The 72,089-nt window shown below is 34.2% G+C and overlaps 3 protein-coding genes, 1 long non-coding RNA gene and 1 pseudogene across 4 annotated transcripts; 1 reads left to right on the forward strand and 4 right to left on the reverse strand.

Moving 5' to 3' along the window:
- The first annotated feature begins 11,172 nt into the window (after positions 1–11,172).
- Positions 11,173–17,423, forward strand: LOC122598078 (zinc finger protein MAGPIE-like). Its single transcript, XM_043770689.1, has 3 exons — positions 11,173–11,403; positions 11,778–12,174; positions 16,210–17,423. Exons 1-3 carry the CDS (start codon positions 11,277–11,279, stop codon positions 17,123–17,125), a joined length of 1,440 nt encoding a protein of 479 aa, XP_043626624.1. The 5' UTR covers positions 11,173–11,276; the 3' UTR covers positions 17,126–17,423.
- Positions 11,176–11,957, reverse strand: LOC122598079. The gene is made up of 2 exons (XR_006323529.1): positions 11,748–11,957; positions 11,176–11,532 (listed from the first exon to the last, which is right to left on the reverse strand). It is a non-coding gene; the product is annotated as an uncharacterized LOC122598079 (long non-coding RNA).
- A 6,315-nt stretch (positions 17,424–23,738) lies between the features above and the next one.
- On the reverse strand, positions 23,739–30,350 carry LOC122598112 (annotated as a pseudogene).
- Positions 30,351–31,524: 1,174 nt separating this feature from the next.
- On the reverse strand, positions 31,525–34,650 carry LOC122596564 (glyceraldehyde-3-phosphate dehydrogenase A, chloroplastic). Its single transcript, XM_043769172.1, has 5 exons — positions 34,511–34,650; positions 34,249–34,365; positions 32,630–32,931; positions 32,309–32,553; positions 31,525–32,227 (listed from the first exon to the last, which is right to left on the reverse strand). The coding sequence occupies exons 1-5, from the start codon at positions 34,541–34,543 to the stop codon at positions 31,725–31,727; spliced, it is 1,200 nt and encodes a 399-aa protein (XP_043625107.1). The 5' UTR covers positions 34,544–34,650; the 3' UTR covers positions 31,525–31,724.
- Positions 34,651–35,537: 887 nt separating this feature from the next.
- On the reverse strand, positions 35,538–40,203 carry LOC122596490 (protein CAJ1). The gene is made up of 9 exons (XM_043769072.1): positions 39,866–40,203; positions 38,983–39,111; positions 38,781–38,910; positions 38,535–38,655; positions 38,282–38,363; positions 37,950–38,000; positions 37,834–37,872; positions 37,354–37,456; positions 35,538–35,850 (listed from the first exon to the last, which is right to left on the reverse strand). Exons 1-9 carry the CDS (start codon positions 40,118–40,120, stop codon positions 35,714–35,716), a joined length of 1,047 nt encoding a protein of 348 aa, XP_043625007.1. The 5' UTR covers positions 40,121–40,203; the 3' UTR covers positions 35,538–35,713.
- Positions 40,204–72,089: the final 31,886 nt, after the last annotated feature.

Below are 72,089 nucleotides of genomic sequence, written 5' to 3' on the forward strand. Positions count from 1 at the left end.
TATCCTTAATCATGGTGATCGATGCCATGGAGTATAGAAAAAATTGAACGATGAGAGTAATTTAGCTATTATAGTGAAACAACTTTAAATAAATAATAAGAATAATATATAACCTGTGAATATATATACTAACTATGAAACGTAGATTTGTATCTTGGTGAAAGAGAAATCCATCCATTAATTTCTAAGAGACATACATGAAATCTTAATATATAATATAAGTCAGTTGAACTAATGACTTATTAACCAATTAAATTGTTTAATTTCATCAAATTAATTTTCGCTTACATCATCATTTAGATTAACTATAAAATAAAAATTCTAATAATCATTATCCAAATATATTATTATATTAGTGTTTATATTAATTTGTAGAAAAAGTCTCATTAATTTACACTTTTTTGTTTTCCATCAATAATTTACACTTTTTAGCTCTGAATACTTAATTTATATTTATTTTACCCTTTAACTTCAGAGAATTATTTTAAATTTACAATCATTTAATTAATTAAATAATTTTAACATATGAAATATTGTCTACAAAAAACTTTGATCAAAACCTAATGATTTATTAACCAATTCAATCGTTCAATTTTATCAAATTGACTTCTACTTATGTCATTATTTAATTCAATAATAAATAAAAAATCTTAATAACCATTGTCCAAATATATAATTATATTAGTGTTTATATTAATATTTTTAGAAAAAGTCTTATTAATTTACTTTTTTTTTTGTTTTTCATCAATAATAGATTAATTTTTTGTAAAATATAAATATTAATATTTAGTTTAATATTTAATATAAACACAATTTGAAGTCTAGATGCATATCCGAAACATAATAACAGATGACGGTATACAACATCCTTATCCTAAACACAAAGGGATCACTGAACATGGGACGATCACATAACAAAGCACGATTTACAACAGAGGGTTACTTGAATACTGAAAACAAATCAACAGGAACTTCATTCAAGATTCATTCTATCTCTAAATCAAAAAGGTATATAATTTTATCATTTTTTATATATTAGTTTGCCTATTAATGTTTAAAGCTACAATTGTCACTCAAATCAAGAGTCCTAATTGTTATCAAAAAATATAAAAAACATTCCTAAGTGTTAATTAATTATCATAGGACAGGTGATTGAAAATAAACTTATTCATCTTATGGGCGTGTCAAGTATAGTATCACAAGTATGTTTATAAAATAATTCTAAATTCGCTTTCGTAATAATACCATGAGTATAACTTGTTTAAAAAAATTCTATTATTCTATAATAGAGAACTTATTATAACATGTGCCTTGTGGAATGACTACGACAAACAATTCCACCAATTGTATCACTAATAATGACAGTGACGACGAGCCTGTGATTATTATACTGCAATTTGCAAAATATACACTTGGGACTGTATATCTTCAAACTTATAAGCTTTTATGACTTAAATATATGAAGATCTAATATTGATAATATCGTAAACCCCGTGTCCAGTGTTGTACACGAGTCTAAAATCTAGTTAAGTTTTAAAACTAATTATAATAATAGTTAAATTAAATTAAAATAACATATTATCATGTTTAGCCGAATATTCTTCTTCTGTAAATATATATCCATCCATTGAATTTTTTCTTAAGAGATATACATAGAGCAATTTATTATCTCTACCTTTACTCCCTAATAAAACAAATCCCCCACCCCTATTAAATATTTCTGTCTTTGAAATACCTTATTTGTCTTTGGACTTTTTTGTTTTTTTTCTCTTTACGTAACTACCCAAAATCCCTAATATAGCAGACCGCTTTCCCCACTACTGTCGTCTCATTGTGCGGGTACCATGCTTGTGATGATAATAAGTCGAATCTTCTGTGAATATATATCCATCCATTAAGTTTTTTTAAGAGATATACATGGATCAATTTATTATAATAATAATTAAATTAAAATTAAATTGAAGTTAAAATAATATAATAGCCTATTTGTTAACCGACATTTTTTTTTTCTATTTTTTCACTTTTTTTATTATTAATTAATGATGAATAAGATAAAAAAAAAATAATTTTTAAAAGAATGCTTAAAAAAAAGAAATTAATGTAAGTATGACAAATCCTAAAAAATCCTACATGACTATCTTTCACAGTTGCCAACTAATCAAAAAATAATCCTTTCTTAGTTATATAGAGAGAAGGTTCATATGAAAAACATTTAAATTGCAAGAACCATAAGAACCTCTAATTAATGTTAATATGCGAATAACATATGTGAACATATTATGAACGGATCAAGTTATGTTTAAAATTACTTATGTTTATATGTCATTTATTCTCATATGAACCTAGCATACCTTATACATATAGATGCTAGTTGTTGAGATTGATCACCACAAACAAAGAAATTAATACGACAATAACTAATAGTTAAGTTAAGAAGAAAAAGCAAACGACACAATTATTTACTTGGTTTGACTCAATAAGTCTAATTCATTACCACAAAATCACTACAAACATTGGATTACAAGAATGAAAACACTCACTCTCGACAAACTATAATCCCTCACCGAATTTTATTCTTTACAAGAAACTCTTACCTCTTAATAATTTCTCACCATAAAACATCTAACATTGAATCCTACTATATAGAAAACCCAACAAGGTAGTTTTCGACTCATACTAATGTGGGACAAGAATTTAGGGTCAATTGTCATCAAATCCTCCTTTGACCCAAATTCCCTAATATCTCATCTTTTTATTCTCAAACACTTAATTTGGTTTTTCATCCTTCAATATTCTCTCACTCGAACTTTCTACCAACATAAACTCGATATCATTGTGACCAACCACATTCGCTTCCTCATTGTCCTTTTTATTTTGCTTTGAATCTCGTAAACTCTTCACGAAATTGTGGACAACGAATTTGCATATGGCCTTTCTCCCCACAATAGTAGCAATCTACCGTACTCATGTCTCGATCTCCCTGCACTCGAGACTTTGAACGCCCTCTAGAACTATCATGGTTAAAACCTCTTCCTCTTTCAGGATCATCAGTAACTAATATTTTCTCTCCACTAGAGAAACAATTGTTAACCCGTAAAGCTTTCAATACATCCGCAAGTTTCAAAGTGGTCCTCCTTGTCAACATAGTCTGCACAAATGACTTATAGGATTTCGACAACAATGACAATATTAACAAGGCTTGTTCATCCTTTTCTTTCATCACCTCATCAACATTAAATAACTGACAAACCAACTGACTAAAAGAATTAATATGATTATGCAGTTTACCTCCTTCGAGTTTCAGTGAATACAGATCCATCTTCAGAGTTATCTGATTCTTCAACGACTTTGAAGCATTGATACCCGCGAGCTTATCCCAAATACCCTTCGGCATGTTCTCTTTCAAAACACTATATTTAATGTCGGGAGTAAGTGCCAACCTGATTGTACTTGAAGCCTTTTTCTGCATTGTCTTCCAAACATTATCTTTCATATCATCCGGTTTTGTCTTTTGTAAAGCTTCATCAATACCTTGTTGTATCAACACATCTTCAATAGTTATCTTTCAAAACGTGATATCCATCTTCTCATCAAATATTGGGATCGAGAACTTTGACCCATCACCATTATTCTCAACAAATAGCTCAAGAACAATAATAACCAACAAAAGATTGTTTTGAAAATAACTCACAAAAAAAAAAAAAAAAAAAAAAAAAACAGATTCTGGCAGAAACTTTGAAAAATTATATCTCACACTAGAAAGCTCAAATTGAAAACCCAATGGTGACAACGTATATTTATGTGTTTTGAACCTCCTGTTTGAAAATAACAATGATCCATCGGTTAACGAAGGCACGATGCTCGTTTTTCCACACTTGCGCAGAAAACCTAACTGATTTCTGCAACCAACTTCGAAAATTAATATCTCGCCATTGAAATCTCAAGTCAAAATTGTAGCTTATGGTCAGATCTTGGATCTCTGTATCTGAAGCTACAACTCAAGTTTCACGACAATCCAACGGCTAACGAATGAGATCCGTCACTTTTACTACCGCTAGGCAAAAAGTGACGAAACCCTAAAAAACCGAATTTTCTTGTTATCTATCTATTGGTTTCCCATGAGTGATGATTTTTTCTCTCCGGCCTGAACTTCTACCACTTTCTTTAGATCAATCACCACAAATAAAGAAATCAACACGACAATAACCAATAGTTTATAAAAAAAACATAGATTGATAGGAACTGCTTGATCCCATGTACCGAATTAGTACCCACATAACCCCCAACAAGGATAGTGTCAAGGTAAGCTAACCATTTAAATTTAATTCTTCCTCTAGCAAGATTTGAAGCCAGATTAATCGTAGAAAGTGGCAGTTGGTCCAATAGTTAAGTCACTACTACAAAATTGTCGGTTTCCGACGTAAAGTTTAGACAGAAGGAAATCTGTCGAAAGATAAGAACAGTGTTTCGAACAGAACAAATGTTTAGGATAAAAACTTGAAAACCAATTGAAACTTCTCATAGATTAGCGACAGATTTCTGACAGACAATAAATCTGTCGAAAATCTGTGGGAAACTTAAAAATATTTCCTATGGATTTCCCACGGACGTGAGATATTCTGTTGGAAATCTGTCAGTAAACTATTTCCTTTATTTTTATTTATATTTTTATTCTAATCCGTCGATAAAAAATCTGTCGGAATTTACCGACAAATTTACGACGGAAATTTATTTTAAATCTAAAAATTATAAATAATAACTTCGATTGGAGATCTGTCAGAAAAGACTGACAGAGTTCCGACAGAGTTCTGACAGAAATGTTCATTTTGAAAATAAAAAAGTTAAATTGTATCTTCACTCGGAAGTCGGTCAGAAATTTCCCGACCGATTTTTGACAGAAACGTACTAAATGATTAAAAAATAAATCATTATATATCCCATCAAAATTTCTGTTGGTAGTTTATCAAAAATTGATTTGTATATATCAAAATTCATGTACACAATATACATACCGGAAAATTGACATACCCATTTCTGTAATCAAAGAATATAACCATCAATTCTAAACCATACCTCCTCTAATAAAAAACCTTCACCAGAGTCAGAAAATACACTAAAAAAACATAACTAACTTTCAAATCCCCATGTTTGTTACCCCATAATCTGCACTAGAATAGGCCTAAGAAGGCTCATCTTTTATGCACTCTCTACTCTTATTCGCATGTGCAAATTTGGCCCAAACAGAAATACATCGTCACAACTAGTAGTACCAACCTCCAATCCCTCAAAATATCCAGTCCTTGTAACTGCTCCACACATTCTCAACAAAATCTGATTTGATACCCCACTTATATTATGCTATTACATTAGCCGTCTTATAAACCTTCAACCCCATCAGCATTAATTCGATAGTATCACTTATACATTCAATAAGCACATTCTCACTTCTTACCTCATTATTGAAAATTCTCTTGTTTCATTCTTGTCATACATGATAAACCGTTGCACTTAGTTTTAATCTTCCCACAACACTACTAACTGCATTACTTGTACATTTGGATGACATAAAGCATATAATATCATCCCAGTCATCATCAATGCCAGTTAGAGAGCTTTTCCTCTTCATCTCACCCCAAACGTTTTTGTTGTAATCATAGTGGTTGAATAAATATACAAAACAATATTCCAAATATACATAAATGCATATGCTTTAATGTGACATCCGTCACCAAAATCGGTAAATTATTATAGCCATTTAACTTGAATTCTTAATTTATTGATTAGTTAATGTGCCAAAATAGTATAACAACCGTATAGATGATATGATAGTTCCAATATGTGACTCATATTACTTGAATTTCAATATTTTAGGATTTAGTGACTTTATCTTCCTAGACTTAGACGGTTATAACTAAACCCAGTTTATTAGGTCATGTGTGTTCATCTTTCACTCGAATGGGTCTGTTAGGCCTTAAATATCGTTTGTTGTGTTATGTGTATGTATGTATGTATGTATGCATGTCTCTCTTACTTTTCATAAGCTTCATTTATATTGTTCGTCTTATCATTGGGCCTAACTAGGCCCAACGATGAGGCGAACACTATAGATGAAGATTATGAAATCTACGAAAGTCAATTCATGTCGCTTTTACTCGATTGGGCCTATTAGGCCCTAAAAATTGTTTGTTATCCCAAAAACTATTGAAAAACATATTGGGCCCGTTAACAACTTTTGTTCTTTTAAATCGATCTATATCTATATCTATAATCCAATACCATATAAAATGGCAACTCCTTCCCCAAAATTTCGAAAGATAAATTGATATATATAATATATATTATATATATATATCTAACCCTTATCCATTAATTTAAATATCTATCTTAATATATACTATAAGACAATTGAACTAATAACTTATAAACCAATTACACGCTCGATTTCGTCAAATTGACTGTCGTTTATGTTATCATTAAGTTTAATTATATTTTAAAAAATATAATAATCAGTAGGGTAATATATTATTATATTAGTATTTATATTAATATTCGTAGACTAATTAATTAGCATATAACATATTGATGCGGGATGATTATCAAAAGATTTGAATAAATCTATTTCTTTAATTATCGAATCTTTTATTAATTAGTGTTTATCTTTTATTTATTTTGTTTCCTATTTTAATGGTTGTAGGATCTATTTATAGGGGTTTTGTTTATTGTAGACATCAGTTGAATATTTGAGTTTATAAGAAATTGACTTTCTGTCAAGAAAAACCTTTATGGTTTCTGTCTTTGATTAATCAATTGTTCTTTAGCCATTTGAATGCATGTGTAACTGCATCAGTTGGTATCAGAGCTTAGGTTAATCCAAATGTCTCGACGTGTTTTTGATTATCGTATTCGTAGAACCGCCGAACGAGGCAACGAAAAAGATGGTCATAATACACGCGCTCCTGTAGATTGCTTCTATCGTAACCGTAGATCCACCGACCGAGGCAACGCAATGGTGAACCGTGACCCACGAAATACCTTTGAGATCAAACGGCTCCAATGGCGAGCCCGAGATCTTGAAATACAACACGAGATCAAGCAAATCCGGAAAAGGATTCAAGATCTCGAGTTGCAACGGGAGACAAGGAAGGAAACCGAATCGAGGTACGTTGTCCGGGACGATGTGAATGAGGAGGAGGAGTATCCTTCTTTTGATTCCAAGCCCCGGTTCTTTGAACCAATCTATCCACTTTTTGTAGAAGAAGAGACACCGACATTTGATGAAGGTTAGGAGGAGTTGCGATATTCTTCACTTCCGGTGTTTGATGCGTATGAGGATGAACAAGAAGTTTCATCAGGTATGTATTATGAGTTGTTACCTATTTTTGATGATTATGAGAACAAAAAAGTATCGTTAGGTAGTGGTGCTGATGCGCTAGGTTTGGAGGGCGACCCAATATTGTGGACATCAAATACCAAAAGTTTAAATTTTGAAAGATACTCAATATCATTTCCTATCAAGATGGAATTTAAAATAGGAAGTGATTTTAAACTAAGTGATAAAGAAGATGTGTTTGTTTTAAATAGTGATTTGAATTTTCCTATGAAGATGGATAATATGGTTCATGCAAGCAGCTATTCACATTTGTGGCCTGGGAGTTGGTCAACAGAAGAAAGAATTAGAGTCATCATATAGTTCCATTGAGCCACATCCTATCAATAATAGTTGGTTAACTAATTCATTCTTTGCCGTTAATGGATTGCTTTTAAAGCCTTTAGAAACAAGAGCCACTATTTGGGATTATTATATTATATGGCTATTGAAAACCAAGTCTATAAACAAAGCTTTTAATTTAGAGTGTGATTCTAGTTTGAGGTCAGGACAACACAACCTCGATAGATTATTATTTGAGAAATTCAATTCATATGTACATGAATCACAAGCTCATATTCCTTTTGACCCAAGGGGTTATGATCCGAAGTTAAAACTCAAGGACGAGTTTTATTTGAAGAGAGGAAGAATGATGCGGAATGATTATCAAAAGATTAGAATAAATCTATTTCTTTAATTATCGAATCTTTTATTAATTAGTGTTTATCTTTTATTTATTTTGTTTCCTATTTTAATGGTTGTAGGATCTATTTATAGGGGTTTTGTTTATTGTAGACATCAGTTGAATATTTGAGTTTATAAGAAATTGACTTTCTGTCAAGAAAAACCTTTTATGGTTTCTGTCTTTGATTACCTTTTATGGTTTGTCTTTGATTAATCAATTGTTCTTTAGTCATTTGAATACACATGTAACTGCATCACAGATGTAACAAAAGGTAACCCAAAAAATGGATCATCATTATATGAAGTCCTAATCAATTACTCATATATGATAAAAAAAATTGGAATATTGAGAGGTACACATCTAAATTAGTTCACTATAATATGAAATTACATTATCGTAATGTTTGCTTGTAACAGAACACATTGACATGGACGACTCAACGTATAATTGTAACTCATGTCATAAGCCCCTTGTCCAGTATTGGACACGGGTTAAAATCTAGTATAATATACGTATAATACTCTTACTGAGATAATAATTTACAACATAAATTTATCAATTTTTTCAAGATAACTGCATTACCTACTTTAATATTAATTACTTTTACCGTCACCGCCACCATTGTCGAAACCACTGCCACCACCTGTCGCCACCGCCATCATCACCATTCCACACCGCTACCACCATCTCCCCCATATTGCGCGGGCATATGACTTGTATTTTTTTATATATTTTTTAGTAACATAATTAATTAAAGTTTTGAACTAATTGATACATAAAATTAGATACTTAACGTAACTAAAACTTTTATATTAGAAATCGTATATAGTTACGATAAATATGGATTTTTTTATTTATAAGAAAATAATAACTATGAAAAATAGTTTTTTGGAAAAATTAATGTTATTGTAACTAAAATTCATTATTTTTTCATCCCAAAAAAAGTTGTATCCACCCAAAAATTTTAATCGCCCGCTAATATTTTTCGTGTCCCGCTTGTTTCCCAAATAAGTCCTGCCCCTCCCTCTTTTACCCTAAATTAAAAACTCAGAACACCCCCTAAATCAAAGCTCTACACCCTTTCATATAAGATTTTACCCAAATCAAAACACCTTTTCATATTAGGTTTTTTTAATTTCTAATTTCTATACTAGTATTGTTATTTTTTTCCCCTTAAATCTCGTGTTAGGGTTCATAAGAACCATTTGTGTTGATAAATTTGTGTGTTGCTTGATTATTTAGGTAGCATAGTATACTTGGTTAACTTATAACATTGTGTGTATGTGTATCTGGTTGTCAGGAGACCAAAGAAAATGCTCCTGACGGTGGCTGAATTGGTGTTTTGATCTAACAAGTTTAGGCTATAAGGTTTGTTGTTGTTTTTTTTTTTTTTTTATCTCAATTGCTATTCTTGCTTGTTTTTAAACTTCAATCATTGTTCTTGTTGCTATGGATCAGCTTCACTTTTGCTGTTTATCAACTTGTGTCGTGGTGCTTATTTATGAACTTTAATCGTGGTACTTGGATATTGCATTATTATTGTAGTCAATTATGTGGCGTTAAATTTGATCACGAAGATTTTAAACTGCTTTATGTAAATTTGAGCTTTATGACTTTAATTCTTTTCATTTATGTTTCTGGAAATATCAGATTTAACTCTACTTGTTATTTGTTATGTCCTTAATTTCATAGGTGGAAAATTTAAAAGAAGAATTCAAAAGGCTGAAGAGAGAGGCTAAAGAGAAAGTTGAGTTAGCCGAGAGGGAAGCAAGATAATTGAAGTCAAAGGTGGCTGAGATGCAAGAGCGTGAAAAAGAAAGGGAATTCGAATTGAAAAAATTCCAAGATGAGATGGTTCTTATTAACAAGTTCATGCAAGACAAAATGTCACAATTAAGTTAGTATCAATATAAGCTACTAGTATTGATTCTTGTTATTTTTTTCTTGGAACTAACATATACTTTGATTTTGGATCCCATTGTATTTTGAACAAGTGTATAATTAGAGAATTTTGTATCTTGGTATGTAAAATGCAATTTGGGTGTTGGTTTTTCTATATCTAAAATGTTTCCGGTTTGTGTATTGTTTATTACTAGTAGCAGGTTAATAACTTTATATTTCTAAAAGATTTTCCGACGGACAAATTTGTCAGCTAAATGGTTAGCAATCTGTCGGAAAATCGTCGCTAAAATATCCTTTCGGAAAAAATTTCTGTCGGTAATTTGTTAGTACCAGAATTTGTTAGAAATTTCTATGGGAAATCTGTCTCAGTTCTGTCGGTAAGTTTGATATTCCGACAGAACATTTCAAGATTATAAGGTTGATTTACCGACAATGTTCTGACAGAAAAATCTGTAGGCAAACTTTTCCGACGGATTGTTTTCGTCTGAAACGTTGTTTCCGACGCTGATTTTATTGACAAAGATATTTTGTCGAAATTCCATTGGTAAAGCTGTTTAGTGACAGATTTCCAACGGGTATTGTCTGTCGGAATTTCTCTGTTTGTTGTAGTGAGTAAACAAGAAAAAATCAACGATTTACTTTGTTCGACTTAATGAGTCTAAACTACTACCACAAAATCACTATAAAAGTTGGATTACAGGAATGAAGATGCCCACTCTTAACAATTTATAATCCATCGCCGATTTCACTCTTTACAAGAAACTTGCACCTCTTAAGAATTTCTCACCCAAAAATGATTTATATAAGACATCTAACAATGACTCCCATCAACCCAAAAAAGAACTAGTTCTCTACTCATACCATTATGAGACAAAATATTAGGGTTAATTGCCATCACTAATATTGTGATAAAACTCATGAGAATTGAGAAAGTCACATTTCCATCATCATCATCATTAGGACATGCCTTAGCTAGGTTGGTCGTATATAATGTTGAAATGTAAATTTAAACCAGTGGAGGAATATATTAACCCCCGACTAAAAGTGCTTGTCCACCACACATGCATGTACATATTAAAGAAAGTACGACAAAAGAGAAAGAGATATTATTATTTTAATTTTTCCCATTAATATATTAAGAATGAGCCTTGATTAGGTTGTGCTCATTCCTTGGAATATTATTTGTAAACGACTTAATTCTTTTTCTCAAACACAAAACCAGTAGTGCAAGATCTATACTTTGAAAATATATATTATTTGAGAGCACAACCAAAGAATTGAATATCAACAACAACAATAACAAGATTAACAAAAGAGTCAAAGATGTTAGAGAAGCTTGTAACAGAAGACATAATCCAAAATGGTTTCACTACTCATGTCAACAATCTTCTACCACCTTCTTCCAATCCTCCTACAATCAAGAGAAAACGAAATCTTCCTGGCACTCCAGGCATGCAACACTCACTCCCGACTATCGTATTGATTTTTACTTTTTAATTACTTTTAGTTTAAATCTAGAGTCTGGGACAGAGGCGACTCAAGCTCATAGGGGGCCTAAAGCGAGTTCTTATCACAGTACCTTTCAAATTAGTAAAACTGTTAGATACTTTATGTCAAGTTTATATATTTTTCTAGTTTTATCTGATACAAAATCTTTAATCAAAATTTTCAAACTACTGTAGTTGTAAATAAATGAGCTATGACTCCATTATTTATGCATGGATCTTTTATGATATATATCAAAATATGAAACCTTATTTTTTTTTTCAAAATATAAGGAAATAATCTGATTACCTAATTATGTTTCACAAATAAATTTTGCAGATCCTGAAGCAGAAGTAATCGCGTTATCTCCAAAGACACTAATGGCAACAAACAGATTCTTGTGTGAGATTTGTGGCAAGGGATTTCAAAGAGATCAAAATCTTCAACTTCATAGACGAGGTCACAACTTGCCATGGAAGCTAAAACAAAGAACAAGCAAAGAAGTGAGAAAGCGGGTTTATGTATGCCCCGAAAAGTCTTGTGTCCATAATCATCCATCAAGGGCTCTTGGAGACTTGACTGGTATTAAGAAGCATTTTTGTAGGAAACATGGTGAGAAGAAATGGAAATGTGCAAAGTGTTCCAAGTGTTATGCGGTTCAGTCGGATTGGAAAGCTCATTCCAAAACGTGTGGGACTAGAGAATACAAGTGCGATTGCGGGACAATATTTTCCAGGTGCGTTACATTTTATTTCAGAGTATTGAGGGGATTGAGTTTTGTTGTTGTTTTTTCCATTATTTTTCAACTTTAGTTCGTTTCAAAAAGAAAAAAGAAAAAGAAATTAACAAACACTACACACTACATCTTGCATTCACATTTTGTTATTTGTTCAATTAATTGTTTTATTATAAATTAATATCGTATATTTCATCAACTTATAGTTGAGTAGAAGTTCACATCTAGTAAAGTTAGACTTTTGATCTTTCATATAATGTTGGTTAACAAAGTTAAAATATTTCATGGAAGTGACCTAAAAGTAGTATACTTTATGGTACAATTTTATAAAATATTATAATAATGAGAGATTGCAAAAGAAAAAGAGATCGATTAAAACCTAATTCAAAAGTATAAAATGTTATTCGATCAAAAGTGATCGATCGATTTTTAGTTCGTGATCGAGTTTGTTGGTCTACAAAAAAAAAAAGGTTTAAACTCTATATAATGATTATCATGCTATGGAAATTTTCAATTAGAAATTCTACACTTCCATTTTTGTAAGTACAACACTAGCTAATGGTTTCACTTTTCAACATTTCTAGCTACTGATTTATTTGCAAAAGCTCCACTTTGTACATTTAGTTTTTGACAATGACAATCTACTATACTATTATTACAATATCTAAGTTATCTTTTAATCATATTAGCATAATAGCATTATTCATTTAAGTATTATTCTTGTCTCCATAAACACATAGAGAATAACTAGTTACACAAATTCTTAAAAGCACAGACAAATATATGTGTTTATGTCTAAATATATATAAAAAAGAAATATTAATTTTAAGATGAAAAAGTTTGAACTATTAGATAAAACTCAAATTTTAATAAGAACCATTAGATCAAAATATCTATGTCATACACTCTTTATAATTTTTTTAAAATTTAATTTTAATATAATAAATTTAAATTTGATAATTAGTTACAGAAAGTAATTTCCTACATTTTATAATTATAGAAATTAATTAACTTAATGATATAAATCCTAAAATTTATATTATTTCTTAAAAATCACTTTTTTATTTTTTTTTCATTTGTTATCAAATTATGACTCTATATATGTTTTATCATATACCGTAATAAATATTAATTAGTTATAATTATAAGTATTTAAATTTACATTATTAATATTGTATGATATTTAAATAAAAGATAATTCTGTGGGGTTTAGAATATTCAAAAAATAAAAAATTTATAGAATGACAACATAACCGTTTTTCAACATATGTTATTTAACATTGTTAAATTAATAAAATGATGCAAATGTAATATGAAGATTAGGTTTGTAGGTAATTGATCTTTAGAATATTTATTCTCTCTTTTTATATCTACGTACATTATGCAATTTCTTTTTCAGAAAGATATTTTAACTCATTTAATTATATGTAAACAAATATAATATTATTGTTTTTCAATATTTTTTTATTTATAATTTGACAATGATATCATGAAACATTAGCATTTTAATACTTATATATGTCTAATCGTGAAGCGGGATACACGTTAAGAGTGTACGGGTATAACTATATTTCATGTAAAAAGATCGTAGTTAATTAATTAGAGATGTTTAATATATATTTGCTCAGTGGTCGCTCACCATCTCCACGATCTCCTTTGATAATTATCTATGTAAAGGTTGTTCAACTCTTATTTGCACAAATGCATTATGTTGAGTCTTTTTAATTATAATAATAATCTATTTTTGTTTGAAAGAATAGTATTTTTAATCTTCAAAATATCGATATCTATTTTTTACTTTGTCTTACACGACAATAATTTTTAACTATGGTTTTTTTCCTTGAATGTGAAAAGAAAATGTCACTTTTTAATCATCGTGTAAACTTAAATCTGAACAAAACGACAAAATCTCATTCACTTGTGTAATTAATTGACACTTTGTTTTCTCGCTCCTTGCTCGCGGAGCGGCATAGTTTAGCTTGTAAACACATCACTAGATAATTATAAATTGGATAAAATTTTCTCATTTTGAGTTATTTTATAATCCACTATTTTTGACAAAAATTCAAAATCTCAAAATTATATCAAGATAACGAAAATGACTAAAAAGAAAAGCTTGAAAAAGAAATATGGCTTTATACACTTGCTATTTTGGAGCAAAAAGAAAATGACTAGCCATCATATATATATATTTGATTTATATATATATTTAAAATATATTTACAAGTTTGTAGTGGACATAATAAACTTGTTCTAAATATATCAATTTACATAATTTCCGAGTTTGCCGTTGAAAAAAGTTTTGGAGCATATTAAATTATAGTTACGAGAGAAAGTACGCATTTATGCGGTGAGATGGTGGGGTGATATGTCATATGAGGAGATAAGTCATAGAGTGTGATGCTCAAATGACTTAACCGTACGGACTCCATCTTCGGATTTAAAATTTCGTCGAAAGTATATCGAATGACAATCTAATGAAAGAGTATTGAATTTTAAGAACACCCACATAATTTTTATAATTTATCGATATACAATTTTTGAGATAAAAGCTTTTGAATTAATTAGAGAAATAAAATCATTTATAGAGAAGAGAAAAAAAATCAGTAACTGAGATTTGAGGAGAGAAAAGAATGTGTAATTGTGATTTAAGGGTATTATAGATATATTGGGTAGATATATTTAAATTAGTGAATAAAGAAAGGGATAGGTAATTTAAGTAATTCAGATCATCTTTTGATATTTTAAAAAGAACAAAATAGTTTATAATATAGTATAGATACTTATAATTTTAGTAACACAAGTGGAACAAGTTTTCTAAAAAATCTCATTATATGTTGTGAAACGTGTGAATTACCGATATAAGTACAGATTAACTAACTAGATGTATATTAATAGTGATTCAAATGAACGTTAATGATAGTTACGGTGTATTTTAGCACTTTGGCTTCACATTTAAGACAGAGCTATAACGTTTAAAAACGAAACCCGTTTAGGTAAATCTCCCAATCATTATCTCTAAAAATTTATCACTTCCTTATAACATATCACCCCACTGCACCTATTACATTTATGATTAGTATCATAAAGGAAAAACTTTTGAGAAAAAATAAAACTATATCTCCCATTCTAATCCTTTTTACTCCTTTATGTACACTTGAAAAAAACTTAAGAATGAATCTTATATATTTCATCTATTATCTCCTCTCCTTTCCACCTTTAAATAAACTAAACAATATAATTAATGTAAACGTAGAGCTCGCTGATCATAGTTTCCAGTCATGGTGGTGGGGAGAAAGGAGACGCGCGCCGACGGTGGTAAGAAATCAGAATTCGTACAGTAACTAATTACCACAATCTCCTTAATATTTAAGTACTATTATTAATTTTATTAATTAATATCATTAAGTCCTGATATCTATCATTCAATTCTATATAAAACTTTATAGCTAGCAACCACAAAAAAGTTGAATCAAATTAAGTCAATATATTAAAGTTTAATACATTGATATGATGATCATATGATATAAATAGAAGAACCAATAATAAAACAAATTTCAGATACTAAAATAAAGTTTATATATAATGTGTTGAAACAAGGTTAACTAGATAGAACTAGCATTAAACATAAAGTGATACAACCTTAACCGTATTTGACTTATTAAAGGTTAACTCATTATAAATATTAATGCTGTTGCGGAAAAGAACCATATTGTAGTTTTCACGGCCAATAATGATCATATTTTTAGAGTCTAACCACTTGCACGAGAACCGACCCAAATCGATCAGTGGTCACAGCCAATAATTATCTATAAAAGATTTTTCTCTAGTCGTTTTGTAAACACATCATGATATAATGAAATATGCTATTTTCTTAATTCATTTCAAGCACGTTTTAGTTTAATCAAGTAATAAATTGTAGGGAATCATGATCAACTCGATCATATAGACTTTCTTCATAGGTATAAATTTATTAGTTTTGGCTTGTTATTGTATAGTAAATTTAACTGATACTCGTACAATATATATATGCAGGAGAGATAGCTTTATAACTCATAGAGCCTTCTGTGACGCCTTGGCAGAGGAAACTGCAAGAGTTTCCGCCGCATCTCATCATTTCAACAATAACGTCACACAACCAGCCGGAAGCCTAATAAACTACCACTTTGTAGGACCACAGGTTCTTTCTGGTCAAACCATGATGGCTCAACATTCCGAAATCTTCAAACCAATCCCAACCAACAACCAGCTACTAGCTCATGAAAACCATAATCTCGAAGATGGGCTTTCACTTTTGAATAACAACAACAACGACAATAATGATCTTCGTGAAATGCCACATCAGATTAATTTATTCGTTGATCCTAACCAAAACCATCAACCGAATTGGTTCGAGTTTGGATCAGTCAGGAACAATAATTTAGATCATCAAGAGAATATTAACTTAAGTGCACCACCACCTTCTTTGTTCACCATTCAAAACCACTTGAACCAAAGTAGTGCTGCTAGCATGTCTGCAACCGCTTTGTTGCAAAAAGCCGCACAAATTGGCTCAACGACTTCTACTTCATCAGCTACCACAAGAAATAACCAATTATTACTAGGATCAAACTTTGGATTGAAGTCCAATAATAATGATAACGGCATTGTTCAAGTTCAAGAGCAAGACAAATTTTGCGGGTTATATGGTACTACAACAACTCGAATGACAGATACTGGAATCGAAGTGGAATTTGGGAATGATTTTACAAGTCTTGACAAGATGTGCCCTCCTTCAAAAAGAAGACATATACAAATTGAAGATCATAATAATAGTCTTATTAATATCACTAATATTTCTAATACTAACAATAATAATAATAATAATAATAATACAGGACATACTAGGGATTTTCTTGGTGTGGGAATTCAGCCCATGTGCCATCCTAGTATGAGATTCGACAATTTGTAAGGGAGAAAGAAAAAGTGGTGAAGAAAAAGAAGAGATATTTATATATGTGTGTATATATGCATGATTCATGCATATTCGATCAGATGCTCTTCTTGGGACTTTTATTAAGAAAATGAAATGATGGGGGACTTTTTCACTTGAGAGAAAATTATTGAACAAGTGGCCGGTGTTGGTAGTGGCGAGGCTATATTTATCAAAAAAGATCGCCATAATAAGTCCTTTTAAACTCAATTATTGCTTATCTTTAATTAATGTATCCTGTCATATTTTATTTAATTTAATGAAAGAATTTTAGTAACGATCTAATTATGATTCACGCATTTATGTAGTTGTTATTATTTTTAATTTTTTTAATAAAAAATTTGGACATACCCAATTTCAATCACAGAGGAAACTCATTTATGTAGGTATTATAAAAGATACATGCCAATATATGAATTGGGTTTGTAAGGAACAAATACCTCATATCATTTAGCATGTTTTCGAAGAAATACAACTCTTCGGTTTTTAATCTTTTGAGAAATGGGTCAAGAATCAGGCGAAAAGATACCATTGACGTGGGTGAATTAGAAAGAGTTTTTCTTTCGTGTAAATATATAAATTCTGGACTGTATAATTCCTTTGGTGTATGTAATCGTGATTTCTAATGAAGTTTGTCATTTATAAAAAGTATTTATTTATTGATTTTATTGTCAATAAATAAAGAATCACAATAAGTTTGCTACACGAAACTCATCACTTTTACAAAGGTGTAATGTGGAACTTAGTTTTGTAAAAAGAAACTTTATTTCACCTAGTTGAAAGACAAATACAATCGGATATATAGTAGGATGCGAATTCTGCATAGATTTGATAGTTGAAACTGAGGAAAATACTATTTATAGATACTGTTTGTCATCAATTTACTGTTAACAAATCTCAACAGTATCTGAGTAGAACAAACACTTTGTCCGTACTTGTCTTAGAAAGTGTTTTGTGTTCTTACTTAAATATATACTTCAATTGTGTTCAGAGTGCATGTCCTAGAAAGTGTTTTTGTGTTCTGAATCACTTCAAGTGTGTTCAATGATTAAGTATTGATATATGTGTTTACACTCTCCGCAACAAAGTATCTAATTAGGACATGATTTGATCTGAAAAATGTCCTCATTTTATTTATTGCTAATTGTTCCACTGATTTTGTACTAGTTTTCTCTGTTTGACCAAAAAAGATTAACACCACATACACAATAGTATTATGCTAAAATAGCCAAACTTGTTTGATTCGATACAAAGATCAAACACACATCTAATATGATGAACGTTACCAGTTGAGACATCGGATCTTTCATCCGCCAATGCATAACATTGCTCAGCACACTAGGGGGTTGCATTTATAAATCACCATGAGCAATGATTGTCAATCTGAGAAAAACATTGTTTCATGACATCGTCTTTCCTGGATGTACAACATTTTGAACTATCATCAGAGCTCCTTGAATGCAGCATATATGTCATTACAATATTGCCAAAAACTGAATATCGTTGGTTGCTATGAAGTTGATTATTAGATGGGCCTCTAACTAAGATGATATTGCTTTTGGATAAAAATTTTGGCGAAAGATGCTTAACAGAAACTGAAGTTGACACATAATTAAGACAGAAAGATGACATTATTATTTCTTGTATATTAAAAATGAGATTAAATTACAGATTATATATAAAACAAAATCATAACCGCCTCTAACTAAGTATTTGTAAATATTTACATTTTTAGTCCTATACTATTAAGTTAGCTACATTCTATCCTTGAACTTCTTTTGACTACATTTGACCACAGTTTATTAAACATCTTCGTAGAAGCTCTTGGGTCTTGTGAAGGTGTCGAGTTCCCTTTAATTCCTTCATGACAGCATGAACTTGATGAAGAGTATTTACACTTTGTATGCCATTATTCCCCCCGCAAATTGACAAGGAGTAAGGATTACAGATTGTCAATTTGGAAAGACAGTTGTAGTGTAGGCGTCTTGGTAGAGCTTTTGTCATGATGTCAGCAATTTGAGCAACAGAGGGGATGAACTTTGGAAGAAGGAGACCCTGTTTAATCTTATCTCTGATGAAATGGCAGTCTATTTCAATATGTTTGGTGCGGGCATGCTGAACAGGGTTGGTGGCTAAGGAGATGGTAGTGGTGACTTGAAGTTTCTGTAAAAGACATCTAATCCATGATATTTCACATGCAGTATCTGCCATGGATCTATATTCTGCTTCAGTTGAAGAGCGAGATACAACTTTCGGTTTCTTAGATTGCCAGGATAGGAGGTTGGTACCCAGAAAGATGGTGAAACCAGTAATGGATCTTCTTGAGATGGGACAACTTGCCCAATCACTGTCACAGTAGACAACAAGGCTTGATGAAGGAGTGGTAGAGAAGAAGAGTCCTTGGCCAGGACAGTTTTTAAGTTACCTTAGAGTTCTAATGAGAGCTTTCATGTGAGTTGTCCTTGGTGAATGAGAGAATTGGCTTAATGTTTGAGCAGCAAATGCTATGTCAGGTCTTGTGATGGTGGGGTTGATGAGTTTACCTACAAGTGTTCTGTAAAGAGTGTGATCAGTGTCAGAGAGTAAGGTGCCTTGAGTGTGGTCAAGTTTGACACTGGCATCAAGTGGTGTGGCTGCAGGCTTAGCATCAAGTAAGTTAGCCAAGTTGAGGAGCTCAAGGGTATATTTTCTTTGGCTGAGAGAAAGTCCATTCTGGTTTCTTAGAAACTCAATGCCAAGATAGTAATGAATGGTACCAAGATCTTTGATGCTAAATTGGTTGTCAAGGTGGGATTTAATTGACTGAATATGTTCAGGATCATTTCCTGCAAGAAGAATATCATCAACATAGACTAGGAGGGCAGTGAAATGTGGTCCTTTTGTGGAGGTGAAAAGAGATGTATCAGCATGACATTGAGTAAACCCAAGTTGGAGTAGAGATTGAGTCAGTTTTTCAAACCACTGTCTGTTTACTTGTTTAAGACCATAAAGGGACTTTGTGAGTTTACAAACATGACCATATGGCTGGGGAGGATAATCCTGTGGTATTGTCATGTATACTTCTTCTGGTAGGTCACCATGTAAGAAAGCATTGTTGACATCAAGTTGTTCTATGGACCAATTGTTTTGAATAGCCACAACAAGTAAAGTTCTAATAGTGGTCATCTTGGCTACTGGTGCAAAAGTTTTAGTGTAATCAGTTCCTTCTTTTTGAGTTAAACCTTTTGCCACAAGTCTAGCTTTAAATTTGTCTATTGTGTCATCAGCTTTGTATTTTACTCTGAAAACCCATTTGCATCCAATTGGTTCTTTTCCAGCAGGTAGAGGGGTGATATCCCAAGTATGATTTTGTTCTAAAGCCAGTAATTCTTTGTTCATAGCCTCTATCCATCTGATGTCTTTAGATGCCTGGTGATATGTGGTGGGTTTAGAGGTGGTAGTGATGTTGTTGATGAGAGATAAAGAGGGAGATGAGAGATTGGAATAGTAGAGGTAATTAGAGTGGTGAAATTTTGAGTGAATGTTATGAATGAGAGATTTTGGGAGGTTGTGATGCTAGTCTGTGAGTTTGGTAGATAGTTGTTTGGTTCTTGAAGATTGTCTGAGAGGAGGAGGTAGGTCTGGTATAGAATAAGGAATTAAGGATGTTGTAGAGGGTGGTGGATCTGAGTTGGGGGCAGGGGGGTCTTGAGTTGTGGTAGAGGGAGAATTGTGAATTGTGGGAGAGGGAGGGTCTGGTATTGTATTGGTGGAAGGTGGAGTGGATAATTCAGAAATGGATGGATTTGCATTAGATGGAAGGGGTTGTAGGAAAGGAGTGGTTGGTGAGGGGTCAGGAGAGGAAAAGGAAGGTGGACTTGATGGTGATTGATCTTTGGATTTTAGATATTGAAAAGGAAAAATAGATTCGTTAAAGAGGACATGCCTACTAGTGTGAATCTTTTGAGTGGTGGGGTCATAGAGTAGGTAACCCTTTTGGTTGGAGGGGTAACCAAGGAAAACAGTGGAGATGGCTCTAGGGACAAATTTGTCATGAGTTTTGTTGTAGAAAAAAGCCTGGCAGCCAATTACTTTCAAATGGTCAATAGATGGTGGTTTACCATAGAGTATCTCATAAGGACTTTTGTTGTTGAGTACAGTGGTGGGGAGTCTATTGATGAGATGTGTGGAAGCTAGAATGCAATATCCCCATAAATGAATTGGAAAGTGTGCTTGAAAATGAATTGACCTAGCCATTTCAAGGAGGTGTTTGTGTTTTCTTTCTACACGAGCATTTTGTTGAGGTGTATATGGGCATGAGGTTTGATGTATAATTCCAGTTGTTTCAAAGAACTATTTGAGAGAGTCATTGAGAAATTCTGTTCCATTATCTGTTCTGATTGTTTTGATTGTGATTTTGAAATGGTTTTTGATGTAAATATAGAAGGATTTAATGGTTGAAATGGCATGGTGTTTATTAGGTAAAAAATATGTCCATGTTGCTCTTGAGTGGTCATCAACAATTGTCAAAAAATACTTGCATTTTTGAATGGTGGGGTGTTTGTAAGGGCCCCATACATCAATGTGCACAACATCAAATAAAGAAGAATCATGAGATTCACTTGAAGTAAAAGGTAGCATATGATGTTTAGACAAAGGACATATTTCACACATAGACTTGGAATCATACTGTACAGAAGTAGGAATAGAGTTTATTTTCTTTATTACAGGAAAAGAACAATGGCCTAATCTGGCATGCCAGAGATAGGCAGAGCTTGTAGTGCTGAGAATGGTTGCCTTTTAATGGACAACAATAGAAGATGCTTCAGGAGAGAAGAGATATAGACCATTACATAGGATGCCATGGGCAATCTGTTTGTCATGGTCCTAAAAAATGCAAGAATTGTGAGTGAAGGTAATGGAAGTATGAAGAGTTAGAAGTCTGCTGATAGAGATGAGATTATAAGTGAAGGTAGGTACATAGAACACATTTTTGAGGGTTATGTGTTCATTTAGAGTAACAGATCCAATTATAGTGACTTGTGTGGTTTGGCCAGTGGGTAAAGACAGGGTTATGGGTATCTTGCAAACATATAGGTCATGCATTTTGTCAAGGGATGTGCAGATATGGTCAGTGGCTCCACTATCATTGATCCAGTCATCTTTGGACTTAGATAGACATGCAGCAATGAATCTGAATTTAGGCTTAGAAGCATGAGTGAAAGAGTATATACCTGCAGTGGGGAGGGATTTTCCAGAGGATTGCCTAGCATTGTCATTGTTGGTGATGAAAAGCATTAGTTGATTTACTTGATTCTGCAGTCGATCAATCTTTGCAGTCATAAGGAGGTCAGATGGTGATGTGGATTGTGTGAAATAGGGGACCTCTTGAGCCTGAGAAGAAGATGCAATATCTGCAGGATTTTCAGGAGTATTTCCAGTGACCATATGCACAGATTTTCCTTTGTAATTGCTGGTATTTGGAACCCTTGGTGAAGGTGGTTGATATTTGTGATGTAGAGGTTGTCCAACAGGGTAGCCAACCAATTTGTAGCATTCTTCCTTTGTGTGGCCTTCCTTGTAACAATATAGACAAATGGTTCCCTTTTTGAAAGTACTTTTTCTTTCAATTGGTAAATTTGACCTCTGAATGTATGGTTTGGGGTTTGGATTGAAAGTGTTGAGAGCAATTGGGGTATTGATGGGCTGTTTGGTGCCCTCTCTTTGTTTCTCTTCTTGCCTAAGCATACTGTAAGCCTTAGAGACTGCAGGAAGTGGTTGCATAAGCAAGATTTGTCCTCTGATATTTGTGTAGCTCTCATCCAAGCCCATCAAGAATTGAACTAGTCTTTTCCTTTGTTCTCTTGACTCATGTTTCTTTCCATTTTCACAAGAACAAACATAGGTACAACCATAGGGTGCTTCTAATACATCAAGTTTGTCCCATAAGCCTTTGAGTTTATGGTAATATGTCTCAATAGGAGTATTAGTTTGGCAGAGTTGAACAATTTCATTTGTTACTTGAAAGATTCTATGGCCATCTAATTGAGAGTAATGTTCATCTAGTTCCCTCCACAAGGCAAAAGCAGAGCTCACAAAGTTCAGACTATTGCTAATTTGATCAGAAACAGTGTTTAAAATCCATGAAATTACCATATCATTTGCTCTTTCCCAAAGAGGCCTTAGTTCTGATGTAGGATCAGGTTCTTTATACTCACCAGTCACAATTTTCAATTTATTCTTTGCACTTAGGGCTATAGACATTGAACGTTTCCAAGAACTGTAATTTTCAGATCCAATGAGTTTCTTGGTTATTAGTAGGATACCTCGATGGTCATTTTGATGAATGTAGAGTGGATGATTGACTAAATCAATCGAAGGATCAAGCGGAGGAGGCGGAGGAGTTGTGTCAGTAACCGCCATGAAGATTCTTCAATTTTGACCACAAAACCCTAAATTTCCAAAAATTGGTCGGATTGTCACCGGAGAAGATGATTAGAAGGAGTTAGGGTTTGATCGGAGTGATTGATAGATCGAATTGACACCGAATTGAAGCTTTATTTTGCTTCAATTAAGCTCTGATACCATAACAGAAACTGAAGTTGACACATAATTGAGAGAGAAAGATGACATTATTATTTCTTGTATATTAAAAATGAGATTAAATTACAGATTATATATAAAACAAAATCATAACCGCCTCTAACTAACTATTTGTAAATATTTACATTTTTAGTCCTATACTATTAAGTTAGCTACATTCTATCCTTGAACTTTTTTTGACTACATTTGACTACAGTTTATTAAACATCTTCGTAGAAGCTCTTGGGTCTTGTGAAGGTGTCGAGTTCCCTTTAAGTCTTTCATGACAGCATGGACTTGATGAAGAGTATTTACACTTTGTATGTCATTAATGCTCTGCTTATTTCCTTCTCCGTCTTGAGCTCAAGAAACCGAATCTGGTTAAACGCTGCTCATTTTGCAACATTACTGTCATCAACCATTTACTAATTATAAGCATATATGTCATTACGATAACTTCCATTTAAGGCTAATTTGGGCCTTTGATCCATACTGACTAATTTTAAACTGAAAGTATAGTTCAAGTTACCCCACATCCCACACACACAAAAATAATAATCAATAAAATCTCGGATCCCCTGTACTAGTTAACTGTATAATTAAGCTTCCTTTGGGCTTAAATATCTATGTTTCAAATTTCGCTTTTTGATCCTTAAATATGAGACTTAAACTTAGTCTTAATCACGAATTGATTGCCACATTAGTTGCTCCCACATTAAAAAGGTGAGTCAGTATTTTAAAACTAATTGACAGTATAGTGACCAAATGAATAAAAAGAATGAACATGATTAAAAATAAGGATTTTGAAGAAATACATTATAACCTGGTGACTTTAACCAACGAATTTAATAAGCTAACTTTTCTCAATTTGGTAAGGAATCGAATATGGATTCTAACTTGCAACATTAAAGCCTAACAGATAACAAACTTTCTAAACTTACAAATACCTTGATAGATCCTTTCTGAGAAACATCGATCAGTATCTGATACGACTATAAGGCGTTCAATGTCATGCGCATTGACATACTCTTTATGTTCTGTAAGGCATGGATCCAAAATTGGAACAAACTCCACCTGGTAGAGACACAATCACGTACATCATTTGAATGTATAGTAGTCAGGAAACACTTTGAAATTCTTAGAGATGCCATACTCGAAAGATTTACTCATAATTGGGTGGTTATGTTTAATTAGTCATTCCTTGAATTAAAATAGATGAACTGTGGGTTGAATGAGTTAAACGATTTGAAAGTGATCCATGAGTATTAAAATACATAAAAGCATCGTAAAGCGCTTTAATTAGTAAGTAAGATTATACTGTAAAAATAAATTAAAGGATAACCGATGAAAAGCGTACTTGTGGGCCGAGGCAACCCACCCGTTTTGACCATAGTTAAAAATAACCCCTTTTACATACTTGAATGATATCTGTTTTGTAAATATCAACACATGAATGCTGAATGATGGTTTCCAAAGCATGACGGAACCCAAGTTTCGTGAAAAAAATGAAACAGTATTTATTACTTCCAGAGCACTTTATAGCAAAAACTACTGACGTTTACAAAAGTTCCTTCGTACACTTAGAGATTAAAATAAGATAAACTAAAATCCAACCTTACATATTCGGATTGCCTGACATGGTGAAAGAATCATAGCCATGAGCCACCAACAGCAAGCAAGGTTCTTTTCGTAAGTGAGCAAAGACTGTTATCCTTACTCCTATACATCGTCATCAAAAACACTAGAAAAGCTAGCATAAGTTTCAGGTTATAAAAAAGGTATATTGTCTAGAAAGTGAAAGAAGATTAAGGGGTTCTTTAAATGTGCATTCAAAGTGATTATCGAATGTTTGGAAAAAAAAAAAAAAAGGTCGACAATTTTTCTGATTATTAAAGGTCAAAATTATCACATTTGAAGAAGCAGGTAACGATTTCTTTTAAAATGTTTATTAACTGGATATTTTTAGAGATGAAATGTTGGCAATTACTAGCCATTTACAAATGACCAGAGTGAATTCAGGATATAAGCCGATATGTGTATAAAAAGAACACCTTAAAGGCAATGAGCCAAACCGGTCAGAAGTAATCCAGAGTGTACATCTAATGGATACAACCTACTAACCGCTTTATTCAAAGGATATTATGATGGTAAAAGTTATTATATTATAATCATATTAACTTAGAGATACATATATAACTAACATAATGATGCAACCGGATAACTTTTTTCATTCATAGTGTCCGGTGAATTTCAAAAGGATACTGATACAACACAAAGTAGTCAAAAGCATATCATATATTTTGGAACATCATTTAGGTAGAAAATGGAAGTAGCCTCTCTGCTTAGATAGAGGTAAGGTCTGCCCGCAGGTATTGGGGCTCAAAACCCGCGGAAGACGGCACTAAGCAGTTTCTTTTTTTATATTTTGAAACTTCAAGAAATATGGTGGGGATAAGAACTTATTCTTATGTATAAGCCTATAGAGAAGCTGTGCATTTAGCCTTTGTTTACGTCCAACTCGGTCTACTTCGATTTGAGTTAATCTTTGAGATAAAAAATGGTCGTTAAAATGCAATTTTATCAAACACCCCCAAAACCATAATGATATATGTAGATATATATTTCAAGTATGAATATTAAAAAGGGGAAGTGGAAATTGGATTGCAAAAACTAACGCTGAGATTCGTAATTTTATCAAATGAAACCGAAGAAAAAAGATATGATATTATAACCATATCGTCCAAAATATGAAAGACAGAGATGAGGAAATACCTTGTTGTGTCGACGTGGGGGATATGGGATATGAGGGGCCAGTAGGAGCCATTTTTGCTGCATCTTTTTTTTAGATCTGGGCAGTCATTAAGGACACTCAAACTTAAAAGCGAAGGAAACAACATTTTTGGGAGATGTTTCATCTTTGGGCATTTGATAAAGTGGAGATATTGAAGGGAGGCGAGGTGTTGGACCCCCTTTGAAAATGATTTCAGTTTCTTAAAATTATTTATCCACAGATCAGTAAGAGATGAAGGAAGAAGATGGGACAATTGACTAAAATCAATCACATCCTCATCATCATCTGACGATGATCCCCCGTTTAAGATTAGCGATACAAGTGACAGAGGGAAATTCTGTGGCCCCCATTTTGAGATGGGCTTCTTCAGGCCCCCAATTCTAAGGGAAGCCAACTTGGGAGGCCAAAGTCCACGAGGAAAGGATGCATCCAATCTTGGACAACTTGTAATCCGCATGTATTTTAAGGATCCCAGATCCAACAATTGGTGGTCAGGAAACGACACTAGACTTGAACACTCATGTATTTGCAATGAGGTGAGGTGAAGGAAGCAATTCAATTCAATGATTAATTTCAGATGTGGCAGGTTACTAATCTCTACATGTTCAACCGTTGGCATGCTACTTCCGTGGTTGAAAATCATCTTACTCGTGTCTCCTCCTCCTTCATATCCTCCAAACTCCTTTTTCATTACTTTCTCACATCTCGAAATGGTAACTGACTTGAGCTTCTGCCCTCCTCCCGACGTGAAGGAGATATCCGTAAGTGAATCACAAAGAAAGATATACAACGTCTCTATGCTATTTGGAACACTACAACGCTCCATGTTCTCACATACCCATATCTCCAACTTACGAAGAGATGTCAGGTGGAGGTTGCTCCCACAATCACCGTCCTCTTCTTTAATCCCCAATCTCACCAAATTATCACAATGTTTTATATTCAAGTTCCTTAAGTTCACAAAAACCTTACTTGCCTTTGCTTCTGATTCCCATAAGTATTTAATCTCCTTGCAACACTTAATACTTAGTTCTTCAACTGACCCAATAAATTCCATAACACCTTCCCACACATCATCCGTAAGCCCTGAAATATTATCTATTTTCAACTTGGTTACTGATGAAGCTATTTGAACCAGACTTCTCAACACACAATCGCCACATTGACTTACTTTTAACACCCTCAATGAAGGTAATGCTTCAAGTGAAACTTTAGCCAATTTAGGACAAGATTTGATATGAAGCTCTTGAAGACATGGAAACACAATCCCACTATTGGCTGACCACATTTCCCACCCCAACATATCATCAAAATTTAGAATTTCAAGTAAAGGAAATGTACGACCATTTCCAAGTAACTCCAGACCCACAACTTTCACTTCATGCAACCCTTTCAAGGACAACTCCTTAAGTGACGGTAACTGCCCGAGTGATGGTAAAGATAAACATCTTTTACAGTCATGTATTGACACATGTTTCAACTGAAGAAACAATGGATCCCCAACCCAATTTGGAAGTTCTATTCCCCCATAAGACACCACTTTAAGTTGATTTAAGCTTTCATTATGAGGCTTGAGCTCATTTAAGACCTCATTCTCAACCATTGTTTTTCGAGAACCATCAAACACATCACTCCATTCGACTTCTAACTCACTAAACCTCTTTTCTGAAAAGTTTGCGTCTCGTGCGTCAATTGAACTTTGAACTTTATCCAATCCCTTAATAGAAATTTTCCCACATATATTCTTTAGACTTTTAAGCTCATGTAGTTGAAATCCATTCTCACCTTCAATAATGATCTTGGAGAGAGTTTGTAAGTTGCTCAAGTCACCAATCCTCGACGGTAACTTATTCAAAGACGGAGTATTTCGGACGTCAAAATGCCGCAAATTTTTTAGTTTTGAGAAGCTGTTGGGCAACTTAGCAAGATCATAACATTCAAAAACAATCAATACTTGTAAATTGTAGAGATTGCAAATGCTTTATGGTAGATGTGTGATTTTAGTTCGAGATAGATTAAGATACCGCAAGTGCCTTAAACTACCAATGGACTCGGGCACTTCAGCAATCTCAAAATTACTCAAGCATAGAACCCTTAACAATGGTAACTTAGGAAGTAAGTCATCGAGAATCTTATTCGATAAGTAGAAGCGTTGCCAATCTTTTAAGCTTTCTAGTAACCCAAGAGACGTTACCATGAATGTTCTCATACTTTTAGCTCTGCTAACTTCTTCAAACTTCTTGTAAGCTACATATTCTTCAAGGTCAAATGACATATGACGGTACTTATTCGCCACTTCTTTCCTGGTATCTCTCACCGTCACATTGTTTAACCTTAAAAAGAATTCTCCAGCAACAGATGTGGCCAAGTCATTCATGAGATCATGCATTACATATAATGATTCATTTGGCACATGCTGGAAAAAGGACCTTGACAACAACTCTTCAAAATATACATGGCCCAATTGTTCTTCTGTCGAATTGGCAGGAGGAGATTGCCGCAAAAGCCCTTCAGCCATCCACAACAAAACCAAATCATCCCTATCAAACATATAGTCTTTCGGGAACAAAGAACAATATGCAAACAACCGCTTTAAACGTGCAGAAAGATCATGGTAGCTTACTTTAAGTGCTGGAATAATTCCACCCCCATCTTCTAACCTCCATATTTCACTATGTAAAACTTCCTTCCAGTATTCTTCTTCATTTTGTTTTGTCCTCAATAGCCTACCAAGTGCTTTTAAAGCCAAAGGCAAACCATTACATTTTTTGATAATGCTTTCACCATGTGGTTTGAGCGTTGGATGTGAATCAAAGTCATTTACACCTAATGCATGTTGTACCAATAATGACAAAGCATCATCAGGAGACAGACTCGGCAGGTGGTTTAAATGATTGTAACCTAACTTTTTGAGCAATTGCTCCTTTCGTGTTGTCATGATGATCTTACTTCCGTGAGCGCATGCATGAAACGGACCCACCAGGATTTCCCAATCTTCACAACTTTCACTCCATACATCATCTAAAACTAGCAGAAATGTTTTATCCCTGAGATGATCTTTAAGAGCTACTTGAAGGAGGTTTAAATCTGCGAATTCCCTGTTTTCACCCGTGATAGATTGAAAGATAATTTTACTTATGGCAAAATTATCAAACTCGTCGGAAACACAAACCCACGCCTTTAATTGGAAATGATCATTGACCTGCTTTTCGTCATACAAAAGTCTAGCTAGAGTAGTTTTACCTACCCCGCCCATACCAACTATGGGAACAATGCTAAAGTTCTGATCACATTTTTCACCCCCCAATAATCTATGGACTAATTCATCTTTTTCTGTTTCTCGTCCAACAATACTAGATACATCTACCAAAGAGGTCTGATACTTTCTATTTATATCTTTTGTCTTACATGTTTCACAATCAAACCAAGCTTATTTTTTTCTTTTTCAAGATCTTGCAACCTAGTGTTAATATTATCCAACTTGTGATGCATCCTATTACTAATTGATAAATTTGTGCAACAAGTCGGGATGATCAGCTTTTTTACCTTGCTGGTGATGGCTGCAGATTGTTGTGTCAACTCATGGTGCATGGCGTCGGTTGCCAGGCTATCAAGTATGTCGTCCATATCATAAGCGAGATGTTGGAGACCATTCAGCCACTGTGTAACTGCTTCATCAGTTATTTCTTTTTCGGAAGCATCATTCAGCACATTTGTGATCTGGGTCAACGACCTCTCCAAGTTTTTGAGATCAGAATGAATTTGCTGAGAGCGAACATACTTGTTCTTAGCTTCAGTGGCCAGCTTCTGGATAACCATTTTAAGGATGTCAGCAGCAATTACTTCAGCCATTTTTTTCGATGAGAGCACAGAATAGATTCAGTAGAGATGTATTTATGTAAAAATGAGTGTAAATGAAAGAGTTTTTCAACCATTGTTTATAGTGGTAATTTTAGTCTTCAAAGGTTATGGTCAACTGTTTGTTAGCCCAATAAAAAAATTAATTGTAGATATATTCATTATCAAGACAAAGACAGTTATGGAAGTATCTATAGATTTTCTACTAACCAATATGAATCCGCACATATAATATGATTGAAAAGTGCAAGTGGGAGTTGGGATGGTGTAACAACCCAAATGAAGCTAACGAAATTGTACCCTTCATGCAAAGGAGTGGATGCTTCTGAAAAGGTAGATAAATTGATTTATCATTAGTTATAAAAATGCTTCACGTAGTTTTTGGCATTCAATTATTACATGGGGTGATCGATTCAAATTGTTTGGGGTGAAGTTAATAGTTTATTGTGACAAAAAAACGATTTCTGACATGTGATGTTCAATGATTTATTCTCATGCTATGCAAGAATGCCATGTTTTTGTTCTAGATTTATTTTCATGAAGGGAAAAAACTTACCCCAGCAAATCTATATCAGAAAAGATAGGCGTTCCAAATTTATATCTAAACGAGCATATCTTTGGTCAAACCGTATGCAGGACTACATCAACGACCTCGAATATAGATCTCTTGCAAATTCATGGATTGAAGATCGAACCCTGGCCTTTTACTTCACAGATGATATTTTCTACTACATCCAACACAACTTTTCTAAAGAGTGAATGGCCGACACTCTAAATTTTCCTATAGGTTTTAAAATTTTCCTATAAGTTTTTAACAATTACCCCCTTATATAATTTTTATGGATTATTTTAATTTTGATCCCTTTGGGATTTTTTTTTGGTATCGCCTCTGGGTTATACAATATTGTTCAAGTTTGTTAACAATTACTGTATTAGTTTTGAAGATTGGATTGCAGACTTCAATTTTTGATAAAGTTTGCAGACTTTAATTTGTGATATAGAAATTGTATGATAAACGGATTGTCACATGTTTGGGATCACGATCTATGATTAGTATTTGAATGTACATCATCTATATTAGTATTTTTAGAAGTCTATCACTTACATTTGAAACAAACAAAAAATATTTATAACCAAATGATATTACGATAATCTTAGAGAACACGAATGAGCCAATGAGAAGAGGAAAGCTTTTATTTCTCTTTAGAATAATGATATTCCAAAACACTTGAAAGTCTGATTGTATTACATTACATTACAGTACATACATATATAGGATTATATATATTTGACACAAAAAAGAATTAGATAGCTTGGAAGAAAATGGTAACAATTAAAGGGAGCTAGTGACAGAAGCCGATGGATAATTTACTTCCATTGATTGGCAACAATGTCAGCCAAATCAACCACCCTCTGTGAGTAACCCCATTCATTGTCATACCATGCAATCACCTTCACCATATCATCTCCCATAACCATTGTCAAGGAAGAGTCAACGGTTGACGAGACATCACTACATCTAAAGTCAACAGACACGAGTGGCTCATCACACACCGATAAGATACCGTTCAGCTCATTGGCTGCAGCTTCTCGGAATGCGGCATTCACCTCCTCAGCAAAGGTCTTCTTTGAAACCTGAACAACCAGGTCCACTACAGATACATTTGGTGTAGGCACACGCAGAGCAATACCGTTGAGCTTCCCTTTGAGTGATGGCAACACAAGTGCCACGGCCTTTGCTGCACCAGTGGATGTTGGGACAATGTTGAGTGCTGCAGCCCGTGCACGTCTTAAGTCACGGTGGCTAGCATCCAAAAGTCGCTGGTCTCCGGTATAAGAGTGAGTGGTGGTCATTGTTCCCTTTATAATTCCTGCACGTGACCAAGTAATTATATACATGGAACTAGTTTTTGGCATATTAAGCAAAAAGAACGCACGGAAGAATAACATACCGAATTTTTGGTCAATGACTTTGACGAAAGGAGCAAGGCAGTTGGTGGTGCAGGAGGCGTTACTTATGATGTTTTCAGAATGGTTGTACAGATCAGCATTGACACCAACAACATAAGTAGGAATGTCACCTTTCCCTGGTGCGGTGATCAGAACCTTCTTTGCTCCAGCTTCAATGTGCTTCCCAGCTCCATCTCTGTCAACAAACACTCCAGTGCCTTCTATCACCAAATCAATCCCCATTTCCCTGCATTCATGTTAACTTACTTATATATCCATATATCCCAATTCCTGTTATGATAGCTAGAATGAAAGATGCGTACCCCCATGGGAGGTTGGATGGGTTGCGGTCAGAGACAACTTTGATGATCTTTCCATCAACGGAAATCGCGCTGTCTCCTGAAGGTTTAACATCTGCGTCAAATATTCCGAGAGTTGAGTCATATTTGAGAAGGTGGGAGGCTTGTTTGACACCGCCGGTGTCATTGATAGCAATAACATCCAGAGGGGAGTCCTTCCTGCCATGCCAACATCGCAAGAAATTTCTTCCAATGCGCCCAAATCCATTGATGGCTACCTTCAGCTTTGCTTCCACCGGTCCCTTACAACCCTTTCCTGTACCGACCTAATTGCCAAACTCTTGCTTAATTATTATTGTTGCCATTGGCATTATATATTTCAAATCAAAAAAAAAAAAAAAAATTCTTTGACAATGGAAATGAGATGTATGGAGTAATGAGAGAAATCTGATTCGACTATTTTAGGACAGTTGAAGCTTATTCTTAACAATTTGAGATCTAACAAAATTACTCTATCTAAAGAAAAATTAACCAGATTTAGCAAAGTTTTCAAATAACTTATTAGATGTGTATTTCTTAATTATTTAGAGGGGTAGCAATGGTTGGTGGTTGCCTTCATGGTCTCCTGGTCGTTTTCCCTCAACCTTGAGCTCACCCCATTGTGTGAGACTAGTAGTTGTGGTTGGGTGGCTCATGATGCGTACAACAAAAGAAGTTTAAATCTTTTTTCCTACTCTCTCTCGAGTTATATATATACATCAATAAAAAAGTTTAACATGCAACGATGTATAAATTTCAGAAGTTTGGAGTGATATATATATCAATAAAAATGTTTAACGTGAAAATATGTAAAAAAGGAAAAGTACTTTGGTGTAGTGGTTGAGAAGTGGTTGGATTATTTTTTCTATTGTGGCGCTGATGAGGACTAGTGGACTAGCGGTGGTTACCACATAGTAGAAAACCCACCGTTACCACCCTTAAAGATTAATAATACAGTATATGGAAAACCAGGGGGATTAAACAACTGCAAACTGCAAGTCTGCAAGCATACGGTTTCATCTGAAATTTCGCACACTTTTGTTTTTAAACAAGGAATTGTATGGAAGATCAACTCATCGGGACTATTAAAGACATAATAGTGCTGAACCAATGGACTCTCTGTTTCAAGGAAACCGACAACAATAGCAATGGCTATATGGGCCATCGAGGCTGTTACTTCTTAATATTTCTTAAATAGTTAGGACCAACGAGCATTTAATTTATCGGTTTTGCGATGTATGATCCAATCAACATATAGTTACGTTGTAGATAAAATAATTGGTGCCGATATCAGGTATTATATGTGTAAGTTGCCTACTAAAAAATGAATATATACGTAGACGTGGTATCTAATATACTTGAGAGTGAGTATATATGAATCGGATAGTACACGATGGAACTTTTAAGGGGCCAAAGGGGGTTCGAGCCCCTCCAAAAGTTTTTGTTTTTAACACTAATTTTTTATACACTTTTCAAAAATAATTTTCATAATATATATTAGCCCCTCTAACAAAGCTAAATTTTATGTCTCATTAAAATCCGCCCCTCCATAGCTAGTGTTCAAGTTCCGCCATTGATAGTACAGTATATAGTGAAGTACTTACGAACGAGGTTTGGAAGGAAACCATGGAGACGAAGTCATCAGAAACTTTCCTTTCAAAAGGAAGAGGTGCAAATGAGCTACGGAGGCCAGCAAATTCAGAAAATCCCTTAGCATTTGCCTATAACCAAACAACAAACATATATATTTAATTAAACAGCAATAAGAAGAAACGAAGTATGTGGACTAGCTAAAAAAAAGAATATGCATATGCATATATATAAGATATAAATATATGCATGCATAATGTGAGCTAGATAAGGAACCTGGAGGGAAGAATTGGCCATAGTGAAGGCCATGCTGATGATGTATGGTTGTATGCAAGAGATCAGTTAAGGTTTTGAGGGGTTGTTTGTAAGGTTATAGTGTGGATGAGGTTGATTGGCTATCACAGATAAGCCTATCTATCATCCAATCTTATGGTTGTGGTTGAGGTTCTATGTCATGTTTGTGTCTCCAAATGCTCTCTTTAGTATTTTCTCTCTCCAAAATCTAAAATGGTGGACATGAGATGGATATCAATCCTTCTTATCTGCCTATATATTTTTCAATTTCTAAATATTACAAAAATTTTAATGTTCTATCTATTCTATACATAGTAAACTCAAATAACTCATGCTATATATAATTTCTTTTAAAAAGTGTTTGTAATATATAAGACTATCATGTCTAATTTATTTAAAAACAATGAACCCTTAGTTAACCAAGGAAGTGAAGAAATGTGTTAGTAAATTAAATAACCAAAGAAAGTGATTTTATATAATAGAAAACGTTAATCACTTACTTTAAAAGACAAAGAGACAATTGTGATTACCAATGGTTTTGTGACAAACAAGGGTTAATGTCCGGTTACTTGGGTTTACCTAATGGCAAAAGGCATTTCATACTCCGCAAACGACAGATAGTGCTAGGTAGCCAAAGCCCCCCAAAATCACTGCGGTAAACCCATTTTTTTTATCGGATTTGAACTCAAGACATATAGTATCAAATCCATCTTTTTATTTTGCACGCCAATTAAACTCTAAGACCTATGGGCTTTGTGTGAATTAGTTGAGACATGCAAATGATCTCTCCAGAGTTTAGCCAATCAATTTGGACAAGTATTAGACTTAGCTTCATGTACCGAGACAAGTAACTTAAAGTGACCACAGAAAAGTGTTAATAGAAGTCCAACGTCAGTCACTAAAATCTCCTAAAACCTTCTTTTACTGAATATTGAAATTGAAATTGAATTTTCAAGCCTCGTAAACTAAGAATTCGTACATAATACAAAGTATTTTATACAAAAAAAAAAATCTTTAATATTAATTAATTATCATATTCAAATATATATAAATCGTTATACACAGTGCCTGGTTTTCTACTGTCCATAGTTCATCTGTCATTTATCTATACAACCTATCTACATTGATATGTAACTTACTATTATCATATACAGTACATACAAGAGACCTTGACAATCATACACTTTATTTTTCTTTAGTCGACAGAGTGTCTGGAAGTTTATAGCTAGCAGGTTTGTCAACACCTCGTCTCGAGTACTCTCTCCATCTTCGTGCAGCTGCAGCTGCTCTGCTTGCTCTCTCTTTCACCTCTTCCTCTGACCCTAAGTTTCATCACATTTCATTTCAGGTTAATCAAACAATGCTAGTCATATAACATCTGAATTTGGAATATAAATCATACTCGCAAAAAGACATTGAAAACAACAGTCCAGTATATGTGTTAATCAAAAGTAAAATCAGATTCGTTGAATTCCTGCCTTATTTAGGCAAACCAGACAAACAAGTTGAAAGTTACCCGACATTATCAAATCTATCTATGTGTATAATCTCCTAAGCTAAATTAATGAAAATAAAATTGGTATATCTATATAATGTTGGTTTCTATAACTTTTTACTTTAATGTACCTATATTATTCATAAACTATTTTATATAGTTGGAAAGACAAAAGATTATTGTGGGGTAACTACTCAACCTATTTGTCTTGACTAAAAGCTTTTGACCCATTTCTGGTAATAGTCTTGCCTACTACCTTGCATCAAGGATTCAAGGTTACTCTGGTAGGTCCGAAGAGACAAGTACCAAATTCCTCGGGGGCTTATCAACCAAAAAAAAGAAGGTTTGTGTTATTGTCCCGTGGGAATGTGTATTACATATTTGTAATCTAGCGGGCAGCCTAGGCATAGGCCGAAGTGGACGACCACACAGGCCCGAGTTAGCGGATTGGTGATGATAGTGGTCAAGAACGAAATCTTAGAATATTTAGACTATCAAGAGTGTATGAAAAATGCTAGGAGAACTTCACGAATCGTCTATTAGCTATTACGATATCTTATTTTAATGGTAATATAGCATGATCTTGCAATGTCTTTTTATTTTATTTTTTTGAACACTAATTTTTGCTATGTTTATTAATATAACATATCTTGTCGATTTAAAAAAATATAGTTTATATAATTTAATTCGTTACGCCTAGCCTAGGAACTCTTTTTTTCCAGCTAGTTCTGGGCCCATAAATCCTCGAAATTTTGTTCTACAAAAAACTAGAGTACTGATAAAAAGGGAAACGTGTCAATTTCGTTACATTTGCTAATGAACAGATATATTTGGGTTTTGTTATATCTTGGAAGGACTGAATCATAAAACTTAAATGAAAAAATGAGTCAAGCTAGTTTAACAAATTAGTGTTTGTATTTGATGCTTACAACTTCCTTAAAAGATCTGTTCAAAAAACTGGAACTGAAATCTTTTACGGGCATATATAACGCACCGACTATTAATATAAAAATGGAAAACAGTGATTGAATCTTACCAAAGTTGACACATCTGTACTATCCTCAAGGAAAATCCAAAGAGCATTATAAGAGAAGCCAGTTCTTACATAAATAACTAATATAAACTTCAATATGACCCATAACAGTTATCAGTTCAGCTTTTATACGTTAGTGCATGAGTTTTGGAAGGTGTAGATTATATAAGGATTGTCATAGGATTCCAGGGTTTAGGATGAATGAATTGAATTTAGTCTTCTACTTCTCCAAATGGTAGGTTTCTTAATTTTCATAACCATTATGGTTCAGAATTTTTTATACCAAAGATATCATACCTGTACTTCGCTGGTTGTTACCATTGCCCCAAAGGTTACTCCAGTAAGGGTCAGCTTTGTCTTTAGAATGTTTTGATTTCATCATTCTCATTCTAGCTTGCTCCTGCAATCAACAAAGTTAATTTCTCAATGTATAGCATAGTAACTATATGTCCATTTAATAAAATAACAGATACGTATGGATTACACTTCTTTAACTATGTTATATTTTATATATAGATGCAGTTCAATGTTTTTGTGACAATAACAATAATATTGTAATAATGTAGGAGTCAATAGACATTAAAAGTAGAAAGTAAGCCAAGTTATGTGCAACATGATATTCGTCTACACAAACTTTTGAAATTAGCATACTTTTATGTCTTTTTCATTTTAATTTCCACAAAACAAAGCCATGACATATAAGATAGAAATGACAATGAGAGATCATTACATGTATGTAAGCTCAGTTTTGAGCTTATAACAAATTATATTTCTTACCAAAACTTTATTTTGTCTCTTTTCCCATCGAGTGTTGGCCTGCAAATAAAAAATAGATAAAAATTTCAGCACGCTCATTTACATAAATCAACAAGAATATGAAACACAGGTCATACCATTCTAAAAACATCTGCAGATGAACCCATTCCAGCAAGCATCAAAGCAACCTGTCCAACATAATTAGAATGAATTTCTTATAACAAGTCAAATTTTGTTATCACAGAAGTTATCAGATAATACTCCTAGCCATGAGATATCCTGATACATCTCATTTTGCAAAATACCCTTTACCAGGAAAGAAAAGATACCCTTGACCACATAATCCAATAAGGCTAAGGTGTTTCTTAAACCATGGTTTCTCTCCAAATCACAGAGTAATATCACATAGTAAAATAAAAATTGATAAGAATGAGAATGTCAATAGTAAATCATAAAAGGCATTGCTTACATTTACTCTTTCTACTCTCCGCATTTCATCTTCAAGCAAAGATAGTTGTGCAGCAGATGTCCAATGGATGCAATCAACAGGGCTGGAAAATCAACAATTTTCTCAGTTACCATAATGCTAGCAACTTGTTACAAATATGGCTTAAGCCAAAATAAATAAATAATGTAGTAATATATATGCTGAGAACATAAGTACACAATGATGTGTCTGATACTTTGCAGATTAAAACAATAAGTGTAACATAGAAAATTACCAACTATCAATGGCTTCTTGAACCAAGTCGGTGCTTCCACGTTGGTTACATGCTCTGGCTCTACCAAAGTCCTCCTCTATCATGAAGACATCTGAGCATACATTTGCACAATTTTTGCAGCCTATGGTAAATTATAAGAATTACAGATCAGATAAAAAAATATTACATTGTTAGCATTGAACTTATAACAAAGTTTAGTTACTGCTATAGACAATGTAGTAGTATAAAGCAAGAATGAATGAATACCTATACAGCTAAACTCATCAACAAAGACATGATCCTTTGGAGATGTATCATCAAGAAAAGGATTTATTGCAGTCAAAGCATATCCGTGAATTTCATCATATACAATTCGTTGAGCTGGATCGCTGAGAACCTACACTCAGGCTATTTGATTTATACAAGGGCTAGGTAAATGAAATTAACACTAGTGCATCTAAAAACTAACCTCATAAACCTCGTTAATGAACATGCAAAAGTTTGTGGTTTCTGGATCATTGCCACTCAAGTCAGGATGACATGATTTCATGCAATTATAATACGCTTTCTTTATTTGCTCTGGAGTTGCATCTGGAAGCTAAAACCAATATGCCCAAATAAGTCACTATTTAATACTATATATTTATATATAGTAAAGAGTAACTTTTAAAAGACACTTTTCTAAAATAAGAAACATAAAAGCACTCGACTTCTTCAATTTGATGATTATAAGTCTACAGATTTAACAAAGTTTATACTTAGTCATCCTTATTCATTATTTGATTGTAGAATAACAATTATCGAAGAAATCACACTTTCTTATTTTATGCATCTAAAACCAAATGGGTTCAGTGGTTGGAGCCCTTGCCTCTGGAGACTGAGGTCAAGGGTTCGATCCTCATGCCAAGCAAGACCGGAGGTCCTTTTCTACCTTTGGTAGAACGTGGAAGCAACCTCTCTACTACCTATGGTAGGGGTAAGGTTGTCTACATCTCAACCTCCTTCATACACCGTCAAAAACGGTATTGGTACCCAAACCCGTGGAAGACTATCCATAATCACTGTAACTACTTTATATAGTTATTTCACTTTCTCATTTGTAATAGTTTTAGACCGCGTCTTTAACAACAACGCGTTCGACCGTGTTTTGGCTACAACACGCCGGACCAGGAAAAAGTCAGATTGGGATCCTTTAAACTTAGAATCTCTAAAGTTGGTAAGTTGAACCAATCAAAAGGTTTCAAAAATGATCAAGGGCTATTGTACTCTAATAGACTCTCATGTAAACAAAATAAATGAATGATAATATATACTAATAATAAAAATAAAAGAAAGGGTGTAGAGATATATACCAGGCCCAAAACAGCATAGTAGTCATCAGCAAGAGCATCAGGTAATAAGGGAATTGGATCATCAGTGGCTACTTTAACTCTAGTGCTAAGTACTCTTTTACTTCTACTTTGATTTCTCCCCCTCATTATACTGCTACTACTTGAATTGCTGCTCCCAAATCTACTATTATTATTATTGCTTCTTGAACACAACAACAGTTTGGTGCTTTGAAATTTGATTGGATCTGTACAAACTGGAGATAACAATTGAGCCATTTTCTCCTCTCAAAGAATTTTATGACAAAATATCAACAATTGTATGTGGCTTGCCTTGCCTTGAATCAACTACTGAACATAATTTAAAACTAAATATAAATATAAATATAAATAAATAATAAATATATAGATATATTTTATTTTTATTTTCAGTTGGAATATTAACAGCCATCAGTTTAGTTTCATTTTGTTGCCTGGTACAAGCAAAGATTGTTCCCGCTCGTGTCGTCACGTGGGTATACCAATTTCCCACGCTCTATGCGTTCTCCAATTGTTTCTCTTTATTATTGTTTCTTTATGACAAAAATCTTTGCCCCTTCTAACACTTTTAGTCTTGGGTAGTAATGTCCGTATAAAAACTCTTCACATGACCTATACATGATGGGTATAATGGTCTTTTTCTTTACCAGAGGACTAAAACGGTGGATTTTTTCAAACCACAGGACCAAAAGTGTAATCAAACCTCATATTAATGGATCAAATTGTAATAAAATATATTTCACCTTCTAAGTTGATTACTTTATATGTAAATGTTTTTTCAGATATAGAAATCAATAAACGAATTTAATCTGGAAATCAACAACAATAATCTAAACTACATCAATTATAACATTACCAACTAAAACAAAATCCATCAAAATCTTATACTAAAATACAAACACCAAAAAAGCTTCTATTTTTGCTAATCCAAAATCAAACTTTCATTTTCTTGAAATTTTTTTATTCAAACACAACCCCCACAAACATAATAATCTTATTTTATAGAACCCAAAATCACAAATTCCACCAAATAAGAAAATTTTAAAAAAGTAATATTGAATATTATAAATTATAGAAAGAAGAAATAATTGGATTAGCAAAATTGTCACAAAGTTAAATGAAATTTATTTTACTACTCAATCGTAACTCTCTCTTTTTAAGATCATCGTCATCCTCTTTAATACATATATGCAGTTCAGATCCACAAATCAATCAAAATATAAGAATGGTGGTCACGATGGTAGTTGTAGTGGTTAAATCTTGGTTGTTATGGTGGTGGGTAGCCAGATCTTGGTGGCTAATGGGTTATTGTTTTTGGGTTCCTATTGAATCACCTATTCCATGTAGATTGTTATTTTTGGTGATGATTTTGTGTAATTTTGTAGGTGGAAATAGATTTTCTTTGATGTATGTATAGATAGTCATATAGATATGCAGATATATTATATGAATATATGGGTTTTGAGTTAATTTCACTTTTGTTTCTTGTATTAATGAAATGATGAAATTACCCATCACGAGGCTGGCACATGATGGGTTTTTAAACGGACGTTATTAGTCAGGACCAAAAGTGTTGGCGGGATAAAAGATTTTGGACTAAAACTTTAATTTATTAAAATTAAGGACGAAAGCTGCAAGTGTACGTCCACGACAAGGCCGATTTTTGTAATTAACTCTATTAGTTTATTATTATTATCATTTATTATTATTATTTTATTATTCGTATCTTTTTTATATATTACGGAGTATCTTCTAAAATTTCAGGATAAAAAATGTGTACCGAGTGATGATAGTAGACTTCAAAATTGTGAAAAAAAAAAATGATAGACATGTTCGTATGTCTAAAATTATGTTTAATTTATTTAATTTTCAACACATGAAATTTATATTTTTTTTCTTAAAATTTATCATTAGTTTTGTCAAATATTAATACTTTTTTGTTAGATATATATCTTTTAGTCTATAGTTTAAATGCATTAAATATTCTCCTCGTGCAAAATACTCTTGACATTAAGATGTTAATTAAATTACATAGAAAGTCATTAGTCTAACTATATATATTTTTGATTTGATCAAGAAAGAAGCAAAGAGGACTATTGCTAGAGCAAAAGAAAGAGTGTACGAAGAACTGTATAAGAAACTAGATTCCAAAGAGGGCGAAAACGAAATCATCAGAATTGCTAAAGCAAGGGAGAAAAGACGTAGGGATTTAGGAGATGTCATTTATATCAAAGACGAAAGTGGACGAAGCATTGTGAAGGAGGGAGACATTAGGAAAAGATGGGAAGAGTACTTTGCCAATTTGTTTAATGGGGGAGCGGTGGTGATAATTGAAGGAGGAGAGGCCATCACCGCACACCCAAACACACGCCACAACGACAACGATAGAGGATCAGCCAAGAGGAAGTAAGGGTCGCCCTAAAGAAGATGGGGAGAAACAAAGCAGTAGGTCCAGACCAAATTCATGTTGAGGCATGAAGATGCCTGGGGGACGAGGGAATAAGCTTGTTGACAAGCCTCTTCAACAAGATTTGGACGAGTGCAAAAATGCCAGAAGAATGGAGACTTAGTGAGGTTATACCTATCTATAAGAACAAGGGGGACGTGCAGAGTTGTAGCAACTATAGGGACATTAAACTCCTAAGTCATACCATGAAGCTTTGGGAGAGAGTGATCGAGACGAGGCTTAGAAGGGTTACGAAGGTGGCAGGGAACCAATTTGGTTTTATGCCAGGGAGGTTGACGATGGAGGCTATTCACATCACCAGAAGCCTTATGGAAAAGTATAGGGAAAGACAAAAAGCACTACACTGTGCCTTCCTAGATTTGGAAAAGACATACGATAGTGTACCACGAGAGCTGATCTAGAGGATGCTTCAAACGAACGGAGTTACTGAGAGATAAATTAGTGTTATCAGGGGTGTGTACGATAGGGCGAGGACCCGTGTTCGAACACCGGTGGGGAGCATAGAGCTTTTCTTGGTAGAAACGGGCCTACACCAGGGTTCGGCGCTTAACCTATACTTTTTTACCTTAATCTTAGACGAGTTGTCCAGTGGCCTTCAGGAGGAACTATCGTGGTGCATGATTTTTGCATATGACATTGCACTGATTGCGAGATTGATAGAGGAGCTAAACCGTAGGTTAAAGAAATGGAGAAAAGCCATTGAAGACAATAGTTTGTGTGTGAGCCGAGAGAAGACAGAATACCTACGATGTGACTTCGATAAACATGAGTTAAGACAAAATGGAGATGAGGATATTTGCATTGGGGAGCGGATATTAGGTCCGTAGGAGTCTTTTAGATACCTGGGATCAGTGATACACAAATTGGGGGGGGGGGGGATAGACGAAGACGTGACACATCAAATCCAAGCTGGATGGGATAAGGTGGAGAGCAGCTTCTGGAGTCATGTGCGACAAGCGAATCCCGCTAAAACTGAAAGGCAAGTTCTACAAAGTGGCTATTAGACCAGCTATGTTATACGGGTCAGAATGTTGGCCGATGACGAAAGTACAAGCGTCTCGAGTAGAGGTGGCTGAGATGAGGATGCTAAGGTGGTCTTGTGAGAAGACCCTATCAGACAGGATTCCCACGGGAGTTTTTAGAGCCAAACTTGAAGTAGGGACCATCATTAACAAGCTAAGAGAAGGGCATTTGAGATAGTTTGGCCATGTTAAGAGAAGGGACCAAACAGCACCACTAAGGAGAGCAGAATCTATTCACGTCGAAGGAATACGGAGAAGGGGAAGGCCTAAAATGAGGTGTGAGGACCGATTAGCGAAGGACATAATTGAGCTTGGCTTGTCGGAGGACATGATGTCGGATAGGATGGCCTGGAGAACTAGGATTAGAGTAGAGGATTAGGTTAGGATATGACTTTCGTAGGACTTTGATCGACATCTTTTTCCCATATTGCCTTGCATAAGGATGTTAGTGTTGGTTTGCCCGGGAGAAGTAAGCCCAACATAGGTGACTCGATGCGATAGAAGGCTTTGACCTGACGGGAGAAGAGGTAGGTCGACGGTGGTGGAAGGACAGAACACCGAAGGAGTTTCCTGGTGGAGGAGGTGGACAGGGAGTGTAAGGCATATGGGAATAGGTTTTGTAGACTTTTTTTTTCTTAGACTTTGGTTCTTAGTAACCTTCGTATGGGTTTTGGCCTGAGTAGTGAGAGGCCAAAATCAAGGGGGGAGGTTACTCTTAGCTGCCCTAAAAATGTTTTGCCTGTTGGAGGACATGACCAATGATAGTTTATTAGAGGACGAGGACTAGTTTAGTGGTTTGGGAGCTTGGGGGAGGACTAGGATTAGTCTAGCTAGGCGGCTGAGTTAGTTTATTTCATATGTTGCGTACCACCCGTTATTTTCCTTGGACCCATCGAGCACTAGGATTTCTTAGTTAATTCCTTATATATATGTAGGTATGCTCTTTATGCCGAAACACTTTTTAAATTTGTCTACGTTCAATATGGTTGCTATGTTAGGTCCAATTTCGCTAAAAAACTGGAACACTCCAGCTACATCTGGAGAATAGAAGAATTGTCCGAAATATATGAAGTCCAGTTGCAATGTACAGTTTATGCAACTAATGACTTCCTCCAGTTGAGATCTGAAGAAATCATCTTAAGACATTCCATTTGAAGTCAAAGACAACAAGTGGAAGATAAAGAATGGTAATGGCAGCGAAGCCCAGTTGACATTCTAATTAGATTAATCAACTGGAGATCCTTCAGTGTAAATGCACTTACAAAGCTTTACACTGATTACGAGAAGGACCTTTTACACTACATCCTTTTACCCGGACAATAATCTTGTCTGTGGATAAAAGTGCAAAGATGTAGAGTGATTGAATAAAGTAACCTTTTGTCTTACTTTATTTAGCACACACACAAAGAATTATTTACTAATACTTTTGTGTGCTGTCAACCATATTTGTACGTCGAAGTTGAGATCCCAATGCTCAACCTTCGACTATAAACAGAGGTCCTTGCACAAGCATTTTAACAACTTTGCAAAAACACATATAACTGCAATATCGTTGGTGAACTTGTGAAATATTCTCTCAATCGCTAAAAGGAACATTTCACAACTCTAAGTGTTTCGATTGTATAAGAGAATTTCCAAGTATAGATCAACTGTATTTCATAGGTTGTTAGGATATTTACATTCGTGTATTATTTTGGTTCCGCAACAACCTTATATTTTATTTAACAATCTATAAATAAAATACACTTGAAAAATTACATATTGTCTCGCCAATTTACTTTACTTGTACTTTACATTATTGCTTCGTATTTACTTATTTGTATTGTCACCTTAATAAGTAACTTCCAGTTAACCTGGTACACTGTTCACTGCAACTGGTCACCATCTAGATACAGTGAACGTGTTGTAAAGTAAACTCACCATCGACATAGAGGTGTCTTCAGTACTCATCTAGTAATAGTTGGGACTTACAAGTGGTATCAGAGCAGGTAGGTTGAATTGTATCAATTCTATAACCTAGGTCTGCTTAGATGTCTACTGAAGGTGAGAATGGTTCTGGTCCTCAAAATGAAACTAATCCCAATAACACTGTACCTGTTACTCCTTTAAATACCAACCCTCCTCCTCCTCCTCCTACACCTGGAGCCAACCACGTCCATGTACATTATTCTAACACTCCTGTTCCCAAGTTCGATGGGAGCAGTGAGACTTTTGGTACATGGAAAGCCAGAATGCTCTTGCATTTTGGTGGGATAGAGAGGTATATGTTGAAAATCCTCAAGGATGGACCATATATACCCATGTCCAGTGGGGTAAGTCCTCTTCTAGACCCAACTGGGAGAAGAGGTACCAGGGAGAAAACAGAAGAACATTGGTCTGATGAGGATCGCAGACTGGTTGACCTTGATACCAGACTGAAAAACATGATCCTCGTTACTGTCCCTGAGGAACTAATTCCAACACTTGTGTTGTTCCCTAGTGCCAAGTCAATGGGGGATGAATTAGTTCTCCAGTTTGAAGGAAGAAATGACACCATTGCCACCAGGAAGGTTGCTTTAAACAAGAAGTATGAATCCTTGTTTGCTCTTCCTAATGAAAGTTTGACTGGTACCTACACCAGATTTACTAGCCTCATTAACCAACTGAAAGGCTTGGGTGTAGAGAAGGATAATGATATTCTTCTTGAAAAGTTTTGTGATATCTTACCATCCAAATGGGCACACATGGTTCTTGTACTAAGACTAGGAAAGACCTTGCACATCCACAATCTTGCATCTCTCTATGGAGCCTTCAGATTCACTAAAGATAATAATGCTGCAAGATTACTGGCTGAGCAAGATGCTTTAAACCATGCTCAGAGTTCCAACGTCGCTAGCTTAACTGGGCAACCTTGTGCTGCTTTAATGTCTGCTGAGAATGTCCAACCACTTTCTAAAACAACTTCTTGAACTCTGGCCTGACCACTGATCTCAGTGATGGTTGTGATGAAAATGACAATGATGATTTGGTCGCCATGATTGCTAAAACCTTTAACAGGTTTAAGCATAAATCTGATAGATTTAATGGGTCCAATAATGCTTCCAACTCCAACTCTCTGGATAAAGCCAATCTTACCTATTATAAGTGTGGTAAGAAAGGTCACTTCATGAAGGAATGCAGATCTAGTTAGTCGAACAATCAAACTGGTCCCTCTGTCCCAAGTTTTGTTAAATATGATGATTATAAGGCCAAATATAAAAAGCTAAAGGCCCAGATTGCCCTCATGTCACTTGAACAAGAAAAAGAAAAAGAAAAGAACAAATGCATGATGGCTCAAACTGAAGGAAAGTGGGAACTCTCTGATTACTCATCTGATGATGACGAAGAGATCAGGGATGTGTATTTTATGGCTCTGGAAAATCAACAACCGATGGTGAAAGATGATGTTATTTCTGGAAGATGGGTAGACATCATTTTAAAGAAGGTAAGGGATTATGATGATGAGATGGATACAGAATCAAAACTGGACATTGCTTAATCACTTAATGATGATTTACTTTTTGTTGAAACATTGAGAACTGATTGTGAAAGATATTTGAAACTGTTTTAACTGAGCTAAATAATTTGTGTAACAACCCAAATTTCGTAGTATTATTATATTACTAAAAGTAACATCTAATAACATATAAAGTTGAAGGCCTGATCGTTTTTTGGCACTTCAATTATGAGGTTATTTATGGATTTCATTCATGAAGGGTAATGCTTTTCTTCTTGATTTCGTGTGAATGTGTATCATGGTTTGTTAAATGGTTTAAATGAGATGTTAATTATGGGTTTGGTTAAATGTGAGTATATATGCATATATGAAGAGTTTTTGTTAATTGGTATCATTGAATGCATCAGATTTCATAAATTGTGGTGATTCATTATGTATTAATATGAATCGAATTATTGCTATGTTGAATGTAATATGGTTTAATTATCGTTTAGGGTGTATATATGTATGTAATGTGTATGTAGGGATACATGAATTGTGAGTTCGTGATCTTGCATTGATATTGAGTGAGTAGTTAATGAGGTTAATTAGTTCATATATGTGAATTATCAAGGAAGCGAGTACTATTAATTCTGGTTGGTTATGACTCTCTGCATTCTTTGTTAAAAGAGAATGGTAAATACCATTAAAGTGTAAGTTTTTTAGTCTGCAACATAAACATCTCCCCTCTCCTTCTTTTTCTTGAAACGTTCTCCTCTCCTCTTTTAAATCTATAATACCCAACCAAAATTCTTTATTCTCAATTTCTTAGCCATTCATTGCTTCTATATAGATTTTCCTTTAAAATTTTCCAAAACTAATTAAATATAATTTTGTATTACATTATTATTTATTTTTAGATTTAATAATAACACTGATGCAGGTACTAAATTTTTGTTGGATTTGATTAACAAGCGATTAATTGTTTTGTTGTTGCAGATAAACTCTTTCAATACATAATCATCGTTTTTTTATGTTTATCTAGACAAATAGTGAATGTATAATTCGTGTTTTTGTTATAGAGTTATATATCAATAGTTTTTGGCCATGGATAGTGAGAAACCTTTGATGTTCATTGTTATTAGGGTTTTCTTAAGAATTCTTTTTTGAGGTTAATGTGTTTTTTTTATTTCAGGTGAAAAATTATTGGTTTCTTAACCAAGATTTCATGTCTCTGTTATTCTTCAACAAGAAATGCGTCCCAAGCGGTATCATCTATCAATCTATACGATTTTTCATTAAGTGCTTTTTTTCCCATTAATTTTAAGCTTTATATCCAACTTTTTAATAAATATTCCAGTGAAACACTTAGGGTGATATATATATATATTATGTGTGTGTGTGTGTTGAGAATTTATACCATATGAAAACGGAATAAAAAAAAATTGGGTCTACCTTAGAAGACTGGTGATGTTCAAAAAGGCTGATGTGGTGAGTTCATTAGATCCTTTAAATTTTGATTTTCTCCTCTATGATATAAAAAAAAGTATAAATGCTCTTATTACCTCTTGCTGGTCCTAGGATGGGAACTCACATCCGCATTGAGCTAAGGTTGGCTAAATTTTCTTTCATATCCTTTTTTTGCAGGCATTAAACCTTTATTGAAGGCATGGGCTGTTTTTTAGTAAGTTTTATGGTTTGTGTTGGATATATACATCAATTCTTTGATTTGATTTATAATTCACTATTCACGATGGTAGGACATCAAGTTATACCTATTAAACTCATTTGCCTCATCTTTCTTAAATCGATAACAAATGTCTCAAGTTTGGTAACTATTAGTGTTCTGTAGTTTACGTTCGTTCTTACATGTTTATTACAACTATTTGTGTTATATTGTTTTATTTTAGTTTAGATTATAAGATTTTCTACATTCGGTATATTTTGTAGTTGTAAAATGTTGACTGATGGGGGTTTCGGTTTTCACTAGAGGAGGGTAGGGAAGTGAGAAATAATTACTTTTGAATCATTTTCGTTGTCCCTTTCATGCTTGGTCACAGGTGATTATTTCCTCCTTTTCTTTTCTTTTTGTATACACTATTCATAAATGCTTGATTTCAAAAGGTGTTAAATTTTTTAATATCTAATTTGTATTATTTAGTTATGGAATAAACTATAAAGTGGATGCATTTCCCTTTGACGGAATCCATGACGCCTGAGATAAGCAATGTTTTGAATGATTGTTAGCAAAAGGTGTCTGAATATGTTGTTATCAAGGCATAAATGCAAATGGTCTGTCTTTTTTTTTTTTCTTAACTTTTCTTTCCTGATGTCGTTGTAACTTTTAAGTTGGCATCGTTTGATTTTGTTAGGGTGATTAAGTTTATATTTGTTGTGATTGTGCATCTTTGGTTTTAGATTTGCTCTTACTGATCCTAAGTTTAGGAAATATTGCATCTGATAGACATAGTTCTTTATGCAGTGTAATAGTGGAAGCTTTCAAGGTGGATACTCTCCAAAGGCGTTGCTCATCATTGGAACCAAAGTTGGCTTACCTATCCATTAATGGGACAAAAAATTCTACAGAGGTTACAATTTAAATGTTCTGCAGGTCAAACGGGTAAAATGGGTAGTAGAGGTAACAATTTAGATGTTCTACAGGTCAAATAGGTCAAAGATGCTAAACGATTACACCAGATTGATAATTTAGACTTCCTCGATATTTTTGGCCAACCTAAATTACTTGCAACCACATAAAACCTTCTTTCCTGGTCGAGATGGTTACAATCGAGTCCGGACATTGACAACACTTTAAGCTGAGTTGACTAGGTTACTTTCACTGTTAGTTTCTACCCTATACAAGTTGGGTCTTTATATCTTCTTTTGACTCCGGCATATGTATACATATATATATATATATATACCCTTATAAAGGAGATTGGATTAAGAAATTTAAGCACTTTTACAATATTCCTAAACTACCCTTACATACCAACACACCGTCCCTCTTTGTCTGGCTGTCTCACACACATCCCACACACACACCCCACACCGCCTCCATCCTTCCACTTCCATCTTTGTTTCTGACGATCGACCACCAACCGTAGATCCTTCAATTCGTCTCCATCATTTCCTTCTTTCAACGAGGAGACGCCATCATTCAAACGCCACCATCCGCATGTCGTTTCGAGTACAAAGGTACCAAAAATCCTAAACACTGACAACACTTAATTTCTTTCATCTTTTCTTTTTTGCGTATATAGATTACATGAGTTTTTTGTGATGTATAAGTGTTTGTTGTATATGCATTTGGGATATGGTTATGTTATTTTTTTCAAAACAATTTTAAAAAATAAAATGAACTTAACATGTTAGTAAAGAGATACTTTTGGATGTGCTTAAACTATTTCTAGCTGTTAACACTCTATGCATATGTTGTATTTTGGATTAAGATCCGTACTTATGACCTGCTTATTTATGAGAACGTTGTTGCTAAAGATTTATGTTTTTCTTTATTCAATGTTGTTTAGGAGTGCAAGATGGACAACTCCATCTACTGCCATAGTGCCCATTTTTCGTCTTCGTATTCAGATAAAAAGCGTATATGATTGAAAAGAACAAAGATGTTTTATGTGTTTACAATTGGAAGCATGAGGACCGTGAGTTTTTATACGTCATTTTTCCAACTTGATAACCGTGGGTTTTTATGTGCTGATTTGTGATTCTCTTTATCGGCAAGATCAGTAAGGTGAATTATATGTACAATGCTATCGCCTTTCACCCAGTATAAGTTATTTGCACTAAGTACTATTGGTAGAAGTATCTATTAGACCGTTCCAAGGCCACACCCATTTTCATGAACTTGTGATCTCATGTACTTTGCTTAGTAAATTAACACTCATATGAGTTTACTCAAGTGTTGTATTATTAAAAGTATTGACTCAACTCAGGGCTTATGATATGGAAGAGAAAGCAGCTCGAGTTTACGACTTGGCTGCACTTAGGTATTAGAGATACTTAACTCATATCAACTTTCTATTAACAATTTTACTTCGAAAGAGTTGAATATAGTTATTACTGTGACATAATAATATCATTTGACAGGTTACTGTTTTTGTAGCTTCAGAACTCTAATGACGAGCTCGAGATTATGAAGCCCATGATTCGGCAAGAATTTGTTGCCCACTTAAGAAGGTAAGATACGAAAGGTTTCATTATATTACTGAATTTGTTCTTATTATGATCTTCGTTTATGAAATTATTGGGAATAATGGTTTTAACGTTCTTTGTAACACCCCGCTAAAGCGGAATATACGGGATGTACAGATAAGCACAAGCACGCACAATACAAGTTCAAACACAGCTTATAACATTAAGGAATAAGAAGTATCATAAGTTATTACAGCATTTGGGATAAACCCTGAATTAGATAATATTCAAAAGACAGAACAATTATCTTAAGTACTCTTTGAACTCAGAACAGGAACAAGCAAAAGGAAGTCTTCTCAGCCACAAATCTTGAACGCACGGACAATCTCCATAAAAGTAAGCTGGAAGTAGGAAGACTCCTATGCTAAGAGAACTAAGAACCTAGCCTGAAAAGCATGAAGTTCAAAAGGGTCAACTACAAAAGTAGTTGGTGAGATTCACATAAAGTACTTATAATTTATACATAATATTAGTATGTATGTTAAGAACAAGTCATAAGATCTGTACGTCTGTCAAAAGTACTTTGTAATATTAAGACTAGTTTTGGAATATGTAATGTACTTAATATGTATGTATATAATTACTGCTAACCCGATTGGTCAATGATGAACGATAATGAATCAGTAAGCTCACAATAAACAAGTAAGCTACAAGCATGATCTAGATCAAATAAGTACAGATAATATGCATCCTCCAGAACTGTAGAGAATGAGGGTGGACCTACCCTAACAGCGCTGTCCATAATTATCTACGGTTCATTCCCTGAACTGTGGGATATGAATTGATAGCAGTAAAAATAGAACTCATACATAGAACAATAAGTACATACAGAGAACATATAAGTGATACAAATGTATTCAAGATCCTGCCCATTCAAGATCTAGAATACAGTTTCAGAGAATAAGTATGATGATAGGAATGCATTCAGATCCTGCCCATTCAAGATCTAAATACACTCAAGAGAGTATATAAGATGATAAGAATGTATTCAGATCCTACCCATTCAAGACCTAAATACACTCAAGAGAATGAGTATGAAGATATGGATGTATTCGAGATCCTGCCCATTCAAGATCCCAACACACCACAGAAGATAAGAATAATAATAAGGATGTATTTCAGAATTATTTTATAAATAGTCTGTACGTTCATAAAATAGTACATAGAATAGTTTTAGAACATATGTATATATATTTATATATATACATTTAAGTACGAAATACTTTTCATACGATCATATAATAGTACGTAGAACAGTTCAAGAACATATATATATATATAATTTAAGTACAAAAATAGTTTTTTTTTTATGCTTTTCAGTCCCCGATAAAGAACTTTGAACAAAATATACGAAAAAGGGGATAAGTGAACTCACAGTGATCTGGTACAGTATAGTTATCGAGCAGAAAGGATAAGCACAAAGATAGATATTATTATATCTATCGAAGTCCAAGCACGTCTTGTCTGAGGCCTAAGTACACGTCATTGATCACATAATACGTACATATATCAGGCTTAGTGATTAACTAATCACAGAAATGTTCTTGATGATCCGATGATTTGGTTCTTTACGAACTGAAAACGTTTTGACTTGAAAGGAACCTTAAGTACCCAAAATAAGTCGTTCAAAAGTTTGTCATGTAAACCATTATTGCTCTCCATGATTTAGGTCGTTTCATGTTTAAGGCATATTAGATCGTTGAGTCTCAAAGTAAGTTAGATCGTTTCAGACTTCTTCAAAGAGATCGTTTCATATTTAAGATGGTTTTGGATCGTTTTACCTTTGATCATTCAAATCGTCATAGTTTCTTCGAACAGAATTGGTCGTCTAGTGAACTTGAGTGTCATTGGATCGTTTCTAGAAGTCCAGCTAATTAAATCATGTCAAGGTTTCTCACCTTAGGTAGTTTTAGCATGAAATGGTTTAGATCGTTTTAGCCATGTGAGCATTAGATCGTTTCATTTTTGGCTGAGAAAAAGATCGTTTCAAGTTTCATCTACGTTTGAGGTGCTTGTATCAATTTGGTCGTGAGGTGCTTGGAAATTAATGTAAGGTGCTTGTGTCAATTTGGCCGTGAGGTGCTTCTAGGATTTAGATTGTTTGTCCCTACTCACGATCTTTAGATCGTTTTAATTTGAGTGACCCAAATAGATCGTTTTGGTTCCTCAATTAAAATCGTTTTCTAAATATTGAACAGAACACTCAATGGCTTAATTGTTTACTTGATTTTGATTACTTTGGATTAAAGATTTAAATGAGCGAAACCGATTATACAATCAGTTACCCAATATGAATCAACAACATGAACACACCAGACAAACAACATCAAGCACTAGTTCAATCTTGAACAACAGTAGCTCACGATCAGCCCTCTGTTTAGATCGTTTCATAGCCAAAAGCTATCTGATCATTCTGATAACATAAATTCAGGTTCTAACATGATTTTCCAAGGTTAGGGAAACATTGTTCTAGCACACATTATCATAATAACACTCTTTCCATAACATCAAAACAGTTTTCAAGATCAAATGCACTTATGAACTCTTAAACTTCATGAACAAGTTTATGTTCTTCTTTGAAAAATGGGTTTTGTGATTTAATCATGTTATGACCCAAATTTGTTCACCAAAATGTTGTTAAACACATCTAGACACAAACCCATTGATTATTAACAAGATTTCTTAACAAAATTCGGACCAAATCATCAAGAACATGAACATGAAAAAGTACAAATTTAAATAGCTTGATTTCACAAGATTCGTTGTTACCTGTGATTCGTTTATAGAAACGTGTTTTGATCGTCCCGAGGAACTCCGAAGTACAAACGATTTATCAAAATCAACCCAAAATAAAACGGTTATTTTTGTGTGTGAAAATGGAGGTGGAGGTGATGGAAGTGTGTGTTTTCTAGTGAGAGAGTGAGGAGTGGAGATGATGAAGTTGTGTGACTTCTCTCACTAAAACTTCTTATTTATACCTTTTCAATTATAAACACAAGGCATATACAAGGGGTCATTGGTGAACGTTTGCTCTAGCACATTCTTGGACATGAACATTTATGAACCGAACCTTCGTATTTTTTTTTTTAATCGAATTATTTTCTAATCCGTCATATAATTCATGATTCTAGATCAAATTGACCTTCAAATAAGCGCATATTTCATGTTTAAAGTACGTCATGAATTTTAATAAATTGGACTGTCTAGCCGTTCCGATGGCGATAGAACGAACTAAAGAACTTATTTAGGATATTTATTTGGCGGTTGTTACATTCTTTCTATGACCGGATTTAGTAGGAGTGCTTCGATTTATCTTGGTGTTACTAGGTTCAATCATGCAACTTAGTCCGATGCGTTGCTGCAACTATCTTTTATCGGCTTATTGTTGTCTTTGTGTATTTTTATAGGTATTTACAATGGCAAAAGGGAAGCTTATACTAATCTGTCAAGCCATAGAGAGTTGCATTTGTGACAAATGATGATGGAACAGGGGAAGCCAATGCATCAAATTTCACTTCTGAGTTCTGAGACGCTTTTAAGTATTAACCTTACCTTCTTCGGCTTTGGTTTCGTTTTACTGTCGATAGTTTATTTCTATAGCACATTGGTCTTCAATTTTATGTATAGGCAGAAAATAAACGGTCAAGTTAGTGTAGTTATGTGAAGATCTATTGTTTGCACGAATAAGAAATTGTTGAGAAGTTGAATTTCGTGGCATTAATTGTGACACGAGCTATAGATTACAGAAGGTTTGGTTTACTGTTTATTCAGGTTGCAGTTTTACTCCTGGTCCATCTGACGTTGCATGCTCATTTTGTTCAGGTTAGCTTAGCTTACTATTTCGTACTAATAACAAGCTCTAGCTTAATATATGCATACAAACCGTTGCATGACTACAAGGATCACTTTTAGATATATCAAAATGGGTAGGTTGGCTTTTTTCAGAAATGTACTTACAATGTAACAGTTTGTAAGTCGGTTGTGCATTTTTTTACCCATATGACGATGCATGAGTATGGATAACTTATAAGGATTTAGCTAAAATTTATAAACGTCAAATTGGTTACAAGTTACAAGCCGACCAAATTGTGGTTTACACTATTGACCATCTTAAGATCCTTTTATATTGGATCGTAACTGAAATATTAGTGACAATGCTTTATTTTTAGCTTATGATTTTAGTGTTCACCTGCTTAATTTCAGGTCACTCGAACCCCTGGCCTTGGCATTCTAGAAATATTTGAATGTCAAACCTTTGTCATCGAATATACCTGTGCTTGAGGTGCTATGTTGCCTTTTCTTTGCACGGTTGTAAAAGATGTTGATGAGTCTAGCCTTTTTTTTTTGCTGCACCAGTGAATCCAGCCTTTTCATTGGACAATATACTTGGGTCGGTTGGGAAATAGGTTGTAAGAGCCCTTTTTTTTTGTCCGTATCTAGATTTTTCTATCCTGTTCGAGAATGTCTTTTGTTATAAGTATATTTTAATCAACTTAATTCTTAAAATTTCTTATTGTAATTTATAAGGAAAATTTGCTGCAATTGAAATCTGTAGGTAATAAAAGCGATTCCTTTACTTGAACAAGATCATTAGAGAGACTGTTTGTCTTTTACAAGCAAATAACTTTCACCCGTTTTCCTTTTTTGCCACTTTTAACTTTAATAATGATGTCATAAAAAAAATTATATAAAAATAGAGAGATTCCCTAATCCCTATCACGTGAACTAAATCAAATCAATTCTTTTTAGTTAAAACAATTTGACCCGTGTGGAAATTACTACCTATATGATAACATACTCAAATTTTCTGTTATAGAGGTTTTTGTACTCAACTGCCAGCCCTTATTGAATTTGACCTGTCATGGCACTTGCCATGCTTAAAGACAAGCATCTCTCAATAGACTTGCCGTAATCCTCTACAATTGCAACGATCAACCAAAATGAAAACAATGTCAAGGCGATATCATAATGTATAACGAAGACATGACAAATGGGTCGCCCATAAAAAGATGTTGGCTGTAATCTCCATACAAGACTAGCAAAGACATCGTATATAACGAGATTGTTATTCTCATATTTAAAAGTAAGATAAAAAAAATTTAATGTTCAAAGTTCATGACTAAGAAGTAAGAAAAACATCTATAAATGTTTAACTAAATGGTCAAAAGCCTTCTTCCACTGAGATGCTTTCTCAGCGATCAACACACAATCTTTACTCGACTATTCTCTACCTTCAACAAGCGGAAGGGCAACTTTTTTCGACCTCTTTGAATTCTTCCCAGTATGTACGAAGATCCTTCACATCTCCATTCAATTGTTTCCATAGCAAAACATCTTCATTCCACGAGTTACATACAAGAACCAGCTTAGAAACAGAAAGTATATAATAAAACTAAATAACAACACATTGATATTAATCACAAACATAATGCTAGCTTCGGATGTCATACCCTGCTTTCGTTTAGATAAGCCATCAAGTATGTTTCTCAATGTTAATTCCCTATTTTCTAAAAGTGCATAAAGTTGTGTAAGCTCCTCCTTGACAATGTAAGTATATAGGCTTCTTAATACAAGTGTTTGGTTTGCAATTATCGTCGTCGTCTCACCTCACATGTTTTATATTGTCATCACCGTTTAACCGCCGCAACGCGCGGGCACCAAGCTAGTATATATATATGTATACATATGCTGGAGTCAAAAGAAGATATAAAGACCCAACTTGTATAGGGTAGAAAGTAATAGTGAAAGTAACCTAGTCAACTCAGCTTAAAGTGTTGTCAATGTCTGGACTCGATTGTAACCATCTCGACCAGGAAAGAAGGTTTTCTGTGGTTGCAGGTAATTTAGGTTGGCCAAAAATATCGAGGAAGTCTAAATTATCAATCTGGTGTAATCGTTTAGCATCTTTGACCTATTTGACCTGTAGAACATCTAAATTGTTACCTCTACTACCCATTTTACCTGTTTGACCTGCAGAACATTTAAATTGTAACCTCTGTAGAATTTTTTGTCCCATTAATGGATAGGTAAGCCAACTTTGGTTCCAATGATGAGCAACGCCTTTGGAGAGTATCTACCTAGAAAGCTTCCACTATTACACTGCATAAAGAACTATGTCTATCAGATGAAATATTTCCTAAACTTAGGACCAGTAAGAGCAAATCTAAAACCAAAGATGCACAATCACAACAAATATAAACTTAATCACCTTGACAAAATCAAACGATGCCAACTTAAAAGTTACAATGACATCAGGAAAGAAAAGTTAAGGAAAAAAAAAAGACAGACCATGTGCATTTATTCCTTGATAACAACATATTGAGACACCTTTTGCTAACAATCATTCAAAACATTGCTTATCTCAGGCGTAATGGATTCCGTCAAAGGGAAATGCATCGACTTTATAGTTTATTCCATAACTAAATAATAAAAATTAGATATTCACTTTTCTTAAAAAATTTAACACCTTTTGAAATCAAGCATTTATGAATAGAGTATACAAAAAGAAAAGAAAAGGAGGAAATAATCACCTGTGACCGAGCATGAAAGGGACAATGAAAATGATTCAAAAGTGATTATTTCTCACTTCCCTACCTTCCTCTAATGAAAACCGAAACCCCCATCAATCACCATTTTACAACTACAAAATATACCGAATGTAGAAAATCTTATAATCTAAACTAAAATAACACAATATAACACAAATAGTTGTAATAAACATGTAAGAATGAACGTAGACTACAGAACACTAATAGTTACCAAAGTTGAGAAATATGTTATCGATTTAAGAAAGATGAGGCAAATGAGTTTAATAGGTATAACTTGATGTCCTACCATCGTGAGTAGTGAATTATAAATCAAATCAAAGAATTGATGTATATATCCAACACAAACCATAAAACTTACTAAAAAATAGCCCATGCCTTCAACAAAGGTTTAATGCCTGCAAAAAAGGATATGAAAGAAAATTTAGCCAACCTTAGCTCAATGCGGATGTGAGTTCCCATCCTAGGACCAGCAAGAGGTAATAAGAGCATTTATACTCTTTTTTATATCATAGAGGAGAAAATCAAAATTTAAAGGATCTAATGAACTCACCACATCAGCCTTTTTCAACATCACCAGTCTTCCAAGGTAGACCCGATTTTTTTTATTCCGTTTTCATATGGTATAAATTCTCAACACACACACACACATAATATATATATATATATATATATATATATATATATCACCCTAAGCGTTTCACTGGAATATTTATTAAAAAGTTAGATATAAAGCTTAAAATTAATGGGAAAAAAAGCACTTAATGAAAAATCGTATATATTGATAGATGATACCGTTTGGGGCGCATTTCTTGTTGAAGAATAACAGAGACATGAAATCTTGGTTAAGAAACCAATAATTTTTCACCTGAAATAAAAAAAAACATTAACCTCAAAAAAGAATTCTTAAGAAAACCCTAATAACAATGAACATCAAAGGTTTCTCGCTATCCATGGCCAAATACTATTGATATATAACTCTATAACAAAAACACGAATTATACATTCACTATTTGTCTAGATAAACATAAAAAAACGATGGTTATGTATTGAAAAAGGTTATCTGCAACAACAAAACAATTAATCGCTTGTTAATCAAATCCAACAAAAATTTAGTACCTCCATCAGTGTTATTATTAAATCTAAAAATAAATAATAATGTAATACAAAATTATATTTAATTAGTTTTGGAAAATTTAAAAGGAAAATCTATATAGAAGCAATGAATGGCTAAGAAATTGAGAATAAAGAATTTTGGTTGGGTATTATAGATTTAAAAGAGGAGAGGAGAACGTTTCAAGAAAAAGAAGGAGAGGGGAGATGTTTATGTTGCAGACTAAAAAACTTACACTTTAATGGTATTTACCATTCTCTTTTAACAAAGAATGCAGAGAGTCATAACCAACCGGAATTAATAGTACTCGCTTCCTTGATAATTCACATATATGAACTAATTAACCTCATTAACTACCCACTCAATATCAATGCAAGATCACGAACTCACAATTCATGTATCCCTACATACACATTACATACATATATACACCCTAAACGATAATTAAACCATATTACATTCAACATAGCAATAATTCGATCCATATTAATACATAATGAATCACCACAATTTATGAAATCTGATGCATTCAATGATACCAATTAACAAAAACTCTTCATATATGCATATATATTCACATTTAACCAAACCCATAATTAACATCTCATTTAAACCATTTAACAAACCATGATACACATTCACACGAAATCAAGAAGAAAAACATTACCCTTCATGAATGAAATCCATAAATAACCTCATATTTGAAGTGCCAAAAAACGATCAGGCCTTCAACTTTATATGTTATTATATATATACATATATATATATATTTATATATGTCTATAAAGATTCTCAACTCTAAAAGAGTAAAAGGCAGTTTTAATGTAATAAAGTTAGTTAAGATCTATGGGAGGGTGATAGTTGATTAAATGATTTTGTTATCAACAGATGAGAAAGGCTACCTAATGTATGCCCACCTTGCACCCCTACAATGTTGGAAATGTTCTACTTAGTTTCAGCAATCAAATCCACCTAAGGTTTTCCTATTTAGTTCTGGTGTGCCTCAGATCAAAAAGGCCTCTTACATGGTACCCCTCTTACATTATTAACAAGTTCACGTCTTATAACTATAATGTAAATATATGATAGATTTGTATATGGCTTGAGCAGGGCACTTTACGTGTTTGGTGGTTATTAATGTAGTAATGATGATTTTGGGGACTCAAAATCCACTGGTAGCCGGGAGCCGATCATAGTGACAAGGCGTGTCGGTCCAACACTAAAGATCAAAACTTTAGTATTGAGGTGACATTGGCCAGGCGAAAAACATGACCAACAGTGCTACGTGGTTCATACATGGCCTCTTCTTTCAAGCTGATGATCCTTGTAGGTATAAATCCTGCAACAAGTTAGGGTGGGGGGAGGGCTTCCCCACTCCTCCCCTCCCCGATTTTTCTTCTCCTCCCCTCCCCGATTGCTAGGAGCACTTCGCCACCTATCCCCTCCCCTCCCCACTCTTTTCTATTTAATTTTATTTCTATTTATTTTTAAAACTAAAACATTTTATTTAATAAATTAAAACTAATACAAATATCAAATATAAAACAAACAACAAAATAAAACATCAAAGTACAATATTAAACGAAACGACAACACAATACATAAATAAACTAGCGATCGATGTCCGGGATGAATGTGCGATGAATATGGTCAATGAGATCCATCTTAAGATCCTCGTGAACATTTGGGTTCTGTATCTCAAACAGTCGTTCATCCGATGGCTGTGGCGCAACCGGGGGATCTGGAATGTAATCAGGACTTATAGCGTGGTCCTCGTCTTTTAAAATCATGTTGTGAAGAATACAACACGCATACATAATCTTACGGATGGGTGTTTCTTCCATTTATCGTGCGGGTTCTCTAAGTATTTTCCATTTTTTTTATAATACCAAAAGCTCGCTTCACATCCTTTCTTGCAGCCTCCTGTGCCTTAGCATATCGAATCCTTTTCTCACCGGTTGGATGGGAAATCGTTTTCACAAACATCGCATATCTTGGGTAGATCCCATCCACGAGAAAATACGGTTACTGATATTCGATTCCATTTACAGTGAAAGGAACCAACGGTGCTGTGTCGTCTTCAAAAGGATTGAACAAAGGAGATTGGTTCAACACATTAATGTCGTTGTTTGAACCGGCAACACCAAAGTATGTGTGCCAAATCCAACAATCCTGTGATGCAACTGCTTCAAGCGATATCGTCGGCCCGTGATGATCACCTCGCGTGTACTGGCCACGCCAAGCTACTGGACAATTATCCCAAGCCCAGTGTGTACAATCAAGACTCCCTATAAACACATTTATTAAACCGAAAATATTAACTAAGCTACGTAATATATATATATATATACATATATACATTATTAACTAAACTACGTAATATATATATGTATACATATATACATTATTAACTAAACTACGTAATATATATATATATACATATATACATTATTAACTAAACTACGTAATAATTATATACATATATACATTAAGTAAATATATATATATATATATTAAGTAAAGATATACCTAACATGCCGGGGAAACCATGATAAGACGCATGATGATCAAGAATGCGTTGCGTATCAGTACGCGTTGGCCTACGCAAATATTCATGCCGATATAACTTAATGACTCCATCACAAAAAGCATTAAGGGTGTCATGTGACGATCTTTCCGACATATTTAGGTAATCATCTAAACTGTCGGGATTACTACCGTATCCTAACTGGCGAACTGCAGATGTGCATCTCTGTAAAGCCGAAAACCCCCATTTACCACGAGCGTCGATCTTCCTTTGAAAAAAACTAAAATTGTTTTCCAAATTTGAAGCTATCTTCACAAACAACCGTCTACTCATACGAAACCGTTGTCTAAAAAAATTCTCATTAAATTTCGGTTCCTCGACAAAATAATCTCGAAAAAGACGGTTGTGAGACTCACCACAATCGTCGCGTCTTGTATACGTTCTTGAAGAGGAGGCCGTATCATGGACATCTTGTTGAATCACATAATGCACCATTGTGAATAGATTAATATACCGTTCCGTCTCGTCGGATGAACTCGAGTCCGATTGGAAATTTGGGGGTGTTGGGCCGTGATTGTCAAGAAATAAAGGATTGTTGAAGAAAGGGTTCATGATTCCGAAAATATAGATATATGTGTGTGTTATTTGTTTGTCTTATTTGTGTGTGTGATTTGTGTGTTGAAAGAAAAAAAAAACCGAAGTGCAGAAACAAAAAAGAAAGAAGAAGGAAAGAAGAAGGAAGAGAGAGAGAGAGAGACGTTTTGATGTGGGCCCCATGTTTTTTTTTTTTTTGTAACAGTCGAATTCAAAGGCACGGGATTCGGCACCACGCTCCCCACTACGCTCCCCTCCCCACCGGTACCGGAGGGTCGGAGCTTTGTTCCATCCGGTACCGACCCGGTACCGGTCCCCTCCCCATACGACTCCGTCCACCCTTAGGCATATTGTGTTATGTAACATGTAGTATTTGAATCTACATAATATCAAATTCTGACAATATATTCTCTATTTAGGGTAATTGCTTATTTTGCTATGTTGTTATATTGTAAATAATATTTATGTATACAAATATGTATGTGAGTATAATATGTTATAATTTAAAAACTATAAAGTCAGAATTAAATCCTAAAAGGGTTGGAGCTGTTTGGGCTAAAAAGAAAGATGAAAATGGAACACTGTTGTGTGCGGTCGTAATCCCATGAATCCAATCGAGCCATAACGGCCTTTGTTGTTGCTTAATATTGTTACGTCTTCCCTTTCTTTACTACTAATTTACGATTTCATGTATGTATAATGGATATGAGAAAGTGAGCCTCCTTATATATATATAATAACAATACACATGCTTACCATTGCAAATAAGTGTAAGTGAAAGAGCCTATACGATTGGCAGTTCGAGGCCATTCCAAAACTACACCAAGTTTTCACTCTTTTACACGACACTCGATCATAGACGTGAATCACAACTGTTTACTTTGCCGTGCAGCGCATGGGTCTTCACTACTATTTGTAAACAAAAAATGATTATTAATAGAAGTGACTCATTATATGAGACTTACAAAGAAGATTTGTATCCATTTGTAGCATCTTTGTCTGTTATACATATGACATAGAAGGTCAATAAGGAAGGCAGATAGTTTACGTCAATTGGTTTCTATTGCGATAAAATCTATATATATCTAAAAGTTCTATCAAGCAAGTGGAAAAATTGACGTATTATTGACGATTTATCGATTGGTACTTAATAGATGTAATTAGGTTCCTTTAGAATATTTAATGTGCAAATATAAATGATTAACTTTTTTTTGTTTAGCCCCGAAAATCTATATTGAAATGTACATGTGAATTATCTTCCTATAGACTATTTAATGTGTCAATATAAATGATGAAGTTTAACGTGAAGGGTCATGTTGTTTTTGATGATTTCAGTTCTGTTATATGTTTGTATATCTAAAAGTTCATATCCGGTATGAATAATCCACTCATTCTTGAGTTGTGTTGTAAATAAGGTTTAATGTATAAATTTGGTTGTAAATAAGATTACCGGCTGACCCGGTCAAGCCATCAAAACACTTGTACAACGACTAAAAACCAAAAAGTCAAAAAGAAAAAATATGAACAAAATAAAATCAAAAATAAAAATTTAGGGTATTCTTAACTTCACTTTGTTCGGTTGAAATTCATCAATTACAAGGTCCAGTTTAGGAAGTCAAAAACGCGTGCTTTCTCTCCAATTTATTTAAATTAATTCCTCTTCTTATCAAGTAAATTCTATTATTTTTAGGTGAGAATATTTTTCATTTATTTATTTTTAATTTTCATATAATTTTCTTTTATGCATTCGGTAGTTTATGGCATGAAAAAATAATGATGGGTTGGTTCATTGATTTAACTCACGTTGATTCATATTCCCATCATTAATGAGAATTCTTAAAGACATAAACTACATTCAAGAAACATCGGTTACAGATGATGTATATATAAATATACAATACAATTTGGGCTTCGTTAGTTTGTGCTCTGTATAAAAGGTGTTCTTTTCTTCCTGATATATTTTACGTTTCTTCTTTGTTGTTGGGTTCACATGGCAGGCCTTAAGCTTCGAGCCATCCCTGTCGGGCAATCTGGTGTGCTACTAAGCGAACTTCAGAAAGGGTCTGAAGGGCCTGTGACGGTCATGGTTTGTCGAAAATGGGACGTCATAAATAATAATCAAGCGTACATGAGTACCGTATTGTCGCTAATGAACAGGTATGTTAATGGTGTGTTTACTGTGTCAATTGATGTTATATTTGCTAAGTTTCGTCTTTTTTGATGCATCTTATTGTGCAGGCAAATATGATTTACTGTACCGCAAAGCATAAAACGTCGTTCAAATTCGTTGAGCGGATGAAGGAGGGCTGTCTATACACACTGGCTGGGTTTAATGTTGTGCTTAACAGGAAGGACTTTCGCATCTTGGCAGACGCTGTATACATGATTGAATTGGACGGGAATACGACGATAAAAAAGACTACTGGTGACGTCACAAGATTTGTGCGGTATGCTTTTCAGTCATGCCCGTTTGAAAAGCTTGTGCCAACAAATAACATATATTTGGTTGGTATGGTTCTTTTCTCTGCCTATTTTATTATGGTAATGACATATAGCATATATTTGGTACGTCTTTCGGCATTGACGGTGGGCGTGCTCCTGATAGTACATGTCATATGTATGCCCGTCAGGCCTTTGGATCTGAATTTGTTGTATATATTGGAACTGTTTATCATTTCTGCCTTTGATTTACCTGTCCTTAAGGCGCAATTGTTTATGCCTGTTCCCATCGACTGTACATATATATATAGAAATTTAAGACTGCGTTTGATGTTATTGTATTTTATGTGTTTACGATTGTGACCCCCGTCTTCTGTTGAACGCCAATTTGCAGACGTCATGGGTTATGTCCTGTACGCTGGTGGGCCTATAACAAAGTCTACGGGCGCGCAAACTGTTGAGTTTCTTCTGACCAACGAAGAGTATGTCACCTTACCATTATTTCCCCGCTTATTTCTATTCTGTTTTTTGTCCCGTTCTGGCCCGGTCATCTCTATCTTGCATTTGCTCAGCATGTGCAACTTGCTGATGTTCGTTTATGACTATTTGTAGTGGCCTGCAAGTCCCTATCACATTATGGGGTCTGACTGGAGAGACTTTTCTCAAAAAGAAAAGGAACGAAACCGGGCGCCTATGTATGCATGCTCACTGCCATGAATCCAAAAAAATATGGTGGTGAGTTTCTAGCACGTGTTGTATGTGTGTACGTATTTGCTGTTTGTTGGTCTAATATTGGCGCTCTAATCTGCAGGTGAGCTGGGGTTATCAAGCACCGCATCGACTCAAATTCTTAATGATGCTAAGTTGCCACCTTTACAAATGTTCAAGGCTCCCCTTGGGTTGTGCTTTTGCTTCTTTACTACATATTTTCGAACAAAGTTGTTTGTTTTAAGCATGACAAATCTCACTTTTGCCTTGCAGTGAGGAGGATCACAGCGCAAGGCGAACGGCCCCTGTTGAAACTGTCCTAAGTGTTGCCTCTCTTGCTTCACTTTTTAAATGGGGGCGTGATAATATGAGCGGGAAGGAAAAGGGTACTGGGGTAATGTCATGTGAACACTTACTGTTGCTCTTTATTAGTTAAAATTCATACATATTACTGAATGGTTCACTTTTGACTTTATCTATGCAGAGTGTGGTCTTCAAAAATGTGTTGGAAATTGTGAACGTGCGCACTAGGACAGGCTGGTACCTCATAACTTGCACAAGCGGCCGTTGTCGAAAAGGACTTACCAGGACTTTGGACGGATTTTGGTGCAAAGGCTATAAATCCAGTGTGCTATATCCTCAAATCTGGTATGTATTATTTCCACGTGATTTCCGAAATACAAATTATGTTGCTTATTGTGGTAAGAGGGACCAAGACAAAACTATATTCGCAAAGGTAGCCCAACTTTGACCACCTAATTATATGACGCTTAATAGAATAAATATACTAACGTAAACATACAATTTTGATTACGAGAACAAAGTTTATATATTTATGGATGGTTTCTCGGCAATATAGGGGTAAATGTAGAGGATGCTGCTACTTTGAAATCTAAGAGTCGTTTAGAGGAACTAAGAAGAAACTGAGATCAAGCGTCCACATAATTAATACGAGGCTGCAGTAGCTTAGAGGAATAGCTGATATGTTATTTGGATATTATAGTAAACAAAACAATTTTGACGTTACAAATACAAGAGACATAAACATATTTATAATAAATTCTACCCTTTAGAAACTAACCATGTTTATAATAAACTCTTTAGTGTAACATGTTTTTACTCCTTACGAATTGAAGATGTTCTAATAGGGTACATGTAATTCACATTAACGATGCAACATTTTAACAACATTTGAAAGTTTGTTGTTTATCAGTTTTTAATAAACAAGTACGTGGTGTATATGAACACTAACAGAACTTGGAACAAAGCATCACTAGCAACATTTGAAAGTTTAATTTCATAAGTTTTTTAATGAATAACTCCAGGGTGAATTTTGATTTTTATTACTATCCTTGAACATGAACATCTACTTTGATACAATCTATATATAAAAAAAAGTCGGCCCAACTCAAATACATCCACTCAAACATGATCAATAGAAAATAGTATTTAAGCCCACAAAGAAACGCTATACCTTCACCTTTAGCCAAAAAGAAAACGCATATCACAATCATCAATTCTAACAGTTGTAAACAAAAAATTAAAAAATATATATACATACAAAATATGAAGAGGCATAGGTTATTCACTTTACCCTTACAAACGAGCAATATATCTCAAACAAATCCTATATCAATTTACGGTTCTCTTTTCAAACATACACATAGTCCTTCCAAATCATCAATAAAAACCAATGTCGACCTCCTCTTCACGTAATGGTCCTTCACAGAAAAAAAATCTGACTAAGAATATGATTCTGAAAACCAAAAATACAACAATAACCATCAAAATCGAAGAACACGAGCAAAATAAAAGGGTAATACAGGCTTTCGAAATGTATACTCCTCTCTTATGCATGAGAAGCAGCCTATCTTGAATCATTCTTCATCAGAAGATGAAGAAGATAATGTCCTGTTGAGCCAGAGAAAGTCGCTTATGAAACGAACAAAACAGATTGACACACCCGTCAAAACAGAACACAAGAGGTCCGGCGACAAGGGTAAAGGTAACATGTCACATTAATACATACTCAATAACACAATTGTACTTCTTAAATATAAATGTACACACCCTTGCTTAATTATCATATTACCTATCAATCTTCAACTTTACCTTTCGATCTTCACGTACGACTCGAAGACGCAGCACTAACATACTTATTATTCTTCAATTTTACAGGTCCTATGCAATTTCCAAATGGAGTCACAGATGATGAGGAGTCCGATGACGATCAAGACAACATGATATTACGGTACGTTAGGAGGAAACATAACAAACTAAACCCTTGTGACGAAGAAGGATCGGAATTTCACCCAATAATTATAACTTAAGATACCCTGGATGTAACATAAGATCATAGAAGTAGTCCTGAAGTCATATTTTACATACCTCTTGCTACGACTTATGTACCCATCATTCGATTGTGTTAACCTTTAATACGTTTTATTTCTATATATTCCAATTAAATTAAGAGAAAAATAATGTATAGTGTGTTCTTATATTTTAGACAACTGAATTGTCTTTCAGTTTAACAAGTTATCTAAGTATTGTATTTTCCATTGTTTTTAGCTCTATTCTTTTTCAAGCCAGTATTTCAACCAGCAAAGATCGGGGATTAAAAAGTCAATTAAAGAATCTTTGTCTCTCCATTTTTCTTTTGTGATGTTTTAACAACTGTCAAACATGTCTTTTTGTCATTACAATTGTAATCTGTGTTGTAGTTCAGCATAACATAACCATTAAGTGGTGGATAAGTAAACGTACTTGGGTATTCTGGAAATAACCATGAATATATTGCTACATTCATCTAAGACGACTATCCGACTCTCTTCGCATAGCCTGAAAATAAATCTCTCTTTGTCATATATGATGGCATTTGTCATTATATCTTTTGATCTCCTACTATATTGTTGTGAACTATGCAATCATGCTTCAAATACTTTTGAAAAGTTTACTAAAATGCAATCACTACTTTTGAAAAGTTTACTAAAATGCAATCACTACTTGGACAGTTATATCATTCACGAAAAAAAAAAAACTATAAGCAAATAACAGAACTACAAAGCTCATTCTAATAACCTAATTCCAAACAATGATAAGATAAAACACTGAGCGTAAGAGAAACATACAAAACAACCAGTGAAGCCCGGCCATGCAACGCACGGGCATTCACTCTAGTAATAAGTAAAAAGATGATAATATTGTCTTATATTATTATGACTTGTTTTATGACGACTAATAGAAAGACTAATCGATAGTTTAACGAATATAATTAAATAAATTAATTTAATTGTTGATTAATATTATGTAATTAACATCACACAACATACATACATGTGGGTATGTATGTGGCACCATCTCTATCTTAATTGGAGGTATGTAATAATACTATAACACAAAACCAAAACCATATAAGGAAAATAGATTAGAAAGTCGGCAAGAAAAAGAAGTCGACTAGGAGTCGACCGTAGAAGGAGAAGAAAAAAATAGCAGAATTTGACCAAACCAATGGTGTAAAATCTTTCCTAATCAACTATAGATTTTGTTATCACTCTTTAAAGGTATTGTTTCTTATTTTTACATTTTGATTAATAGTTATATAAAAATATCCTAGGTCAAGAAAAGGTGGTTGTTTGGGTCCATATTAATTTCTTAGTATTCGGGCTTAACTAGAAAGCATATATTAAAATTTGGTAAGATTTGGAGATAACTTTTGTGTCATGTAATGTGACATAAAAAGGTTAAGAGAAACTATGATCTTGTATGTAACATTCGTGATTTTTGAACTTATTTGACTTGGAATTAAACATTATTAAATGTGAACGATTTTGTGAATTTATATGAATTATGGAACATTTTGACGTGTTTTAACTTAACGTTGAGTTAAATGGGGCAACGGTTTCGTTTTAGCGTTTAAATGATTAACGAATAGCTTTTGGTCGGAATTAGCGGAGCGGGAGCCTCCTTTTTGGACACCAAGGCCGGCCCCCTACTCCCCCACTACACTCCATTTTCATCTACCAAAAATCACCACCATAAATTCATGATAAATCCTTCCAAATATTGTGTTGTTAGTGTTAAATTAACTAAACTTCTTAGCAATAATAGCCTACATCATCAAAGTCCAAGATTTTCTCAAGTTTCAAAGTGTTATTCCTCCTCCTAGCTCCAAATTCGGATTTTATACTTGTAGGACGAATTGGTAAGTGATTTCACTCTTAAAATGTTTAATTTACGTTGTTAAAGGTAACCCATAGCTAGATCTTGTTGATTAATGGCTAAATCTTTGAGTTTTGTTAATAGTTAGTTAACTTAGGGCAAAATTAGGGTTTATGTTACTAAAATTAGGTCAACAAACGATTTGAGTCAAGATTGATGTTATGAATCAAGATTATGATGTGGGTTATGTTTAATGATGTTAAAATATGTTGATTTATGTATAAAAATGTGTCTTGGAGCTTCCTTAGTCGATCTTAAAATCAAGAATCTGCCCAGTCGGAGCACGGCCGCTCAGACAGACGCATCGTGCTTGTGGCCGTGCTACGTGCCCAGTTATTCCCGTACTGCAGACGCTCACACGGTCGACCGTGCGAGCGGCCGCAGTTTTTTTGTCCATTCCTCAAGTTTTTCGTTCCGTTATCGGTCGACTTTTAATGATCCAAAACTTCTTTATTAGTCTTATATCATCATTTTAAGGTCAACAAAATTGATTAAACACATTCCTAAACACTTTGATTTTTACGTCAAATTTTGGTACTAATTAAGCCATTAAATCGTATTTAACTAAAACTCTTCAATATGGTTTAAGCATTCTTGGATCACTTTTAGATCACCCTTGGAAATTGTGGCGTAGTTTAACTAGTTAGACCTTACCGTTGGAATGCCTTTGTGATATTTTGATATTGTAAAGTAGGTTGTGATCGTTGTTGAAGTTTGGTTGTGGACCCTTGATGACCGTTGGACATTCTTAGCGTGATGTTAACTTGTTGTAGCCGCTTAAGGTGAGTTTCGTAAACCCTCCCTACTCAATTGAGATTCGGGCTGAAAAGTGTACGTGTTTGTTATTGTCGTTTAATCGATTGATTGATTGCTCGATTAACGTATTGACTTGTTGCTCGGTTATTATGCTTTCGTTTTTGAATACTTGTTGTGGTTTGGGTAGTTGTACATACATGGAAGACGGTTATACTTTCAATGAATAGGAGATGTGGTGGGAAGGCTGCGGGTGACCCTATATATAAGCATCAATGATTCCTTGAAATTAGAATCGTATGAAGTGTATGTGCATTGTGTTGTTGGATGATGGAAAACCTTTTGAAATGGAACGGGACATAGGATCTCGCATGATAACATTTTCCCCCTTTACGTATTATAGATTTGTGATTGTGATAAGCATTAAGTTCATGTTGATGGCATAGCGATAAGCCCACGATTTGTGGCATAACTTTGTTGTTAATGATGTTGTTTAACATGTATATTGAATATGAATGCTTAGTTGTAACGTAACGTTGATCATGCATTTGAAATATATGTAAGTCATGCCGTTGATCATGCCGTTGAAATATACGTAAGATATGTCGTTGATCACGCATTTGAAATATATGTAAGTCATGCCGTTGATCATGCCGTTGAAATATACGTAAGACATGCCGTTGATCATGCCGTTGAAATATACGTAAGACATGCCGTTGATCATGCATTTGAAATATATGTAAGTCATGCCGTTGATCATGCATTTGAAATATATGTAAGTCATGCCGTTGATCATGCCGTTGAAATATACGTAAGACATGCCGTTGTTTATGCCGTTGAAATATACGTAGGACATGCCTTTGATCTTGCATTTGAAATATATGTAAGTCATGCCGAAATGAACACGCCTTTGAAATATATGTACGTCGTGCCGATATGTGTTGATTTGTGTTATGTGTTGATTCGTAGTAACGTGAAACCTTTTAGGGTTTCCCTTGGAACGTGAATTGGTATTTTAATCCTCGTATATCCTTAACGGTTGTTATCCTGACACACTTGTTTCCTATTACTTGCCCCTACGAACTCACCAACTTTATGTTAACGCGTGTTAGTACACTTTTCAGGTGAACAGGTTAGCTCATAGACGTATTGGATGGTTGATTGTTTGATCATGCTAGACTTGGACTTGGACTTCTTAGATCCGTGATTCATTTCCCGAATTAGGGGTTATGCTTATGTGTGATCCGGATACTTGCATTATTGAATGGTTTGTATGGATTACTTGGTCCTTTTTATGCATTTAGACTTGCTCTACTTAATTTCCATATCGTGCTGTGCTTTTCTTGTGATACCCCATGATTCCGCCTTGGTGGGGTGTTACAGAATGGTATCAGATCCGTGGTTGTAGAGAATTAGGTGGATCGACCTAGCCTATAGCCATTGCACCCACTTTTCATAATTAGCATGCATGATAGGAAATTTTGTGTGCAACGTGGATTGTATGATGCATAAAACGTATTTAAACGGAGTTCGTAGGGATTTTTCGTGACTTGATGACTTGGTTGTTACGTGATGACTTGATTGACGTATGTGTTAGTGTCGGGATACACCGTGCTGCCGAATGAACGTTAACGTATAGTTTAACCCTAGCAAAGTGAAATGATGGCATTAACGGAGTATGACACTCGGTAACCCTAGAGGCGTCTGATCAACAAATCTATGGTTACCCTATGTCATATAAAGTTAATGACCTCGTGGATTGCGCATTGTGGATGAAGTATAGTAGGTAACCCGGTATGCTTAATGAGTATTGGTTAGGTGGAAGGTTAGCCGTTGGTACACCCTGTATACATACCCGACCAATCCTTAGAGAGCATAACGGAACCGAATCCCGACATCCATTCAATATATTAACGGTGTGGAGGGTTAGCCGCTGGTACACCCTGTATACATACACCTTTAAGGTATTGAATGTTGAGGTTAAGATTCAGACTATGCTTTACCCGCCTTGTTAGTGACTTGACCCCTTTATATGTTTGTATGCAATGGTTTGAAATCGTGGAATTTATTTAGAATGAATGAAAATGGTAATGTTTTACCTCGCTATATTTGAACTTGAACGTTGATTTGAATATTCGGTCGTGGTTGAATTGGAATTG

Source organism: Erigeron canadensis, chromosome 4 (genome assembly GCF_010389155.1).
Source record: "Erigeron canadensis isolate Cc75 chromosome 4, C_canadensis_v1, whole genome shotgun sequence".
NCBI lineage: Eukaryota > Viridiplantae > Streptophyta > Magnoliopsida > Asterales > Asteraceae > Erigeron > Erigeron canadensis.

Excerpts from the sequence above, each read along its gene's own strand:
- LOC122598078 (XM_043770689.1), top strand. The coding sequence starts at position 11,277 with ATGTTAGAGAAGCTTGTAACAGAAGACATAATCCAAAATGGTTTCACT. Across the intron at positions 11,404-11,777 it reads AAATCTTCCTGGCACTCCAG|ATCCTGAAGCAGAAGTAATC; the intron begins GCATGCAACACT and ends TAAATTTTGCAG. Across the intron at positions 12,175-16,209 it reads TGCGGGACAATATTTTCCAG|GAGAGATAGCTTTATAACTC; the intron begins GTGCGTTACATT and ends ATATATATGCAG.
- LOC122596564 (XM_043769172.1), bottom strand. The coding sequence starts at position 34,543 with ATGGCCTTCACTATGGCCAATTCTTCCCTCCAG. Across the intron at positions 32,932-34,248 it reads TTTCCTTCCAAACCTCGTTC|GTCGGTACAGGAAAGGGTTG; the intron begins GTAAGTACTTCA and ends TTTGGCAATTAG. Across the intron at positions 32,554-32,629 it reads CCATCCAACCTCCCATGGGG|GGAAATGGGGATTGATTTGG; the intron begins GTACGCATCTTT and ends ACATGAATGCAG.
- LOC122596490 (XM_043769072.1), bottom strand. The coding sequence starts at position 40,120 with ATGGCTCAATTGTTATCTCCAGTTTGTACAGATCCAATCAAATTTCAA. Across the intron at positions 38,656-38,780 it reads TGATGAGTTTAGCTGTATAG|GCTGCAAAAATTGTGCAAAT; the intron begins GTATTCATTCAT and ends AATTTACCATAG. Across the intron at positions 37,457-37,833 it reads AGAGACAAAATAAAGTTTTG|GAGCAAGCTAGAATGAGAAT; the intron begins GTAAGAAATATA and ends TGTTGATTGCAG.